The sequence below is a fragment of the Lygodium microphyllum genome, chromosome 2 (assembly GCF_053477565.2).
Source record: "Lygodium microphyllum isolate KBCC chromosome 2, Lygodium_microphyllum_v1.1.10, whole genome shotgun sequence".
In the NCBI taxonomy this organism is placed as follows: Eukaryota; Viridiplantae; Streptophyta; class Polypodiopsida; order Schizaeales; family Lygodiaceae; genus Lygodium; species Lygodium microphyllum.
The window spans coordinates 37,479,197-37,551,285 of NC_141136.1; positions in this window are offsets into that span (position 1 = coordinate 37,479,197).

Sequence of the window (72,089 nt, forward strand, 5' to 3'; positions counted from 1 at the left end):
GGAGGGAAAACGGATGCTGCTGCCACGCCGTTGTTGGGAAAGGGAGGGAGACGAGGTTGCTGCCATCGCCGTGGGCCAGAGGCTGCAGGGGGGAGTCGCTATTCCGCTGGGGGCGTGAGGGAAAGGACGATCGAAGAGAGAGAAGGGAGCGTGACCACCGTTGCAGCCAAGGAGATCGCCACCACAGTCCGCCAGATCGCCACCACAGTCCGCCAGGTCGCCGCCAACATTCCGCCGCCATATCGCCAGCAATCCCCCCCCTTTTTACTTCGTCGATGTCACTCCAATCATTGGCCTTCACGTCTTCTGGATAGAACAGAAGTTTTTTTAAGGCTTCTTGAGAAGCTTCTAAGGGTGGCTTCCATAAGCCCCATTCCCACAAGCCTTCCCAAGTTGCTTTCAAAACCGCGTTTTCGGTGAAGGAATTTCCTAGGTACAAGGGAGAAGGTAGATCTTAAGGCTGTTCGGGAAAAGCGTAGAAGCGAGGATAATCCGCGAAGTTTGTGATCAAGCCTACGATGGCTCCCAAGAAGACGCAAGGTGCACCTGCGGGAGGTTCTTCCCCGGCCTTACACGTGGATATCACCGCGGATCCACAAATCCAGGTTCCGTAAATATATTTCCACATGAAGAGATGTTTTAAATACGCTTAACTCCATAGGGAAATTCATTCTACGTTATCATTAATTCATGGGTAGCGATAATAGTACATTCGATAAATTATAGATAAAGGATCCGTGCATATCATGCATCTACAAAGTTATGAATGAATAGCACTTATTCTCCTTGTGAACTTAGTTGCAACTGTCTCGTCATGCATCTTCAAAGTGGAAGCCACATATGGCCTAGGATTATTGTTAAAGTGCATTGGTCATGTAGGAAAGGAGTTTTTTTTTTTGCATTTAGTCAATAACTCCCTTCGTTATGATTCGCGTGAGGGATTTATTAATTTTTGTTTCACGACATGATAAAGAACCCCGATCTTATAAATGGCATGGAGGATGATGCTTGCAAATAGATTAAATCGACTCTTGCCTTAGTATTGCATGAACTTCACTCACGATGTTGTTGTATCTAAGGGTCGCACTTTTACTTTCGCAAACTTCATTTCATCATGTAACATTTAGGAATGATTGCATGGCTTATAAAAGCATGAAATGCAAATACTTAGACACAAGGTTGTAGGTGTTATCCCTTGACCTAAATCCTAGTAAGCCCTACGTAGATTACTCTTCAAATTATCTTGCCTTTTGACTTTAACTAAAAGGAAGGGATAGGACTACTGCGGATCTTATGGCATGTGAAATTAACATATTACAAGTTTACATGTATTGTAGCATTTTGCAACTATTTTCCTACTTTAGATAAAGTATATCATCTCTAGGAAAGGATTGTCCTTGTCAAAGACAAGTAGGTCAATTTACCCAAGTCATTTGTAGTATCACGACTGCTAGGGTTTCGTATAGGCATAGCTAGCCGATTCAATAAAAACCTCAAGTACTAGCTAGGGCTTGGCACGTTAGAGATGTGGCCAAGTAACGTAATTGGACGCCAAGTCGAAGTCCTCAAACCCAAAGGTCCTACCCACCTTCCCGGAGAAATTGAGCCAATGGGACACGCACGCAAATAATGATCTAGGGTTTCTACCCTAAGGACCATTCGACCTAGTGCTAGAACTTGGTTTGAGTTGGAATCCCTAGGACCGAACGTTGTCGGTCTAGTGCAATTAGGATTGGGTGAGTGAGAAGACGCCCTAAACCCTACTTCGAGTCTAATCATAATTCTTGACCAGAAAACACCATTCAAAAGTGAAATGATCTCTTGGAATGGAGGCGACACTTGTGCAACAAGTTGCAACGTCGCATAGCCTTGTGGTTCGATCACAAGAAAGTTTTGCCAATCCTTGGAATGAGGTTGGCAGGTTCTTGCGCAAGTTTAACTTGCAAGGGGATGGTTAGTCATCCTGTTACATCGCCCTCATTAGGGAAAATTTGCCAAGTTAAGGGAAGTTAGGTAATTGCTCGGACGCAAATGATTAATCAATAAATTAAAGCGACATGGCCGGCGGGATTTACTATAAATAGAACCTAAGGTATTGGTTAAGTTGGGTTAACAGGGTATGACCCTAACCCAAGGACGATAGGAATCTTGCCAAGTTGCAATTGATTCCGGATCGAATGCGGGATGCATTCGGAGAGAAGGAGTCACTCCTTAAGAGTTTGCCAACTAAACGACCACTGGAATTGATTGTGCTTGTAATAGTTTAGAAAGCGCTGTTTGCATTGTTTGTTCAAGGAACTAAAGGATGAAAAGATATATAAATGCTTCAGGTTGAAGGCCTGAAGGGAGGGGCAGCTTCAGTTACCCCCAACTGCCTGCCTGACCCTAACCAAGGGGGTTGTTGACCGCGCCGGGAACGTGGACCGAACCCGCCGCGAGAGGTCTTTTTGTTGAGCTCTACTTGGAGCAGGAGGACGCTTGGGTGCCAGGGGGGGCTCTGGCCGTAAATCCCTCGCCTTCCGGGTCCTGCACAAGAGACTAACGTGACTCGGGATTGGATCTCGAGGCCCGCATACTAGTCTACGGGCAGAAGCTTGGAATAGTGATCCCTAGCGGATTACTGGATAAGCCTTCGGGCGGATTATGGACAAGCCTACGGGCGGAACTCCTTGTATTTCAAAGATAAATGATGATATGATAATAAAGAAGTTGTTTGATACTGTTTTTCTATGTCACGTGATAAGATTACGTGAAGGAACCAGTGCTTAACGGGATTAATCAAGGGAGCTATTTGTTATATGTCAAATTAATGTGTTAGGTAATTACATAACTAAAACAAACCGAGGAAAGTGCGGAGGATGGACCATGGGTCCGTCCTATGGATGGGTGGTCCCGGTTAGCCGGGAACTTTTCTCAAAAATCTTGAAAAACAACAGGATGATCATCATCATCAAAACAAATAACGAGAACGATGACCTAGAGATACATCTTACCCAATTTACGTTGTTTTAGGGGAACGGAATGGGACTATACCTTATGGCAGAGAGGTTGAGCATTGCATCCCTCTCGTTTCCCATTCTCCTTGAACCAAGTGCAGCATGAATCCGCTTCGGACCTGGCGTTTCTGCGTAAAGTAGTTCGCTCGGGTCTGACGCTAGTTGCTGCTAGTTAATGACCAAACAGGAAAACCCAAATTCCGGTCGATCCTAAGTGGGAACGGCCAGGATACTTCCGCTACGTGGCAGACACGGAAAGACCTATATTGCAAAACCCGTAACATTCCGTAGGAGTGCCGGGCGGAGTTTTCTAGACATCCTTTCCGATGGACTGCTAAGACGTGTCCTGGATGATTCTAGTGGACACGTTATAGTTGGTATCAGAGCCGACCAACAGTGGAATTGTTTTCGTGAGATCTCAATAAAATGAAGTAAAGAAATTGTTGCTATCCAAACATTTCCTCATCTACAATACTGTCTTGCAGAACTATGAAGCGTGGAACAAGTTTTTGGTGTTCCGGATCATGTTTATGACTGCAATGCATTCTCCGCATTATAGGTAGAGAGTTGAAATGATGAACATCCTGGAGCAGATTTATAATCCATCACCTTTATATATAGAACGAAGATGGACTGGGTCTTCAGGAATCTACTACATAGCTGCCCACCGGTTCGCTTATCTACAAACCAACCTAAAGAGGATCAAGTGGTTGGAAGATTTGAAAGTCGTGAAGCTGTTCATTTTTGTGGAAGCTCACGTAAATTCGACTTTGCATATTCAAGGTCGGAGGGTTGAATTGAACTCATATGTATATGAGGAAGTAACCCGTGTAATCCCAGCTGACAGGATTAAGGTGTTGGGTCTCCATGGGAAGTATGGATTCCAGCGGAAAGGATATCCTGAACTTCCGATGAATTATCGATTCCTAAAGATCCATGACCCAAAACCCTACTATTACACAGTTCCTGTAGACAAATCCAATACAATGTTGTTCTCCCCAAACTAAATGTAATGATTGGATTATCATCACACGAGATGTTGTATAAGGCTACGCCCATGTAAATATAAATAAGGACTTCCTTTATCAATATCCGATTGTGCATCAGGGTTGTTACGAAAAGTTAAGTAGCTTCATGATTTACGAGATAGCTGAACTAAAGATAAGCTAATGCCAATTATCATACAATAATGTTAAGAAAACTTTTACTCAGGCACAACCCCAGGTACAGGTTCCAAATTCGCCCCCTACATCAAGTACTACTGTGATCCAGGAGAAGAAGTTCCTCCTCAAGCAGATAAAGCCACCCGAGTTTGACGGGAAAGGCAGATTCGTCCAGTCTGATGCTGAAATTTGGATTGAATCTATGGAGGATTACTTCGAAGCAGCTGGTACTGCTCCCACCAATCAGGCCATGCTCGCCAAATTAAAACTCACCGATGAAGCTAGATTATGGTGGAAACAATGGTGCAGGAATCAAGGGACTTCAGAGGGGTCCGTTACCTGGGAGAAGTTAAAGCAAGCCGTGCAGGGGAGATATTTGCCACCTGCATATCGTACACAGAAAATGAATGAGTTCTATGAGCTAAAACAGTTAGGACTCACCCTTGACGCATACTACTCTAAATTTGTCTCACTCTTAAAGTATGCGCCACAAATGGACACGACGCAGCAGGTGTCCAAATTTTGCGCGGGCTTAAATCCACCTGTAAATACTCGTCTCGAATCTACGCGACCATCAGATCTTCAGGATGCACTCATTCGAGCGGCACCTATAATTCAGGAAGTGCAAGCTAGACCAAGGGGTATTAAGAATTGGTCTTATAGCGACCCAAACAGAGGAGCATTCAGACCCCAAGTGAAGAGATTTCAAGGTGTCAATCAGGGACAAAGGAAGAAAGCAAGGACAAATAACGTCAACAACTTTGTTCCTACTCACAGTAATGGCCGAAACCTCCGATGTTTCCACTGCAACGAACTCGGTCACTTCAAAAGGCAATGTCCCAAGCTCAGCGAGGGTCACCGTCAAGGTGCAGGCCGCGGTCAAGGAGTCGCCACCCGTGGAAGAGGGAGAACTGCCTGCATTACCAATAGGCAAAGATGTGAGGCAGAAGAAGAGGAAGATCCGACTATGGAAGCGGAATTCGAAAGAGCGGCAGTCCATGCCGCTTTACACAAGAAGGGGCCGAATCGCCAGTTCTCGGTGATTCAAACACCGTCGGACTATCAAGGTAAAGGTTTCAAAACCTTGATTGATTGTGGCAGTACACATTCCTTTATCTCACCAGCGTGTGCTAAAAGATTAGGAATAGCCACAGTAGAAGCTCCTACCCTACTTGTGGAATTGGCAAACGGTCGTGAGGTAACTTGTACCAGGCAAACTGCTAAGGAGGAGTTCTATCTGGGAGGAAAGAAAACCTCAGTCAAATTCAAAGTCATGAATTTAGGTATCCATGAGTGTCTACTCGGGATGGATTGGCTTAAGCCTAATGACACTCACATCCACTGTGGAAAGGGTCAAGTTTCCTTTCGAAACTCTGAAAGAGAGTTTGTTACAACTCAAGGTGAGGCAGGAGTGCCAAGAATCCAGTTAGCCAAAGTATCGCGGATCATAAAAGGGGTTAGAAAAGGATTACCTGTTTACCTGATCAAACTCAACAAATTAGATCAAAGGCAAGAGTTTCATGAGGGACTCTCTTGGCTAAAGGAATACGCTGACGTATTCCCTGAGGAATTAACTGAACTTCCACCTCCAAGAGAAGTTGATCATGAAATAAGGCTAATGCCTGGAGCTGCGCCAATTGCAAAGAGACCTTATAGAATGTCCATACCAGAAGCTATTGAGTTGAAGGAACAACTCAAGCAACTGTTAGATCAGGGTTACATCCGGCCTAGCAACTCACCATGGGGAGCTCCAGTACTATTCCAGAAAAAGAAAGATGGGACACTTCGACTATGTATTGATTACCGTGGGTTGAATCAATCAACAGTCAAGAACAAGTATCCTATTCCTAGAATAGATGAGCTTCTTGATCGCCTTCAAGGTGCAAAGATCTTCTCCAAAATTGATCTCAGGTCAGGTTACTATCAAATCAAGATCAAGGATGAAGATATTCCAAAAACGGCCTTCAATACAAGATATGGGCACTTTGAATTCTTGGTTATGTCATTCGGGCTTACAAATGCACCTGCCACCTTCAATAGATTAATGCAGGATATTTTTAGACCATATCTTGATGATTTCGTGCTTGTCTTCTTCGATGACACTTTAATTTATTCTAAACAGGAAGAAGATCATGAACCTCAACTTCGGATTGTCCTTGAGACAATGAGGTCTCATAAGCTGTATGCAAAAATGAAGAAGTGTGCATTCTTCAAACGTCAGATTGAATATCTAGGATTCATAGTATCATCGGAAGGGATATCAGTAGACCCAGCCAAAGTCAGAGATGTGCTTGAATGGCCAATACTAGTATCCGTCAAAGAAATACGTAGTTTTCTTGGCTTGACAGGATGGTATAGGGTCTTTATCAAAAACTATGCTTTGATTGCAGCACCTCTTACCGACTTACTAAAGAAGCAGACTTCTATTACATGGTCAACTCCCGAGCAAAATAGCTTCGACCAATTGAAGCAATGTTTGGTATCAGCACCTATTCTAAAACTTCCTGACCTCAATAAGGAGTTCGAGGTAGTAACTGATGCCAGCATTCTTGCCTTGGGGTGTGTACTTATGCAGGAAGGTCATCCAGTAGCATATTCTTCAAGGAAATTGAAGAGTCATGAAAAGAATTATGCCACGCATGATCTGGAGTTATTAGCTGTCATCCATGCTCTAAAGCTTTGGAGACACTACTTGTTGGGTAACAAGTTTACTCTAGTAACCGATCATAAGAGTCTCAAATGGATTTTTACCCAGAACGAGCTCAACATGAGGCAACGTCGATGGATTGAAGTATTGGAGGAGTATGATTTTGAAATCAAGTATCGACCAGGGAAAGAGAATGTAGTTGCCGATGCACTCAGTCGCAAAGCATTCCTAAATTCCCTAATCTTGCAGAATCCATCAACGGCCACATCTCTGGCTACAAAGGTATCTATACCAAGCAACCCTATACTCGAACTAGCTAGAGAGGAAGCAAGCCATGATTTGGCCTACTAAACCATGATAAAAGAAATATCTACCAAGGAGCAGAATCTGAAGTCACAAGCTAAGTATCGGCAATTTTCCATTGATAATGGACTTGTCTACTACAGAACAAGGCTATGTATACCAACAAGCCAATCACTTAAGCAGAAGATATTATGGGAAGCTCATGATTCCCCTTTCGCAGGACATCCTGGCTATGCAAAAACTCTTAATGCAGTTAGGAAGAGCTACCATTGGGAGAGGCTCAAAGGTGACATTCTCAAATATGTCACTGAATGTTTATCTTGCCAACGTATCAAGGCTGAACATGTCATGATGCCAGGAAAATTGCAACCACTTGACATTCCCCAAATGAAATGGGAATTCATCAGTATGGATTTTGTGGTGGGCTTACCCCAAGTCCAGGGAGGATACAACTCCATTATGGTTGTAGGTGACATGCGCACTAAGGTTGCACACCTGATTCCAGTAAAGACAAACTATAAAGCCTCCGACATTGCAAGAGTGTTTATCAAGGAGATATTCAAACTACATGGGTTACCTAGAAGGATCATTAGCGATCAAGATTCTCTTTTCACTTCACACTTCTGGAGAGCTATCTTTGAAGCTATTGGAACTCAGCTCTGTTTTAGCACTGCCTACCATCCCCAAACAGATGGACAAACAGAGCGAGTAAATCAAATCATTGAGGATATGCTTAGGGCTTACTGCTGTCGAGAGCCGAAGAGGTGGATTCAATACTTGCCGTTAGTAGAATTTGCCTACAATGCTTCTTACCAGCAAAGCATTCAAATGACCCCTTTTCAGGCATTGTATGGTCATGATTGTCGAAGTCCCCTAAATTTTTCTGATCCAACCCTAAGAGTTGAGGCTTCAAGACAAATGTTGGAAGACATGGATGGCCAAATAAGGTCAATAAGACAAGACATACAAGCAGCCAAAGATAGACAAAAGGCATATGCGGATTTGAAACGCCAAGAGAGGATCTTCGGAGAAGGAGACATGGTCTTCATTCGTGTACGCCCGAAAAGGATTTCTCTATCTCTAGGGGAATGCAAGAAGCTAAGTCCAAGGTATTGTGGGCCGTATAAAATCCTCAAATGCCTGGGACCCAATGCTTATAAATTGCAACTTCCGGATAACCTAAAAGTTCACAATGTATTCCATATTAGTCTCTTAAAAAAATATGTACCCAACCCTAATCATGTACTTGATGACCAACAAATTGTAATGCCTAGTCAAGGAGTCCTTGAACTAAGACCGGAAAAGATTTTAGATGTTAGGGAGAGACAGCTAAAATCTAGAACCTTGAAAGAATGCCTCGTCTAGTGGAAAGATTATCCCGAAGAGGATGCTACCTGGATGGATGAAAGCTCTCTCTATCTTCAATATCCCCAGTTTATCTCGAGATGAGGACATCTCGATTCTTCTAAGGGGGAGAGGATGTAATATTCCCCACCCGTGAATATTGACTTCCCGCACACTGCGTAAACCTCATGCAAAGGTTATTTTTCATGTTGAAATTACCGGCAGTGTAACCTGTGACCTGCACACAAGAAATCGGGACCTCTGCATTGGCAAGGCAAACCCGAGGATTCAAACCCACAAATAGCACGTAAACGCCCTCTTGGGAGGGGCAAAGTGAATATTATCAAGGCAAATTTTTTTTATTTTATCCCTTTTTCCCCAGCCGATGCACGACTGGAGAAAAGGGAGTGTGGGGGGGATGGGACTTGAGGGAGTCGTGGACTGCATGGAGAAGGGGGAAACCCATGCAAGGGGGCCACGTGGTGGAGCTTTTCTCCCCCCCCTTGCCTATATATACTCCCTCAAGGGAGAGAAGGAAGGAGGAGGGAAAACGGATGCTGCTGCCACGCCGTTGTTGGGAAAGGGAGGGAGACGAGGTTGCTGCCATCGCCGTGGGCCAGAGGCTGCAGGGGGGAGTCGCTATTCCGCTGGGGGCGTGAGGGAAAGGACGATCGAAGAGAGAGAAGGGAGCGTGACCACCGTTGCAGCCAAGGAGATCGCCACCACAGTCCGCCAGATCGCCACCACAGTCCGCCAGGTCGCCGCCAACATTCCGCCGCCATATCGCCAGCAATCCCCCCCCTTTTTACTTCGTCGATGTCACTCCAATCATTGGCCTTCACGTCTTCTGGATAGAACAGAAGTTTTTTTAAGGCTTCTTGAGAAGCTTCTAAGGGTGGCTTCCATAAGCCCCATTCCCACAAGCCTTCCCAAGTTGCTTTCAAAACCGCGTTTTCGGTGAAGGAATTTCCTAGGTACAAGGGAGAAGGTAGATCTTAAGGCTGTTCGGAAAAAGCGTAGAAGCGAGGATAATCCGCGAAGTTTGTGATCAAGCCTACGATGGCTCCCAAGAAGACGCAAGGTGCACCTGCGGGAGGTTCTTCCCCGGCCTTACACGTGGATATCACCGCGGATCCACAAATCCAGGTTCCGTAAATATATTTCCACATGAAGAGATGTTTTAAATACGCTTAACTCCATAGGGAAATTCATTCTACGTTATCATTAATTCATGGGTAGCGATAATAGTACATTCGATAAATTATAGATAAAGGATCCGTGCATATCATGCATCTACAAAGTTATGAATGAATAGCACTTATTCTCCTTGTGAACTTAGTTGCAACTGTCTCGTCATGCATCTTCAAAGTGGAAGCCACATATGGCCTAGGATTATTGTTAAAGTGCATTGGTCATGTAGGAAAGGAGTTTTTTTTTTTGCATTTAGTCAATAACTCCCTTCGTTATGATTCGCGTGAGGGATTTATTAATTTTTGTTTCACGACATGATAAAGAACCCCGATCTTATAAATGGCATGGAGGATGATGCTTGCAAATAGATTAAATCGACTCTTGCCTTAGTATTGCATGAACTTCACTCACGATGTTGTTGTATCTAAGGGTCGCACTTTTACTTTCGCAAACTTCATTTCATCATGTAACATTTAGGAATGATTGCATGGCTTATAAAAGCATGAAATGCAAATACTTAGACACAAGGTTGTAGGTGTTATCCCTTGACCTAAATCCTAGTAAGCCCTACGTAGATTACTCTTCAAATTATCTTGCCTTTTGACTTTAACTAAAAGGAAGGGATAGGACTACTGCGGATCTTATGGCATGTGAAATTAACATATTACAAGTTTACATGTATTGTAGCATTTTGCAACTATTTTCCTACTTTAGATAAAGTATATCATCTCTAGGAAAGGATTGTCCTTGTCAAAGACAAGTAGGTCAATTTACCCAAGTCATTTGTAGTATCACGACTGCTAGGGTTTCGTATAGGCATAGCTAGCCGATTCAATAAAAACCTCAAGTACTAGCTAGGGCTTGGCACGTTAGAGATGTGGCCAAGTAACGTAATTGGACGCCAAGTCGAAGTCCTCAAACCCAAAGGTCCTACCCACCTTCCCGGAGAAATTGAGCCAATGGGACACGCACGCAAATAATGATCTAGGGTTTCTACCCTAAGGACCATTCGACCTAGTGCTAGAACTTGGTTTGAGTTGGAATCCCTAGGACCGAACGTTGTCGGTCTAGTGCAATTAGGATTGGGTGAGTGAGAAGACGCCCTAAACCCTACTTCGAGTCTAATCATAATTCTTGACCAGAAAACACCATTCAAAAGTGAAATGATCTCTTGGAATGGAGGCGACACTTGTGCAACAAGTTGCAACGTTGCATAGCCTTGTGGTTCGATCACAAGAAAGTTTTGCCAATCCTTGGAATGAGGTTGGTAGGTTCTTGCGCAAGTTTAACTTGCAAGGGGATGGTTAGTCATCCTGTTACATCGCCCTCATTAGGGAAAATTTGCCAAGTTAAGGGAAGTTAGGTAATCTCTCGGACGCAAATGATTAATCAATAAATTAAAGCGACATGGCCGGCGGGATTTACTATAAATAGAACCTAAGGTATTGGTTAAGTTGGGTTAAGAGGGTATGACCCTAACCCAAGGACGATAGGAATCTTGCCAAGTTGCAATTGATTCCGGATCGAATGCGGGATGCATTCGGAGAGAAGGAGTCACTCCTTAACAGTTTGCCAACTAAACGACCACTGGAATTGATTGTGCTTGTAACAGTTTAGAAAGCGCTGTTTGCATTGCTTGTTCAAGGAACTAAAGGATGAAAAGATATATAAATGCTTCAGGTTGAAGGCTTGAAGGGAGGGGCAGCTTCAGTTACCCCCAACTGCCTGCCTGACCCTAACCAAGGGGGTTGTTGACTGCGCCGGGAACGTGGACCGAACCCGCCGCGAGAGGTCTTTCCGTTGAGCTCTACTTGGAGCAGGAGGACGCTTGGGTGCCAGGGAGGGCTCTGGCCGTAAATCCCTCGCCTTCCGGGTCCTGCACAAGAGACTAACGTGACTCGGGATTGGATCTCGAGGCCCGCATACTAGTCTACGGGCAGAAGCTTGGAATAGTGATCCCTAGCGGATTACTGGATAAGCCTTCGGGCGGATTATGGACAATCCTACGGGCGGAACTCCTTGTATTTCAAAGATAAATGATGATATGATAATAAAGAAGTTGTTTGATACTATTTTTCTATGTCACGTGATAAGATTACGTGAAGGAACCAGTGCTTAACAGGATTAATCAAGGGAGCTGTTTGTTATATGTCAAATTAATGTGTTAGGTAATTACATAACTAAAACAAACCGAGGAAAGTGCGGAGGATGGACCATGGGTCCGTCCTATGGATGGGTGGTCCCGGTTAGCCGGGAACTTTTCTCAAAAATCTTGAAAAACAACAGGATGATCATCATCATCAAAACAAATAACGAGAACGATGACCTAGAGATACATCTTACCCAATTTACGCTGTTTTAGGGGAACGGAATGGGACTATGCCTTATGGTAGAGAGGTTGAGCATTGTTTCCCATTCTCCTTGAACCAAGTGCAGCGTGAATCCGCTTCGGACCTGGCGTTTCTGCGTAAAGTAGTTCGCTCGGGTCTGACGCTAGTTGCTGCTAGTTAATGACCAAATAGGAAAACCCAAATTCCGGTCGATCCTAAGTGGGAACGGCCAGGATACTTCCGCTACGTGGCAGACACGGAAAGACCTAGATTGCAAAACCCGTAACATTCCGTAGGAGTGCCGGGCGGAGTTTTCTAGACATCCTTTCTGATGGACTGCTAAGACGTGTCCTGGATGATTCTAGTGGACACGTTACATAAACATGGTGGACACCACTCTTTCGGTAGGTTGTTTGCCCATGGGAATTCTCTTGAAGAGGCTCCTCACGTGGGTGACATAATCGCGGATGTCCTCTTTCTCTTTCTGCTTGACATTCATCAGTATTACTAGCAAATTGTTGGAGTATCCGAGCTCGGAGAATCTCTTGATGAAGAGGTTTTTGAGGCCGTTAAAGTCAGCTCATTCTCCGACATCTAGACTCGTGTATCAAGTCCTACCCTTGTCACCTAAGAAAATCTTGAATGCACAGTTGGCCTCGCAGACTTGCCTGAATTGCTCTACAAAGCTGTATGGATCATCCTGGGGTTGGTACTTGTCGAGTTGCTTTGCAACAATTGGGATTTTAGATTGGCCCTTAGAGCCTTGATTTCATCCTAATCCTGCTAGTAATGATGTTGCTAGTGCTGCAGCACTCTGCTTTGCTACTGTGTTGTTGAGCAGTCACTTCATGAGAAGCTCACTCCTTCTAGGGCTGTCTCATGATCGGTCTGATTCCCACCTACTAGGTTCAGCACCGGCTCTACTCACGCAATTCTGTGTTTTTCCTTAAGCTCATAGCACACTAGTCTTAGTTATATTTCACTATGCCTTGCATGACTTGTGGGCTAGCTTTCGTTCCTCTTCCAAGTCTATTATGATGGCCTATGTCATTCTGCTGCAGTGTTTTATTCGAGCGTGTGCATCGTAGCTACTAACTAGCTATTGAATTGCCTCTGGAAAAACTCCTAAGTCGAGTTTCTCATTCGACCTGCGGTCTCAGCTTTCCTCTGACATGATCGTGTTCTCATGCTCCACCAAGCTGTCGATCAAGTTGAGCAAGTTGGTCAGATCCACTTCTCTAGCATTGTTTGCTTGGTCCTACTCTTTGCTTTGGTCGTCCATCTATGTCTTGGGATCTTCTCCTATTGGTGGGTTCCTTGAGGTGTTTATATGAGTGAGTTCCTTGACTTATTGTATCCCATCCTCAATTTATCTCTACTCAGTGTGTGTGTGTTCTTTTCCATGCACTTGTGCTCAATCAGGCTTTCAACTATCCTTAAGTGTACTTCAAGTGTGGAAATTCAAGGTGAGTGTGGAAAACAAGTATCTAAGTGGCTTACGCACTCTCGCTTTGTTTTAGGTCTGATAAGCTTGTTAACCCACTTCTCGCCATCTTGTCAGGTTCTAGGGTTTCTCATTGCGTTGTCTTACCTGTTTTAGGTTTGTCCAAGGTCTTTGGCTCAGCTAGCTATCGCTAGGACTCTGGGTCTCGCAATAGCCTACTCGAGTTACTAAGTGACTATGTTCTACGAATTTGCATATTCCTCGTGCCAGAATCGAGTTCCCTGCGTTGGAAGGACTCATAAAGGTTTGCACAGCCAAACTCTAGCTGGGTCCGGTCTAATTTCTTGAAATTTTGAAAAAATCTTGACTCGGTCCAACTCATCTAAATTGCAGGGGCCGAGTGTGTCGCTCGGACGGGCCGAGTTATCGTGGCCGAGGGTTGAATGGGAAGCTCGGACGGGGTGATTTGGATGGGCAAAGGAGATTCACTTGGACGGGCCAAGAGCATCTATTCGGATGAGTCAAGGCACGCGGGCCAAGGGCCAAGTTACGATATGGCCGAGTGAACTTTTAGCGAGTAGGTTTTTCCGGACGGGTCAAGGGCCAAATGGGATAGATTGGATGAGTGATATGCTCGAACGGGCCGAATTGACTAGTGGGCCAAGTCGGCCCAAGAGTAAGTGGGCCGAGGGCCGGCCAAGGGATGATTCTAGGACTCCCAATCCACTGGGATGGGCCGAGCTGTTGCGCGCGACAAAGGCCCCGACGGGGATGATTTCATTGAATCTAACAATCCGAATAACCACCAAGCATGCCGCATTCCAGATAATAACAAATACATAGCAGGGAGGTTGTGATGTACCTGAATCATGCGAAGAACTCCCCAATGGCAAGGTTGAATCAAATCGATGTTGAAAACACACACTCTCTCAATGTCAGGGTATGAAATGAGCTCTTCCTTGACCTCTTAGCTCTTAAACCCCTTCTTAGGTAAGGTTTTGATATCCCCAATCACTCACTTGCCGACATTAAACATCTCAAGCATTCTTTTTTTCAGTTTTTGCATGACTAGTGCCCTATTTTTCCCTATTTTACAGCAACAAACCCTATGCTTTTCCTATCCGGTTTCCTAATCCTAACCTACTCTAAATGCAACAAAGATCAAAGGCAAAAAATTGAAAATGATTTTTCCATCTTTTCCAATCATCAAAACAACAAAATAACCCAAAATCCTTACTTGTTTCGAATATTAAAAAAACCCAACTTCCTACCTACTCAAGCTCCGTTTTGAGGATGAATCCCTTACTTCAATGCTCAATACGAGGTGCGCAAGTGCTCAAGCTTGAATTCGTTGCTCCCGGCAATGGAACCAAAATGTAGGAGCTCTTGCTCAATCACCAAGACCCACGGACCACTTTTTCTTGCATTCCAAGAGAGCTCTCATGGCTATCTCTCACCTAGCCGACGTGCCGTCAATCCTCTTAGGGTGTAGTGAGCTTACCTTGATGCCGAAATGAGTTGCCTCCTCCCTCGCACATGTCGGTAGCTCCACGATCCTAGATGCTAGCTCAAGCACTCTCAAGCCTCCTCCATCTCCAAGCTCCATCCACCATAGCCACACACACGAGAAAAGAGAAGAGAAAAGAGAAGAGGAGATGGTGAAGAGCTTCACCCTCTTGATCCCTCACTCCGGCACACACACTCACTTCCTCTCTCAAGAGCACACACACAAGCAAGGTGAAGAGAAGAAGAGAGGACTCTTGTTAGCCAGACACCAAAGAATGAGCTTCTATTCACTTTTTGAACTTTATAGATACAAACCCTAAAATCCCATGGTCATCCATCCCTTTTTACATGACCGGCCATTGTGGCAAGGTCACTTTTTCTAATTCCTTCTTCTTGCTTCATGCCCTAAGCCTATACCCATCTATTCTTTTACAAATGGCACAGAAGGGAGCCTAGCGCTCTTTTACAAGAGTTTTTAGAGTTTTGAAGGCACCTTTCCTTTAAAATTGTGCTTTTTGCCTCAGTTTAGCTTTAGAGGCCGCCTCTATGCCTCTGCTCTTTTTCCATTCTTTTTTCACTTTTTTCTTCATTTTTTATCCATCTCGAATTGAGGTTAACATCCACAATCTGATTAATACATAAATGCAAGGCTACAAAGTTGTCTTGAAGATTCTCTCCCTCAACATCAAGACTTGCTAGCAATTCCTAAATTTCTTATCAATTTGGCTCCATTCAGTAAGGATTACTAAGTAGTATTCTTCTCTAAGATCAGAAAGGTATTGAATATCATTTAGCAATACATATCTCTTTTTATTGTCTAGGTAAGAGGGAGATATTGGGACATAAAAGCAACATCAAATCCCTACACTAGTTGGTTCTCAATGTCCTCCTAAAATATTTCCTTCTTCTCTTCAACCTCTCTATCTTTACTTGCAATATCCTTTGTCTTCTTCTCTTATATTATATGTAAAGAAGAACTGGCCATATACTGAAGATATACAAGAAATCCAACCTTGTTGTGAACAATAAGACATTGATGTTAATCTTGATGAAAAGGGGTGTGGGAGCTCTCACTTGACCGCCAAGACCAACTAATTGCTTGTTGTTTCAAGTGTTTCAAGCCAAGTGTAATGGCTGCCTCTCACATAGCCATGTGTGCTCTCATACCTACAAGTGTAGTGAGCTTACCTTCTTGATTAATTGAGTTACCTCCTCTCAAAGATCTCCAATAGCTCCATGATCCAAGGTGTAATCTTGAGCAAGCTCAATCCTCAAGGTCCAAGCTCCAACCTCCATTTTTGAGCGCAAGACAAGAGAAGTGAACAGAACAGAGGAAGAAGAGATGAGAAGATAGAGAGCTTCTCCACCACTGTCCCTCATCCTCACACACACACACTCCCCCTCCCTCTCTCAAGCACAAGCACAAGCAAGAACAAGAAGAAGAAGATAAGAAGAGAGCTAGTTTTGGCTACACACAAGGATGAGGTTATTCATTCACTTTTGGCCTTTTACACAACCCCTCATCCCCTTGGGCACCCATCTCTTTTTTATATGATCGGCCATTTTAGCCTAGGTCCTCTTTCCCTATTCCCTTTCTACTTACATTATGCCTTCACCCATACCTGTCTATATTTACAAATTGCACAAGAGGGAGCATGGCACTCTCTTACAAAAATTTAGGGTGTGCTTTTGCCTTTAAAATATGTCTTTCCTCTATTCACATGCCCTGAAATTTTAAGGTTATCCTTGCACTTTTGGACTTTTTTTTCCTCCCATTTTTTCAATCGTGGGTTGTTTTTTTCACTTTTCCATGCATCTTTTTAATTTTATTTTCTATTTCTTTAAACTAGAGTTGATATTACCCCCTCGTGGCTGAGTGACAATCCCATGGCACTTGTTGCTAGCACTTGTTGCTAGCACTTGTTGCTAGCACTTGTTGATGAGGGTTGGGTGGTTGAATGGTTGCCATGTGGGTCGAGGATGGGTCTTTGTGGAAATTGAACATGGAGAAGAAGCATTGCCAAATGGATGCAAGGTTGTGGAGGCCAAGAGTAGAGTGAGTGGGTAATGAGGGCCTCCAAAGTCAGTGGTTGTCGCAAATTGTCCAACATACTTGAAGAATTTTACTAAAGGAGAGAAGGCTAAAGCATTCATCACTTGGATTAAGAATATGCGCGACCAGATGGCTGGTGCTAGGATACAAAAGACTAGCAAGGAGCTAGCTCAGAGGCGTCTTCGGATTTGTTCACAAAAGTTTCATGGACTAGTAACTGCCCTTAATACTCAGGTGAGACCTCAAGCTTTGAGTTTTGAGGAGTTTTGTGCATTATTGCTAAAGGAGGAGTTGAGGTTGAAAGCCCGAGAAGGAAGAAACAATGGAGATGTTGCATTCTCTGCCAATGCAAAAGGCAAAGGTGGTTCCTCCACCAAAAATGATGTTGAAAAAAAGAAGAAGTGTAGTAAGAAGAAGTTTAAAGGAGAGTACTTCTACTGCAAGAAGAAAGGATATGCAATCTCAGATTTTCATGTTAAGAAGACAGATGAAAAGAATGGTACCCTTAAAAGTGAAGAGAAAGAGATAATACAACTGAAGTAGAGTTGGAGTTATTCATGGTGACCATTGAGAAAGTGTGCTCCTCGGTGCAAGAAGAATCTCATGGGTGTTGGATACTGGGGCCTCTCATCACATGACCAACAAGAAAGGTCTATATAGTTTTATGTAGCCTCTACAAGAATCCATCACTATGACGGTTAGAAATGATGCAAAATGCCCTGCTATAGGCAGAGGTACTATTTCTTTTGTTGCTGCAAATGGTGAAGTCAAAAAGCTTTCAAATGTGTTGCATGTTCCAAAAATTAGGAGAAATTTGTTAAAGTTGATGAAAAATGAGAAAGAAGGAACAACTTGTATGAGCTAAGTGCTCTTACAGTCACCACTGGAGTGGGCACAAGTAAGCTTTGGCATGAAAGGTTTGGACACATCATATTTGTAGTGTTGAAGGAGATGCATAAGTAAGATATGGTTGCTCACCTACTTGCAGTGAGTGAATTGAAGGAACCATGTGAAGCTTGTATAATGGGCAAGTAATACAGAAAGGCATTTCCACATGAAAGTAAGAATAGAGCATAGGATCCTCTAGAGTTGGTGCATGCTGACTTGTGCGGTAAGATGCCTACACAAGCCTTGGGGGAATCTTATTTTATGTTGATTGTCGAAGACTACAGTAGGAAGATTTGTGTGTACTTCCTTTGTGATAAGGCTCAAGCTTTTGATAAGTTTAAACAATGGCTAAAACGTTTTGATAATGAAACATGGAAAAGTGTGAAGAAATTTAGAACAGATCGTGGTGGTGAGTTCAAGTCAATTTAATATTGCTAATTTTTGAAATATGAGGCTCTCAAGGGAAAAACACCTCATGAGGCTTACATTGCTAAGAAACATGTTTCCATGTGTAAGTTTAATACTGCTAATTTTGAAACCATCTGTCTCATATTTCAAAAATTTTGGATGTGAATTCTATGCACATGTTCCAGATGAGAAGAGAAACAAGTTAAAACCAAAAAGCAGAAAATGTATCTTCTTAGGTTATAGTGATGAGCAAAAGGCTTAAAAATTATATGACCAAGAGGCAAAGAAGATCATCGGGAGCTGTGATGTGGTGTTCAAGGAGGAGCCGCATACAGTGGAGGAGGAGAAGGCAAGTTCTTTCACTTTATCATCAAGCGAAGAAGTAGTCCACTATGGCCCTGTCCTGAGAGTTGTCCCTATCCTTAAGGAGGAGGAAGCATCATCTTCAGATGATGAGGGAAAAGCTCCCCAGCTTGATATCACCCCACCAAAAAATCCATTGCCACGTTGGGTAAAGCAACTCTATGACCACAATAATCCTATGCCTACATTTGTTGAGGAGAAGGTAGACGGACCAAGGAGGTCTCAAAGAATAGAGGAGCAAAGGAGGGCTTCTACTCACATAGTCAATATGGTCTTGATGGTTGAGATTATGAGAGAAGGAAAGGAGCCAATTGACTTAGAAGAAGCACTTGCAGATTCAGTACAGAAGGCAGCTATGCAAGTTGAGTATGACTGCATAATGAAGAATAACACTTGGGAGCTAGTGGATCAGCTAACAAAGCGGAAGATTATTAGAACCAAGTGGATCCAGAAGGTAAATTACAAGGCTAATGGTACCTTAGAAAATTACAAAGCCAGACTGGTTGCCCACGGATTTTCACAAGCTGAAGGGTTTGATTTTCAAGAGTCATTTTCCCCAACTACCAAAATGACCACTATTCGCACAGTAATTGTAGTGGTCACTCACAAGTAGTGGCCAGTTTACCAAATGGATGTTAAGTCAATGTTCTTAAATGGTGACCTCAAGGAGGAGGTGTACATGGCTTAGCCACCAAGGTTTGAGGCCCTGCATTCTGAGAACAAAGTGTGTAAGTTGAAGAAGGCATTGCATGGGCTGAAACAATCCCCCAAAGCATGGTACCAGTGAATAGATAAGTTCTTTTTAAGCTTAAACTCCAAAAGATGTGCCTCATATACTAACTTATATGTTTACTGAGATGGTGAAAAGTCTAGTGATTTTCCTATATATAGGTGACTATGAAGATATGTTCAACCAAACTCGAAAGGCTTTGAGTTTTGAGTTTGGAATGACAGGACTTGGGCTTGGTGCACTATTGTTTAGGGATTGAAGTTTGGCAAGAGCCAAGAAATATCTTCATCTCTCAGAATAAGTATGCATGGGAGATCTTGAAGGCATTTGGCATGACCCAGTGCAAGGAGATACCTACACCTATGGAGGTGAAAGCAAAGTTATTCGTTGAGGATACATTAGCACTAGCAGACATTGGGAGGTATAGGAGGTTGGTCACGGTTTGTCTAATCTACTTGTGTAATACTAGACCAGATATCAGTTTTGTTGTTGATGTTTTGAGCAGCTTCTCGAACAAACCTCATGAGAGTCTTTGGATAGCTGGGATGTGGGTGCTTAGATAATTGAAGGAAAATCTTGACTATGGCATCACATACAGTTCCAAAACTTCTCTTGTGGGGAACTGTGACTCAGATTGGACAGGAGACAATGATTCAAGGAAGTCATTTTTTGGTTATTGTTTCTCTTTGGGTTCAGGAAATTTCTCTTGGATTAGAAAGAAGTAGCCAACAGTGGCATTTTCTTCTACCAAAGCAGAGTACAAGGCAGCTTGTTTTGTTGCATGTGAAGTAGTATGGTTGAGAAGGATCCTATGGCATATGGGAGTGCATGATAAAGAACCAACTGTGCTAAGATATGACAGTTGAAGTTGCATCACCATTGTCAAAAATCTAGTATTTCATGTGCACACCAAACATATAGAGATCGAGTATCACTATGTGTGTGATTTGATCTAGGATGGGATAGTGGAACTGATCTACTATCCAACAAAGGAGAATGGAGGAGATATCTTCACCAAAGCACTTACAAAGGATCTGCTTCAAGTTTATCTTTAAAGACTTGGCATTGGATTGAGGAGATAGTTCACCTGTGGGTGGACATTGAGGCGAGGTGTTAGATATGGTCAATGCCCCACCCTCATAAGGTGCCACCAATGATCCATGGTGCTCAAAGTTGTAAGGCCCACGTTATGAGGAGAAGCCATATGTGAGCCTAGATATTGGTTGAGTCCTGACTTGTATGTTAGATGAGGTCTGTGTGACCGGATGGAAAAAAGGTGACCGTTGTGGGTCTAATCTTTGGGTTAGACAAAGTAGTTAAGTTGGTAGCAACTTGATGCACATTGCATTGAGTTGAGGGGTAAGGGCTCGAGGGGGTCACTCATGAATATACGTATATATAACGTGAGTTCAAAATAACGGGTTTTTAAAACACCAATTTTATAAATTTTTTACATAAAAAAGGGTGTCATATAAATGGGTTACTTACAGATTGAATAGAAAAGGGCTTTTTTTAATTCAAGAAAAATTCACAGATTATGATATTTATAAATAGACCATGAACGCACATTATATAGAGAATATATATATATAGTGAACCCCCCCAAGGGTAAGGGAGTTAAAAGGGGCCTCTATTTTGGGATCCAAGGGCCATAGAAGGAGCCCCTGGGTGGTGGGTCCCATGGGGGCTAGCGGTCCCCCCTGGCGGCGGTCAAAGGAGAGTGTCCCCAACCAGACAATAAAGGGAATATTCCCTAGAATATTCATTGGCCGACGAGTGGAGGCTCATATGGTAGGTCGATCAAGCCGACGTAAATGTCTTCACAAGCTATAAAAGCTAAATCCCTTCATAGCCATCCATCATCCATCTTTCACCCAATCAGAGTTGTTCCAGCTAGCCTTAAGCCCTTCACCTATCTTTTGTCTAAATCACCATCTAAGCTTCACACAGTGGAAGCACACAAGTGGACACAAGCCATCTTTCTATCAGTTGTTTGGAGAGCTAAAGAATTTACTTATTCTTCTCTTATCTTTGTGTACTCTCTATCTCTTTCTCAGATTGTGTTCATCGCACCATGTAATTTTAACCGATCTCACACTAAGATTCATTTAAAAAACTTGATCCCATGTAAAGAATAGGATTAGAGGGTTTTACACGGGGTTAGCACATGCGAATACCCAGTTACATTGATGGGGTATTTAAGGTGTTACAAGGACCTGATTAGGGTACCATTGATAAATACAAATCTGTCTCCTCACCTTCACTTGCAGCTCCCATGGCTTCCTCTCTCTCTCTCTCCCCCTCTTTCTCTCTCTTTTCATGTCTTTCTCTCTCTTGTCCTAGTCTTTATCTCTCCTTTGCTCTCTTCTTCTCTCTCTTTTGCAGTCTTCTTCCTTCTCTCCTTCTCTCTCTCTTTTTTAGTTAGATTCGTTAAGCCTCCTTTATTACAGTTGGTGTTAGAGCTTAGTTCTTGATCCTTCCTTTCTCTCTCCTTTCCCTCAAATCTAGTCTCATTTTCCAACAATAAACCCTACTTTTTAGGTACACATGCAGATATGACAGCTTTCTTGGAAGACACACAGGAGCTATGGTAGGAGACTTGGCCAAATCTAGAGGCAAGGAGATAAAAATGGCAGCTCATTTTCAACTTTGAGACCTACAGGGTGATGAAGAAGGATGATATAAAGTGGATCTATAGGGAGATGAGCTTTCATATGATGGTGTAATAACTTTAGATGCTAACTGCATAGAACTTCCTCCAGAGTCACGAACAGAACTACTATGTATGGGCCATGCCTCATTACTGTCGGTACGAAACCCTTGTACATTGCCAGGGGACCCTCTGCCTTCACTGTTTTGATGGCACAATCCAATGCACCAAAGTATGTACAGATTTGGCCAGGCTCCATTTTCATCTAACAACAGAAAGGATTTGATGATTTTAACGTACACTATAATCCCTTTTAGATACTCTTTTTTTGTTTAGAAACTCATTGTGGTCATGGAGAACGGGAACCTCGGTCATGGCAGTAATGAGAGGTAGACTTCCTTAGCTGTTCAAAAGCTAGCTTCTGCTTTCTTGTACATCTCCCAAACAGTGGGATACTTGATGGGGAACATACAGAACCTCTATGGGTTCTGAGTAAGGAGGGGCTTTGACTTCTGCAACACTCAAAGGTTTTACTATGCTTGCCATAGAAGCTTTACTAGCAGACCATGGAAAATCAGTTTTCTGATCAAAGTTTTGTAATTCAAGGCTTTGGGAATGTTGGCTCCTGGATTGCTGAGTTACTCTTTGAGCGAGGAGCTAAGATCATAGATGTTAGTGATATAACTAGAGCAGTGAAGAAAAACAAAGGGCTGGACATTCCTGCCTTGCAAAACATGTTGAAAAGACCGGAGGAGTCAGAAAGGTTTTACTAGTGGAGTTGCGATAGATGCAAACTCTATCTTGTTTGAGGAGTGTGATGTGCTGATACCATTTGGTTGAACTGAGGATCCTCTCCCCATGAGAAAGAAGTAGGTCAAAGTATCAGCTCAAGAAGAATTCACTGTATGGTGTATTCCCTCCATAGTGATGCTACTAAAGAAAAATTGTATGCTTGTGATGGTCCACTCTAGTTTGATATTGCCACTGTTTGATCATACATAGTTCATTATTCACTATAGCTTGCGTGCACCCTGGATGGCAACAAAAGTAACTTGACCACGATACGTTGACACAATTTTCTTGTATGTTGTTGTGGCATTTGCATGTATGAGGTGCCTGCTTTGCATTGGATTTGGATTCCTTAAGGAGGATAATCCTAATTTCACTGGCTCTTTTATTCAATGAGAAAAGCAATGGTGGAAGACCTTTTGGAGATTACAACAATGTTTGCATGTTGCATGTGTAGCAAGAATGAAAGCAACAGTATCTAAAGCTCATACCCAGTTTTCAAAAGCACAACTACAAAGCCAGTTTTGCAGGTGCTAGACACACAGGGAAAGAAGCAAATTATGGGGCTGCAGATTAGCGAGGCACAACCAAGCTGGTAGCTATTCCTCTCAAAGCTCTAGCTTATGCACTCTCTAGCCAGATCTGAAGCCACTTCTTTCATTTGAACCAGTGAACTGTGATGAGTGGATGATCACCGCACCTCTAAGGTTGACCTATCTCTAACACAGGAGTCAAGAGTAACAGAATCAATAAGTAGAGTCACACTATATGTAGCAGCAGTAAACGTGTCACTAGCACATGTAGTATCAAGGGTAATTGGAGCCAAATATGCAACATGGATAGCATCATCAAAAGTTTAGATTGTTATTCCTATTAAACATGCGAGTTTTGTTGAACTGAGTACTGTAATGCACTGAAGAAGATCTTCAGGACTCGAACTGCCTGTGCTACTTGCATTTGCAGCTCCATCATGATCCATTGTAGTGGTATTAGAAGCAGAGTCATATATAGGACCCTACAGGGACATCATACTAATCATTACTGCTATTCCAGATTGACTATGGAGTCCTATAGACTATACACCTAGAGAGAGCAAGTGACAGTTAGCAGCAGACAGCTGATGTGCTTTTAGAGGAGTTTTTGAGAGAACCAATTCTCAGTAGCCAATTTCCCATCATCAACCCTGCAATTGACAATTCAAAGGGTCCATATCTGCTACCACGTTTGAAGATCATCAACCTTGCAGTAGTTGAGTAGTCACACAATGTGAGGCCCACAAGGCTATTCTGAAGACTTTATTTTCTCCAGTTCTTCGTGCTTGATACAATCATGATTTGCTGTAACAGCAGCACAGAACTTCGAGCAATAGCTTCTTGATAAGAAGGCTCTTTGGTAGTAACCTCTGCAGCATTGACAGCATCTAACTCTACATGTGGGATGCTCTTTAAGATGAAGGATGGGCAGATTGGTGTGCATATCTAATTTTCAGTAGTAACACTAGAGATCTTTTGATGCTCTGATGTGGCAAACCATATAGGTCAGTTGTCAGTGCTAAGCTAAATCACATATGGGCATTTTTGATAACCAAAGTATTGTACAATACGACTTTAGGCAACACCTAGGCTATGTACCTTGTCATGAGGGTGGATCATACTCAAATGGATTTGAACAGTAGTATGGCTATCACGGGCAGTATGATTATGGTCATTATGAATAGCATGATTACTCTTACAAGCACTCCTTTATGTAGCAACATAGTTCTTATGCAAGTCATAATCATGGACATGTATATGGTAGCTCATATAGCATTGGTCATTAGCATGCATATGGAGATTCCTATGCAATGTAGGAGCAGCAACGCAGAACGAATGGGCTCATGCCATCAATTGCAAGACCGAGCCAAAGATTCCTTGGCTCTCCAACAAAGCCTGAGAAGGTAGAGTCAATGTGGCTCCATGCGTGTGAATCCGTTGATATTCGTTGAACTCCATCCATGGACCTATTTTGCGCATGCCACGTTGTCAAGCTCGCCATGCGGAATGTACAAAACATGTGGTTTATGCGGAGGATAAGCGGAAAGTGTCTAAGAAATTTTTGAGGGATGGTTTGCCCTTGCAAGTCTTGTTGACACCAAGCCAGTGATTATGACTAGCATCATGCCGATACCCATGCTCATGGACTTGCCATTCATCATAGTTATGGTCAGCCTAGGATGCAAGGACACCATTGTAGTCATGTTGGACAATCATCATGAAATCTTGGGCAACAATATGGCCAAAGTTTTGGTAATAGTCAGCAGCAAATAGATGTAAATAAGTAGCAGGCTTGTTATCACCATATGCAGTATGGACAACATGAGTATCATTATGAGTAGTAGTCACATTGGTATGAACCTCCATATGGACAACATGAGCATTATGGTCATGGGTGGTCATCTATTGTACATGAGCAACAATATGACAATGAGCAGCATGTTAGAACTATTATTGAGTTGACCAATGGTGATGAGCATGTGTGTGGACAGCATGAGTAGCATTATGAGCAACAGCCGCATTGGCATGACCCTTCATATGGACAGCATGAGCATTATGGTCATGGGCAGTCATTTGTTGTACATGAGCAACAAGATGACTATGAGCAGCATGTTAGAACTATTACTGAGTTGACCAATGGTGATGAGCATGTGTGTAGATTGCTATCGAAGGCTAAATGCATTAGACACCGTACTAGTGATACGATACGAGAACTGCATGTTGCGGTCTTATGCTATCAATCTGCTAAGCCGATATCTTGTGATCATCCATACAAATGTAGAGCACAGAATGCAAAACTCCTATTTGTATTCGAATATCATTATGCCAAGGATAGGACAGATCTTGAAAAAACCATTTTGATGTGGGTCCAAAGCAAGATGAACTTTCATTCAAGAAAGAAGATCATGTCATATTACGGATCAAGAAAACATGTCCTTTTAGGAGACCCTTCAGTTTGTACACATGTCACATATAAGGGTTGATGTAGTACACTTTTCAACTTATGCAACCCCATGTGTTATTGACAGCATCCAAGCACAAACCAAGATTAATCAGATGATGCTTATGGTAGACTTGATGCAACAGCTAGTGGTACTGACCATTCTAGCTTTACTTGTGGATGATAACCCAATGCATGGAAATGATAACCACTTACCATTTGACCCCGGTGGTAGTGTAAAGACCCACGCTTGCATGGATGGCCTATATGCTGGTGATACTTACCATGCAGGTTATCCATTTGATCCAAGGGGTTGAAAAAAAGCTCTATCTACATCAGCACTCCCCCAGTGCAGTCCCCTTACCTTGAGGCGTCAACCTTGGCTGAAGGACAACTCAATTTGGGCCTATTTTGCAGTAGACATCCATCTGTTTTTGAACAATTTTGGGCTTGCATTAATTGCACCCATGCATGACCTACCTAGGCCGAATATACGATCAATGAGCTTCATTTTGACATGCAAAACGTCTCATTTGGAGTTGTCCATGGCAAGTTATGATCAGTTTTCCATTGTAGGCCTGTTCGGGACAGCATGCTGTCCAGTGTTGTCCAGCCCTTCTTATTTGGAATTGGTGCCTATCCTTGTACTGAGTTACCTTCTTCCCTCATGCTCATACTGCATACATGCTCATAGGCCACCATTCCACAAGATTTCACCCCCCCTCCCCCCCACCCAGCCATACCAATATGCCCTCTTTTTGTTTTTTAGGGCAAAAAACTTTCGGCTCAGGATGGAATGTAAAGAATGGGATTAGAGGGTTTTACACGGGGTTAGCACATGTGGATACTCGGTTACACTGATGGGGTATTTAAGGTGTACAAGGACTTGATTAGGGTACCATTGATAAATACAGATTAGTCTCCTCACCTTCACCTGTAGCTCCCATGGCTTCCTCTCTCTCTCTCCCCTCTTTCTCTCTCTTTTACTATCTTTCTCTCTCTTCTCCTAGTCTTTCTCTCTCCTCTACTCTCTTCTTCTCTCTCTTTTGTAGTCTTCTTCCTTCTCTCCTTCCCTGTCTCTTTTTTAGTTAGATTAGTTAGGCCTCCTTCATTACATCCCAACATAGTGGTAGGATAATGGAAAGAGACACTAGAATCTCTTCAATTTTTTGAAACTATTTCTTACTCTCTTCATTCCAAGCAAGTATTTTTGCATTAGCGAGTCACTTCTCCTGATCAACTTCAATTCCATTTTTTGACACCACATGGCCTAGCAAGGCCATCTTTCTTTCTCGAATAAGATTATCTATGTTCAGTTGCCCACTTATTTGTGCTAATCTACTTAGCCTTTCATTCACTCTAGCCAAGTGCTCACAAACTTCGATTTATAATTATCATAATATTTTCTTGGGGAAGTTACTATATGTATATCCTCTACATCACGTGTGTTCACAGCCTATTTATAAATATCCTTATCTATGAATTTTTCATGAATAAAACATAACCCTTTTCTATTCAATATGTAAATAACCCCTTTATATTGCACCCTTTTGTATGTACAAAATGTATAAAAAATACCTTATTTTGAACCCACGTAATGCACACATATATTCATGAGTAACTTACCTGAGAATATTTGAGAGAACATTGGCATAATTCTGAGAGCTATCTCCACAAATCTTGAGGAGCATCACCTCTGTCATATTGGAGAATAAATCCATTCTTGAGGGCCTCCCATGTGGCTTTAGTTTTATCACCTAGGACACGATACCAAACCTTTGCTTCTTCTTTAAGAATCAATGGTATAGCATGAAGCTTTGTGGGCCCATCATCCCTTCCTGAGAGAAGGAAATCCATTTCTGAGCTATCCATGAAATCAATAGCACTTTCCCTTGGGTGACCAAAGAAACTTGGAAATGACATGATTGCAAAATTAATTTTTTTCAAATTAGGAAAGGGTGAAGAAGTTAGATAAATGTTATATTCTCACAAAGTGATCTATTGCAAGATGAAGATCATGATGTCAAATGAATTTTGATAGCTAATGATGGGAAGGACAAATGGCTCCACCGAAGCATTAACCTCAACTAGTCTTTGTGGTCCAAACACGAGAGTTATACGCTATTGAAAATGGATTTTCTAGTAAAGATAATTGGCCTCTAACAAAGGAGGATCATTAGCTTTAAGAGTAGTTGGAGATGTTTCCTTAAATGGTTTCAACAAACCAATGTAAAAAGAATTATGTATTTTCAATGAAGCAAGCTGCCCAATATAAATGCCTTTTCATTAATCTTGTAAACAATTGAAAATGGGCCATAATACATTGGTGCTAACTTGAATTTTAGATACCTTTTAATGGATTGTAACTTGCTTTGTTCAATTCACAACCAAACTAGATCATGTTTTTAAAAAAAATGAATAGCCTTACACTTTTTATGGCTTGAGTGGTTAGTAACTAGAGAATTACCAAATTTTATGGCTTGATGAATTCCTCTAAATTTATCTATGGTCACTAACCAAAGAATTAATAGAGGGAACATTAGAAGCCATGATTGTCATATGAATAGACAATTTCCTTCCATAAACTGTGTTGAAACGAGGTTTACTACTAGTGGTAGAATGTGGGGTGTTATTATAAGCAATGTGAAGAATAGCCAAATGTTGATTCCAATTACTAAATTGATTAATAGTATAGAATCTAAGAATATTAAGAATTGTACTATTTCTCAAAGCATAAACTCTAGGAAGCAAATATTGATTTTTACTGGTAATTTTATTTAAAGCTTAAAAATCAATGCACATCCTCTATGCTTTGTTTTTCCTTTCAACCAACAAAAATAGTGCATCAAAAGCAGAACATGGTGCATAGATCGGATGTTGTATGCGCGCATAGTGAGCGTCGGAAGGTCCCCAACAAAAAAGAACTCTATTTTTGCACGAAAAACAAGAGAGAAGACTTGCATGACATGAAGTAAAAGACTAATTGGGTACAATTTCCCCCCATGCCTTGTGTGAGCACTCCACAAAGCATGTATTTGATATATTACTCATCTCCAAGCTCAAAAAATAGCCCAATTTACAATTAACATGCTTTAGCTTTTGTGTTTGCTTTTGTCCCACTAAAGAATTAAAGCTATTGGAGTGCCCAAAGAGTCAGGCTATGCCCAAATACAATATCCAATAACAAATATTTAAATTGTGCACCCATGCACATACAAAATAATAATAATATCAGGCACTTCAATAAATAAGCACGTCAAAATAAATATTGGTGCCACGCCTAAGATGCACGGCCATAAAAAATGATAATTTCTTCTAAATAACTTGAATACACGCTATGGCCCAGTGCTTCCCAATGCTACCGTTGCCTGCTCTACAGATCAACTGAAGCATTCACAATTGTTAGAAAATAATAAAATTCAACCAAAAAAAGTGAATACTTAGTAGTCTTCAGCTATAAAATAAAGAAATTGGTTAGAACTCAATCCGAACCTTAATTTATTACGAGTGCACACTCTAAACTCATAAAGGTATATTAATTTAAATATGTATTTTGCAGAATCACCCATTATGGAATCACCCACTTGCACATTAAATTAACAAGACGTCCGAAAAGGATAAGCTTCCCCATCGAATTTTTGCACAAGGAATCCACCTTGTGTATGAGCCTCGGTAATAAATATAATTTTACAGAATCCACCACAAAACCTCACGGAATCCACCATGGAATATGCCTCCTAGCATCATACCCCTGGGGTTGGATATCAATTGTCCTCAATTGCTATTAGCTCAATGTGGATCCAATAGTGAGGGGTAAGTGCTTAGGTCTCGAGCATGCATCCATTGTGCCTCTTCAACAGGATGATTTTTAAACTTAACCAGATATCTAGAATATCTACGGCCATTTCTAGTGATCATAAAGTCAGTATCAAGAATAGTTTTAGGCTCAAGGATTTCATTTCTTCTTCTAGCAAAGGAGGGTTTTCATAAACAGGATGTACATGTAATTAGCCTCTAAAAGGTTGTAATAAACTGATATGAAAAGTGTTGTGGATTTTCTAGTGTTGTGGTAATTCTAGTTTAAATGTATTGTCATTGATTTTGTGAATGATCTTGAAAGGTCCATAAAATCTAAGAGCTAACTTTACAATAGGGTGTTTGTTAACACTTTGTAATCTTCGCTTTTCAATATGTAACCAAACATAATCATCAACTTTGAAACTGATAGCTTTTCTTTTCTTGTTGGCTTGTTTTGTGTATGATTGCTGGGCTTTGGCAAACATATGTTTAACTTCATCAAAAATGGTATCATGCATGTTAGCAATATCATCAACAGCTTAAACTTTGTTTGACAATAATGTAATAGGTGTAGGTAATCTATATCCATAAATAATTTCAAATGGTGCTTTTTGTGTAGCTGTATGTGGTATGTTATTATATGCAAACTGAAGTAAATGTAAATGTGTATCCCATGTTTGCAGTTTTGAAATTGTGTATGCATGCAAAAGATCTAAAATGGTATTGTTAGTAGCTTTTGTTTGCCCATTTGTTTCAGGATGAAATGCAGATGAAAAATCAATCTTTGTTCCTAGATTAGCAAACAAAGTAATACAACAATTATTGCAGAATCTAGAATCACGGTCAGAAATAATAACTTTTGGCAAACCAGGATTAGTGAAAACAATTTTCAAGAATAATTGAGCAACTTGAGATGCAGTTAATGTTTTCTTGCATGGAATGAAATATGCTTGTTTGCTAAACCTATTGACAATAGTCCAAATCATGTCATGATTAGCTTTAGTGTTAGGCAAACTAGTGATAAAATCCATTGAGATTTGTTTCCATGGTCGTTCTGGAATTGGTAAAGACATTAATAAACCATATTGTTTACCATGGTGTCATTTAACTCTTTGGCAAATTAAGCATTCAGATACAAAGTTAGATACATCAAATTCCATGTGTGGCCAATAAAAATCTTCAATTAGTGTACGTAGAGTAGAAATAATTCCTCTATGGCCTTGGTATGGGGGACAATGAATTTCATGAAAAACAAATTATTGAAATGGAACACTTACACATAATCTTTTTTCATAAAACGTAAATCCATTAGTGTAAGACAATGACTCAACAGGAATCCAACTATTTGCAACTAATGTATTCCAATCAGCTTGAAAACTAGGGTCTTGGTCATAGGTATCTTTTATAGGGAGAAGAGAGTCAAAAGATATCACAAAAATATTATGGATAGTCGGTCTTCTACTTAAAGCATCAGCAACAACATTCTCTTTTCTGGGTTGATATTGTATGAGTGGATAAACACTTTGAATAAAAGCAGCCCATTTAATGTGTCGGACAGATATTTGTGGTTCTAGTTTTATAGGGGTTAGAACCCCTTTTTACACACCTCTATATATATTTATTGTCTTTTGAGATATTCTAGGTTTTGTTCCTCTTTATCATCATCATTTTTCTTCTGACAGCATTCTCTAACTGCCTCACAACTAACAAGAACTCCTAGAACGGCTGCCTAGCAGGCTAGCAGAACAAGGTCACTAGAACTACTTTTTTAAACAGATCTTTCGATGTCTGGTAATGTCTTCACAGGGGCCAACGACTACTCATCAGACCTCCCTCAGACATACCTAACCTAACCCTGGGACTTCATGCCTTGGACGCCGGTCCCTAACAAGAAAAGAAAATCCCCTACAAGTACACAGACACATAGAGCATAAAAACACAGTACTTGAAAAGGAGAGATATCACCTGGATAGGGCCACGAGAAGCTTCCGTGCAACAAAAGGCTCCTTCCAAGCTCTTCTTCCGAACTTTTCTAGCACAAGACTAAAACAAGAAACCATTAACCACACCTGCACTAAACAGACAACTGGCCCTCTTGGCCTAATGAAATAAAATAGTTCACTACAAAACTTAATCGGCCCTCTTGGCCTAATGAAACAAAACATTTAAAACCTCACGAAACTGGCCCTCTTGGCCTAACGAGATCAAACAGAATAGCACCTATACATCCCTCCCAGGAATAGTATAGATATACAATAATAGGCTCCTTTTGAAGGAGGAAAAACAGGCTCACAGCCCTAAACTAAATGCATAAGGTTATGGCCCATCCCTCTTGCATATATAGTAAGAGGCGTACACATCACATGTTGTCTAATAAGCCTATGGGTCCAAGATAACAACGGTAGATTGGTCTTAGCTACTCTGTGCATCACCCATATCAACCATCATCTGCCATATATTGCATGATCTAATAGCATTCCCCACAAGCGACCAAGTCTTGTTTCATCACTGATAGTAATATCCAAACTAGGACCACAGTTGAAGAAAATGTCTTCTTCATAAGCAAGATTTGCTAGTGAATCCGCAAACTGATTGCACTAACGTGGAATCAGCTGAAAAGACACTCTCTCAAACTCCTCAAGTAGGGTCATTGCAGTTTGATGATACATACAAAGGATGGGATTCTGCACTATGTATGTCCCTTCTAGCTGATTCAGGATCAATTGGGAATCCCCTTTTACTAACAACCGCTGAATACCACCTTGTTTGGCAATATGTAGACCCATAATCAAGGCTTTATACTCTGCCATATTGTTAGTGAATCCTACCCCGAGATAAGCAGCTAACTTAATCGTAACTCTACGTTGGGGATCTTGGATTACTACTCCAATACTCCCTTTTTTATTAGGGCCCCTGGACGCTCTGTCAAAATATAATGTGTACGTCCACAATAGGTTTACACAGCCTGCCATCACGAACTCCTCTATTCGTAATTATGGTAATCAAAGTTTAGCATATTGAGAGGATTAACTGACAACTCCATCCCACCTTCTTCATTGAAATCAACAAGGATACTTTTCAACAGTCGTAAATAGTGATGGCAGAAGACTTTGATCTCCCACACAAAGGTTTCGTCTTCTTGCTCAATCACTTTGTATCCTTTGCTCCATCAGATAAGTTTCCCCTGATAGTATCTCTGCTCCATATATGGGTGCTCCAATAAGGAATTAAGCGTCCCATCAACCAACTTTAAGCTCTTGTGCAGGTCTCAAATCATCCCCAGCAACATGGACCTGCAATGCATTTTTCCTGTATTAGCATACTTAGAAATAATAAGGTTTAATCTCTTTAATATTAACCTTATTTTTAAACTCTACTCCCTACAGATCAGCTAGTAGAGCCGTAGACCTATTTTTCCCTATCCTGACAATCTTGTAGGGGCCATTCCATCTAGGTTCTAGCTTCCCTGGAAACAGCTCCCTACGCGCATCGTAATACAGAACTAATTGCCATTTTTTAAAGGTATACTTCTTTTCTTTAAGGTCATGCAACCACTTCATCCGACATTTAGCTACCTCCTGGTGTAATAAGCTCTGCAATTTCAGTTCATCCAGGTGGGCTATGGTCGTGAAACATTCAAAGAGAGAATCCTCGTCTCCCAAAGAGTGGTTAATTGCAAACAGTATGGTTGGCAACTCTATTTCGAGGGGTAACACACACTCTTCCCCATAAACTAACTTAAATGGAGTATGGCCGGTAGCTCGCTTGAATGTTGTATTGTACGCCCATACTGCCACATACAACTTCTTGTCCCAGTCTCATTTCTTCTCCGAGACTATTTTAGACAAGATACCCACAAGCTGCTTATTAGTACTTTCAAATTGCCCATTTTCTTGTGGATTATAGAAAGTCATTTTATTGTGCTTGATTTGCCAAGCTTCAGTCAAGCTTTTAATCACCTTATTCAGAAAATGGGTTCCACGGTCCGACACTAGTTCCTTCGATGGACAAAAACGGAAAATAATCTACTCTAAAAGAAAAGTTGCGGTCTCTTTTGCATTGTGCTGCCTCGTCACCCACGCTTTTGACCATTTTGTAAAATAATCAGTTGCTACTATAATATACCTCTTCTGAGTAGTAGACGACGAGGTGATAGGACCCACAAAGTCAATATCCCACTTCTCAAATGGAAGGATAGCCATGATAGGCGTAAGTGGGCATTTCCTATTCTCTCTGTTGTCATGTCTTTGATAGGTATCACATCTCTTAACGTACTCAAAGGAATCTTGGAAGATGGATGGCCACTAGTATCCATCTCTTAAAGCTTTCTGTGCCGTCAACCATCCCGCAAAGTGCCCTCCACATGCAGAGTCATGACACTCTTCCAAGATGAAAGGAACCTAATCAGGCATCACACATTGACGATAGATATCATCAATACCCTGCCGATATAGTGTTCCTGCGATCAAGGAAAACTTCAAAGCCTGTTGTCCGATTTTCCTCTTTTGTGATTTTGATAAACCAGCTCCAGTCTCTCCCGTCGATAGATAATGCATAATAGCAACATACCAAGATGGGATAGAAGCTGTATCAATTTTAAACATTTCTTCAATATCACTGCCTTCCGCCAGAGTCTCTTTCGGCTCCCCGAAATCCACAAGGCATTCCACAATACCCTGCAACCTCGGTGGCTTACTCTTAATCTCATAATCGAACTCTTGCAAAGTGATCAACCACTTTGCCAAATGATCAGGTGGTTGTAGCTTGTTCATAAGCAATCTAAGCCCTTTCACCTTCGTATAGAAAATGACCTTCTCATGACAAAAAGATATGTACCTCTTTTGGAGTGTGTGGTGGACTCATAGCGACTATGACCTTGATCTTTTCAGGGTTAATTGCTATCCCTGCTGAACTGACCACATGGCCCAGCAATAACCCATAAGGCACTCCAAAGACACACTTTCGTGGATTAAGAGGGATACAAAATAGTCTGTAGTGCTCAAAACATTTTCTCAAAGTAATAAACATCCTTTCCCTTACAGTGGCTACCCCTAGATCATCAATAAATACTTTCAACTCATTTGGGGAGATGTCACCAAAGGTCTTGTCTGCTATTCGTTGCAATGATCCAGGTGCATTGCACAAACCAAAGGCCATCACATGGTATGTAAAAGTACCAAAGACAGTAATAAAAGTTGTTTTCAACTTGTCCTCTTCTGCAATTGCCATCTGGTTGTATCTTGCAAAGTAATCCATAAACAAATATATTTCCCTACCTGCTAATTGATCCAAAATTTGGTCAATAAATGGTAACGGATAGTAATCCTTAACCGTCTACTTATTTAGATCTCTAAAATCTACACATAATCGAATCTGGTTGTTTTTCTTCTTCCTGCTGATAACAGCTGGTGAACACCATTCCGTGTGTTGTACAGGGAAGATTAACCCAGCTTTCCTTAACTTCTGTAATTCCTCAAACAGCCCGGCCCTCAATTCAAAAGGCATACATCTTACCTTCTGACGCACAGGACGACTGCCTTCTTTTACAGGAATAGTATGAACAGCCGGGTTGGGAGGAATGCCTCTCAGCTCATCATAACTCGAAGAAAAAATGTCGCGGAATTCTTGAATCAAGGACACATAGTCCTTCCTTTCTATTGAACTAAGCATGGAACCTAATTTAATTGACTGCAAATCATTCCGCGTGCCAAGGTCTAACTCAATCACATCCGCGTCTCTTATCCTATCTTGCGGCTCTATCGGCTCATTTAGAGTTATCTGATAAATATCCTCTCTAGTGGACCCCTCTTTGGATTCGTCATTGTATGATGTCTCACTAGTAGATGGATCATCTGCTGTCTCTGATTCAGTAGAGGATAAATGAGCTCTCTCACTCTAAGGAGACTCAGGGTAAGCATCGACTATTACTCGATTAGCACCTCTACCTAGAACCACTCGACTGGCAGGTATATCGACTTGGCAGTCTATTTGTAAGATCCAAGGCCTACCTAGCAAGACTCGATAGTTAGGACGTCCTACAAATCTTATCACCCTAAAGTCCAAGAAGCATTCTAGACTTGCAATGGTAACATGGACTCTAGTAACGCAACCTTCTGGTTGTCTTAGATTATCATCAGCCATTCTAAGAAGGGTGGAGCTATCTTTTTGGATGCCTAGACCCAACCTCTCCATCAACTCTGAACTCATGATATTGACGGAGGATCCAGTGTCTATGATAGCATGCTCCACTAATATTCCATCCACATAAGTTGGAACCCTAGGGCAATTTTTTTAGCATGCTCAAACCAATCTTCCCCTACTCGTGCTATGCCCAAAGGTTCTACAATATACTCAATACGCAGGATCTTCTTGAAGTCCTTGCGTACTCCTAGAGATAATTTAATCAACTGTAAAAGGTTTACATCTGGTTTGACTTCGCAAAGAGAACTTGCTAAATCAAAATCATGATAGGTAGTCAAAGCTCTCTTTTCTCGCCAAACCATCCTTTCTTTTGGTCTCAGGACCGGTTTTGGTGTTTCTTTTCAGCTCTTGCGTTCTTTCTTGGCACTTTCTCATCCTTCTTAGGATCGACTTTTTTGTCAACAAGCCTTAGAGGTCCACCTTCCATACAAAGATTCATAACTTCCGTCCCCTTATCCCCTTGCTTAGGGTTTCCCTCAACTGGCTTTACATTATCTTTGTCAACCTCTTTAGCCTTTTGGCCTCTTGTCACGGCTCTTAGGCTAGAGGTTTCAGCGTCATTGACTCGTATAGCCTCAATAAGGCTGACTCCATTGCCTTGTGGAAACTCTTCTATAGTGGTCTTTCCCCTTTGCAGTATTTATCTTGGTCCATCATTTTGCTGGAGGTTATTACCTTGCGCTCTATGATTAACTGGACCTGGCTGTTTACTCCCTTGTTGAAGGGAACTAATCTTACTCCAACAGGTAGCGGCTAAATAGCCCGACTTCCCACAAATATCACATTTAACATTTGGAGAGTTTCCAGGGAAATGTTGTCCGCCACACCACTTACAGCTAAATCTTGAGGGCCCAACTTCTTCAGGGCATTGACTCCCTATCAAATTCTACTGCTTCTTCAGGAAATTGACGTCAATAGCTATTTGCCGATATTACTCAGAAATCATGTCGGTATAATGCTTCATCATATCCTTAACTTTTCCAAGGACATTAGATGCACTCGATTCATAGCCTCGATCGTGTATCCGTCGTTTCATCGGCCTAAAAATTTGATTGGGAATTGGTTGTTGACTCACAGGAACAACATTAGAATTTGAAACTTGGCCTCCAACATTTGGTGGAGCCAACTAACTAGCGATAGACATAGTCACACTGGGAGGAGTTGGCAACAAAGGTACATTATGAACCATGCTTTTTCTCCCATTAGGGTTATTCATAAGCATGCCTTGACTTCCATTTGTCAATGGTAGATTGCCTCCAAGTACTAAACCCACATTAAGGTTTATTCGAGAGGAGTAGGCCGTTTGTAATCGTGCTTCTATTCCTTCTGCCCACGCAATGGCGGTGTCTATAGCAGCCAAAGCCACACTGCTCAATTGTACCTGAATATTGAAATCCAATCCATGCAAGAAGTATTGTAATTGGGCAGTCAGCAGAATAGGAATGTAAGTTTGTAAATTATGAAATACTTCCTTAAGCTTCTTGGCATATGGTTTCACATTCTCATGGAGGTCTTGGCATGCTACATTCAAAACACGCAACCAATATTGGCCACCTCTTTCAGGGGCATATTCTCCTTGAAAAGCTGCATAAAATTGGTCGATTGTAGTTATGGTTCCAGACTCTATGCTATGATACCATACCGCAGCCCTTCCTTTTAACGTCATGTTAAAGAACATCATAAGATGTCCCTCATCTTGGATACGGTAATTAAACATTAGTCTTTGGAATTCACAAATGTGAAACTCCGCATCGTCTTCAGCTAACCCGTTAAAAATGGGCAAAGGAACTCCTAAAGCTGGCAAAACCGACGTCCCTGCAAGAATTGCAATTGGTTGTGCCATGGCAATGATCAGATTGACAATAGGAGGTTTAACTGATGAGATCACACCCCCACTTAAAGTGGGTTGACTTGGTTGAAGAGAGGAAGAACTTGTGCTTCCTCCTGCACCTGAAAAACTATGTGTAGCAGTTGGGTTACTAAGACCACTGCCTCTTATGCCTATCGGGCTACTCTTTTGAGGAGAATAGCGACTTACGATCTCCAACCGCCGTCTAGCCCTCTCAGCACGTTCTGCCTTTTGCATTTCGGCTTGATGATCCAAGTCAGAGGACATAAACCAACTTTCTGGTCCCTAAAAGCCCTAGATTCGAGAACCACTACTTATAGGCAGCTCTCGGCAGACGCACTACTGATGGGACCTCAAATGGGCCACCATTGGCTATGGCACTAGCCGGACCTCATGCTCATGACAGACAAACACACCCTCACGGCCTCGCGGACCAGGAGCATCAATCTAATGCTAAAGGACAAACTACCCTAAAGCTTAATCTATGCGTTTATAGTTTCATCGTTTTGTAGTCCAACGTTTTCCTTTGTCTAGACTCCTCAGAGGGAGAACCCATACACATTGGCAATGCCATGAACACATACATGGAGGCAACCTCTTGGTAGAAACACTGTGGCCCCACTGCAGCTCTCCTACATCGCAGGGATTGGCCCCTTGAAGCGATGGTCAACATATAAAACATACGAACACAAACTCCTCTCTTCTATATTCCTCCTATTTCCAGGAGATATACCATGTTTCCTCACTTAACAGTCCCTTAGGAAAACGCCCCTCTATCCTACGGCAAGAGATAACCTTACACTCTCAATCGTGGATCAAATTCCTAAGAAAACAATTGCTATGCAGTCTAGGAGCTTTTCCTTTGATACCATGAACCATGCATGGTGCATAATTGTAACATTCTAATGTGAACTACTAGGAAATTTCAAAAATTCTTTTTAATTAAATAAGGAGGAAAACGCCCCTCTATCCTACGGCAAGAGATAACCTTACACTCTCAATCGTGGATCAAATTCCTAAGAAAACAATTGCTATGCAGTCTAGGAGCTTTTCCTTTGATACCATGAACCATGCATGGTGCATAATTGTAACATTCTAATGTGAACTACTAGGAAATTTCAAAAATTCTTTTTAATTAAATAAGGATAAAAAAATTTTCACCTCTCCTCCAGCTCGACTAGGAAGAGGGGAATAGAATGTAGAGCAAGCTCCTTGCTGGAGCTTGCTCATACTCTGAGCATGCAGCTCGACACGTGGGAAGGGGAGAATCTTATCCCCTCCCCTATATAATTGAGGGGCTATAAGCTGAAAGGGAGGACGAGAGGTCGGGTAAAGGCGCTGAACACCGTCACACTGCAGAGAGGGAGAAAGGTCAAGCTAGTCACCGCCAATCCACCCTGGGAGAGCCGTGAGCTACCACGCAGCAGCCGCCACCGTTCAGCCTCTAGTCCGCCTGATTCCGCCACCTGAACCTGTGCCAGTGGGCCACAAAGCCGTCGACTATGCCTGCTTTATCCCCGCCCCCACGTGGCTTTCCAGCAAGCCTTGGAAATGGGTGTGCTACCTTCGGCCCCCTTCCTGTGGGCCTTTGGACTACCCCCTCCCTCCAATTTTGTTTCCTAAAGGCCTTGAGCCCCTGTCCTGTAGCCTTTAAGGCCTTTTTTTCTTTCTTATTTCCCTTAAAACTCCCCTCCTTAGGGCTTTATAAAGCCCCCTTTTCCCCCATTAAAGGTTGACCTTAAAGGTCTTATCCCCCCCCCCCCCCCCCCCGCGTGTTTAAATTCCCTTAGCCCCCTTCCTTTGTGGCATATTGAAACCCCCTTAAAATTCCTCTTTAAGGCTTCCTTAGGGTTCCCCCCCCCCCAAAAAGCTTGACCTTAAGGTTCCTTTGCCTCCCCGCGATTATAAATCCCCCCAAAGGGCCCTCTTGGCCCTTTTTACCCTTAGAGCTTTGTTTTTTTTTTCCCCCACTTGTAAATGAAAAGAGAGTGTTGAGGGTCTTTTGACACCTCCCTTTCCCACTCAAAAGCCCTCGTAAAGGATTCCACACCTTTTCATTCCTCGCTTGTGCAAGTCATTACAAGGCCATTAACCCCCTCCCATGGATTTAATGGGTCTTATCCGCAAAAGATTTTGAAACACCCCTTCTTTCGGAATCCCTACTTCAAGGAGGGAGCCTTCTAAAACTACTTTTGACGGACGGTGCAAGTTATTGTAAGAAGGGAGCGACAGTGGAATTCCAAAGAGGAGTTGTAAAGCTACTTCCACGACGGAAAGATTACAATTGCGATGCCTCCTAAGAAAGTCCAAGGCACAACCCCGGGAGGGTCGTCTCTGGGCATCCACGTGGACATCTCACCCCAAGCCTAGGTTTTCCTTCCTAATTTTTATTTGGTATTGTTGTAATCCAATCATGCAAGATTAATTGTTAGAAATAGGATATATTTTTGTCCTAAATGCTCACGACAAAGGAACTTAGTCATTAATACTTTCAATAAAATATGCAAAATAAAGGAAGCATAAATGCATTTCTAGCAAATAGCTTTATGCATTGAAATGAATTAAAAATTAGATTATTGTCCATTAAAATAGTATACTTCATTTAAGGCTAGAAGTATAAATTGCATATCACACTATTAACCCATATCCTCTTCACAATGAATCATCATGGAAAGTGCAAAGCATGAAATGATTCTTACGATGCATGACTCTAGGGAATTACCCTTTGTCAAATTATCAAGTAAAAGGTTTCTTGTTTAGCATGAATTTTGTTTGCAAAGTTATAGGAAGATTAGTTGAAATTAACCTAACCTATGCCTGACCTCAAATCGATAAGTTAGGGTTGAAAAATCAATTTACGCATAGACAACAAGTCATGTAAAAATGATCACGTAATTATTCTCTAGAGTTAAACAATTTGGCATAAACCTAAAACACCTAAACCGTGGAGTACTCGTTTAGAACGAGTTAAATTCCAAGAAAATTCACTAGGAAATTAATACATGACCTAATCGTACGTATTGCTAAAACTGAAACTCCTATACCTTAAATACTTGCCCACTTTCACCAAAATGTAGGGATAGTGCAACATATTTGGAAGGTGAGCTAGGGCTTGTCCCTAAGAATCTTACAAGATGGAACTTGGAAACCCTAGGTCTAACGACGTTAGCCTAATGCAATCAGAAACAGATTGTTTCATTCAATGCGACACTTGTGCAATAAGTGTGAAGTCATATGATCTTGTGATTGGATCACAAGGGAATAGCCAAATTCTCGCAATAAGGATGGCAAGTCCTTACGCAAGTTATCTTGCAAGAGGATGAATAATCATCCCAAATTAGTATCTTTCTTGAGTAAAGAAGATTGATTGGAAGCTAAAGACTAGCCGATAAACTGAAATAACCTATGAACTTAAGGTTTGGCCAAGTCGGGTTAATAGGGTACGCCCTAACCCAGGATATAGGGGATCTTGCCAAGTTGCAAGTCATCCCGGATTGAGTGATGGACGCATCCGAAAGAAAGGATTCATTCATTAGCAGTTTGCCAACAAAAATGATCAATGGAAAGGTTTGTGCTTGTTATAGATTTTAGAGCACTGTTTGGCTTTGTTTGATCAATGAATTAAAAGATAAATGGATATCTATACTTTAGGTTGAAGGCCTGAAGGGAGAGGCAGCTTCAGTTACCCCCGACTGCCTGCCTAAACCTAACCAAGGGGGTTGTTGACTGCACCAGGAAAGTGGACCGAACCCACCACGAGAGGTCTCTTCATTGAGCAGTACTTGGAATAGGAGGATGCTTGGGTGCCAGGGGGGCTTTGGCTGTAAATCCCTCGCCTTCCGGGCCTTGCACAAGAGGCTAACGTGACTCAGGATTGGATCTCGAGGCCCGCATACTCTGAAATAACCTATGAACTTAAGGTTTGGCCAAGTCGGGTTAATAGGGTATGCCCTAACCCAGGATATAGGGGATCTTGCCAAGTTGCAAGTCATCCCGAATCGAGTGCTGGATGCATTCGAAAGGAAGGATTTATTCCTTAGCAGTTTGCCAACAAAAACGATCAATGGAAATGTTTGTGCTTGCTACAGATTTTAGAGCACTGTTTGACTTTGTTTGATCAATGAATTAAAAAATAAATGGATATCTATACTTCAGGTTGAAGGCTTGAAGGGAGAGGCAGCTTCAGTTATCCCCGACTGTGTGCCTAACCCTAACCAAGGGGGTTGTTGACCGCACCGGGAAAGTGGACCGAACCCGTCATGAGAGGTCTCTCCATTGAGCGCTACTTGGAGCAGGAGGATGCTTGGGTGCCATGGCCATAAATCCCTCGCCTTCCGGGCCCTGCACAAGAGGCTAACGTGACTCGGGATTGGATTACGAGGCCCGCATACTAGTCTACAGGCAGAAACTTGTATTATTGATCCCTGTGGATTGCTGGATAGCCTTTGGGCGGATTGTGCATAAGCCTACGTGCTGGACTTTTTGTATTTCAAAGATAAATATGATAACCTGTTAATAAGGAACTTGTTTGATATTGTTTTTCTATGTCAAGTGATATGATTACGTGAAATAACCAGTGCCTAACGGGCTAATTAAAGAAGTTGATTGCTACATGTCCAACTAATGTGTTAGGTAATTAAATAACTAAAACAACCCAAGGAAAGTGCGGAGAATGGGCCATAGGTCCGTCCTATAGATGGGTGATCCCGGTTAGCGGGGAACTTTTCTCAAATCACGATGGATAGCAGGAAGTTTGTCAAAGAACACGAACAATAAAAGCGTTGACCTAGAGTTATGATTGAACCCGATTTATGATGTTTTAGGGGAACGGAATGGGACTATGCGTTATGGCAGAGAGGTTGAGCTTTGCATCCCTCTCATTTCCCATTCTCCTTGAACCAAGTGCACCGTGAATCTGCTTCGGACTTGGCGTTTCTGCGTAAAGTAGTTTGCTTGGGTCTGACGCTAGTTGCCGTTAGGAAATGACCAATAAGGAAAACCCTAATTCAAGTCGATGCTAAGTGGGAACGGCCGGAATACTTCCACTATGTGGCAGACGCGGAAAGCCCTAGATCGCAAACCCCGTAACATTCCATGGGAGTGCGGGGCGGAGCTTTCTAGACATCCTTTTCGATGGACTGCTAAGATGTGTCCTAAAGATACAAGTGGACATGTTACAATAATGTGAATGGTTTAGTACACACACAGAAAAAAAATCAGCATTGTGTGTCCTGCGAAACAATTCTTCTCATAATTTCCATACTAAGAGAAAAGACACCGAGCCTTATGCTCATGCTTCCTTTCCCTTTATTTTAAAAGAACATCCTATAGGCATGATGCAACACATAAATCATATTATAATTTATATTTTGACATTCAACCTCCCCTCTCACCCTACCATTTAATGTTTTGCAATCGTTGATAGGTGAAAGAGTCATTTAATGTGTATTTCTTTTGTAAGAAAGCGATAAACACGGACGAAAACATAGAAATGAGGGTAAACTAAGGCCAACCTTGTGCTCTACCTTCGTTATACATTGCACCAACACACATGTAATTTTTTGGAATTTTTCTTTTACCGTTTCCTAAATTTCTCCCATTTAAAACCCATTTTCACCATTTTTTGGTATTTTTCCTCTATTTTCTTCAATAAAGAATGATTAGAAATTAAGACTAATTGTGGCTGTGGCCCTAAGGTTCCTCGATAGCAAAATTTCAGGTTTTGTAAGCATTATGTCTCATATTTCTCATTTATTTTGCAAAAATCCCATTTTTACCCCTTAAACGCGTGTTTTTCAGATTTTAAAACATTAATTTCAGCCATATCACTTATGATTTTCTGATTATAAACTATTGTAACTCATAGAAAACAACATTATAATGAATATTCAGCCCATGGGAACAATGTTTCATCAATCAAATAGCATAAAAACTCATTTTTTCTTCATAAAAATTGAATTACCGCTTAGGCTTCATGTCTCGGGATTTTGGTCTTGGTGTAGGACTGTGATTCAGCCCACATTCAATGTCCAGCATCTTCACAGTCAGCAATCTTCATGTCTACATCGATCCGAAAGCAATCCGGTCCCAACCGGACAAGCTTTCCTTCACCATTCTTCATTTTCCTCTTGCACACAAGAACAACCCCTTAAGGGAGAGAGAGGGAGGAGAGAGAAAGAATAGAATTGGATCTCTTCATTCACGCCACCATTGGATGGGTGAAGACAAGCGAAATGATCAGCAGGGAAGGAGAAGATCGGGGGTATGGTCGGTTGTGTGGGTTATTTGCAGCCCCACATCTCCATCTCCATGGCATCATGGCGCAAAATCCGGCCGTTGACCCCCGATCTTTTTACACACCTCTGTATATATTTATTGTCTTCTAAGATATTCAGGGTTTTGTTCCTCTTTATCATCATCATTTTTCTTCTGGCAGGCTTCTCTAACTGCCTCACAACTAACAAGAACTCCTAGAATGGCTGCCTAGTAGGCTAGTAGAACAGGGTCACTAGAACTACTTTCTGAAACATATCTTTCGATGTCTAGCAATGTCCTCATAGGGGCCAACGACTACTCAGACCTCCCTCAGACATACCTAACCTAACCCTGGGACTTCATGCCTTGGACGCCGGTCGCCAACAAGAAAAGAAAATCCCCTACAAGTATACATACACATATAGCATAAAAACACGGTACTCGAAAAGGAGAGATATCACCTGGATAGGGCCACGAAAGGCTTCAGCACAACAAAAGGCTCCTTCCAAGCTCTTCTTCCGAATCTGTCTAGCACAAGACTAAAACAAGAAACCATTAACCGCACCTGCACTAAACAGACAACTGGCCCTCTTAGCCTAATGAAATAAAACAGTTCACTACAAAACATGATCGACCCTCTTGGCCTAATGAAACAAAACATTTAAAACCTCACCAAATTGGCCCTCTTGGCCTAACGAGATAAAAAAGAATAGGACCTACATATCCCTCCCCGGAATAGTACATATATACAATAATAGGCTCCTTTGGAAGGAGGAAAAACTGGCTGACAGCCCTAAACTAAATGCATAAGGTAATGACCCATCCCTCCTGCATATATAGCAAGAGGCGTACGCATAACATGTTGTGTAATCAGCCTATGGGTCCAAGATAACAACAGTAGATTGGTCTCAGCTACTCTTTGCATCACCCATATCAACCATCGTTTGCCATATATTGCATGCTCTGATAACATTTCCCACAAGCGACCGGGTCCTGTTTCATCATTGATAGCAATATCCAAACTAGGACCACAGTTCAAGAAAAGGTCTTCTTCATAAGCAAGATTTGCCAGTGAATCCACAAACTGATTCCAGTAACGTGGAATCAGCTGAAAAGAATCGAGAGCATTCATAAATCATGCAATAACGATTGTGGAATTGCCTCCTGCGCACCATAGCATTCAGAAATCGGACTATACACAGAGAATTCAGAGCATACAAAAAAGCATTCATAAAAGCCATGCAACTTCCAGCCATTAATAATGCATGATTATATGCTTCTACTAAGTCCAAAGACTAACACAAGCAAATCAACATCATCCTGCGCAGCGATACATGTGGAGAATCTTGTCTCCCATAACTGCACTCGGAAGAATTGATGAATTGAGTCAAAACATGTAATATTGCATCTATCAGGGACAAAACTGTGTTTTTGCTAAAAGAGTGCATCAACAAGAAAGATTTGGACAAAATAAAACAGAGTCTTGGCCTTATGTCCTCATCTTGCTTATTCATCTGTTTGATCTTTTATCTGAAATTTATCAAGGTCTTCTGAAGACGGGACTTTGCTTTCATAAACCCTTCGACACCGCATTGACTGGCAACTCTTGACAATCCGCATGGCAATCTGAAAAATTATCAAAAATCAACAAATGTCGCTCGGGCGCCTTTTAAGAGTCGTATTCCACTTGGTGCTTAAAATCGTCCTAGCTGGAGTCGCCGCCTTCGATGTCAAATATTTTTCCTCTAAATTTTGGATTTTTGACAAATTTTAGGCACATCCCGAGCTCAAAAATCTACTCTCATTAGCCAAAACAAAGTGAGGGTAGAAGGAAAAATATGCAAAAAAAGTGTGCCTGACAAGCCTATCACATCAGAACATAGTGTCGAGCAAAAGAAACCTTGTTCACATGGAAGAAATCCAAAACTCGAATCCCAAACGGAATTCAAAAAGTAATACGAAATGATCCATGCACCGGAAGAGAGGGCAGGAAAAAGAAAAAATGTCAAGACATATAGAATCTTCAGGGCTAGGAGGCATTCACATGGAAAAAACAATAAAATAAAGCTCGATAACACCAAGAAAAATTAATAACAAAAAATTGAGAGGTCGAAATAGGGCGGAGGAAAAAGGAGAATTGTATAGAAAGGGTGGCCGGACAAGGCTATCTAGCCAGAATTGAATTCGAAGGAGAATAGGGCAGGTTCACATGAAAAAAGGTCAAAAACATATGCGAAAAATACACAAAACCGTACAAAAATTAATTACGAACAAACCGTACGTCAGAATAATAGGCAACTAGAAGGAAAAACTTCCAGGGAAAGGCATAGGATAGGACTGGTATGTCAGATCACTGCTCCAAAGTGATAATGGCATGTTCACATGAAAATACATCCAATTGTGAAGGAAAAGCTTAAAAAATTAATAACGCAAAAATAGGAAACTGGAACAGGGAGATGTAAAAAGAAAAATTATGTCATTAAAAGGGAGTAACAGGGCTATAAGGTTGGATCTGGAGTTTGGTGAACGTAGGGGATGTTCACATAGAAAAGGAAAAAAGTGCGCAAGAAAAGCAACCATAAGGGAAACAACCTCAACGATAGCAGGTACGAGGGTGGGTGGGTGAGGAAGAGAACCCATCAGGGCAAAAGTAGTACAGGGTAGACTCGCATGATTGGGTAATGACATACGTAGGGGGTATGCATATCAGATGCGTAGGGACGTGTTCCTACACTTAAGACCTTACCGGTTAGCGTAGTTTTGCAAGGAAAAGAAATGGTCTTTGCAAACCTTATAGTTGCATAGAAGTAAAAGTCTATGAAACACATACATGCATGGAATGTTGCATCTTGAATTTATTTATTTGCACCTCTTAGGAAAAGTATTTGCATATCTTCTAAGCAAAGATCACTCTTATCGCAAGACAATTAGATCGTTTTAGGTAGATCACTTGTAATGGTATAACCCTCAAGGGATTTGGGAAAGCAAAACTAGCATGTACGATGAACACCTCAAAGTGCTAGGTAGAGTTTAGCTATGCTAAAAAAAATCTGCCTAGTATCACACTTGGGGTGCCAAGTCAAGACTTCAAACCCAAAGGTCCTACCCACATTCACGGAATGTTAAGGTTAGTTGGACGCCCATGCAACAACGATCTAGGGATTTACCCCAAGGATCGATCGACCTAATACTAAAACTCGGATTGAGTTTAGAAACCCTAGGGCCAAACGTTATTGGCCTAGTAAGGTTAGGGATTGGGTTGGGTCAAGAGGACTCCCAAACCCTACATCTTGACCAAACGTATTTCTTGACCAAGGTACGCCGATTGATGGGAAAGATGATCCCGCAAGTCAAATGCGACTCCTATGCAACAAGTTGCAACATCGCATGGTTTTGTGATAAATCACAAAGTAGAGTTGCCACTCCTTAGAACAAAGTTGGTAGGATCTAGCACAAGTCTAACTTGCAAGAGGATGAGTAGTCATCCTGCTGCATCACCCTTCTTGGGCTGATTTGCCAAGCTAGGGGAAGTTAAGTTGCTAGGATTTATTGTCTTAATTTAAGGAACCTAAGGTGTTTGTTAATTGGGTTAACAAGGGTATAAACCCTAACCCAAGGATAAAAGGGTAAACAAATAAACCCTTGGGGATCTTGCCAAGTCGCAATTGATCCCGGATTGGATACTAGATGCATTCGGAGAATAGGATTCACACCTTAGTAGTTGGCCAAATAAACGACCACTAGATTGATTGTGTTTGTACAGTTAGGAGCACTGTTTGTACTTCTTTGCTCAAGGAATCTAAGGCTAGAAAATAATTAATTGCTTCAGTTGAAGGCTTGGAGGGAGAGGTAGCATCAGTTACCCCCGACTGTCTGCCTGACCCTAACCAAGGGGGTTGTTAGCTATGCAAAAAACGTGGACCGAACCTGCCGTGAGAGGTCTCTCCGTTGGGCGCTACTTGGAGCAGGAGGACGCTTGGGTGCTAGGGGGATTCTGGCCGTAAATCCCTTGCCCCTCCGGGTCCTGTACAAGACACCGACGTGACTCGAGATTGGATCTCGAGGCCCACATACTAGTCTATGAGCAAAAAATTGGATTAGTAATCCCTGAGGATTGCTGGATTGCCTTCAGGCAGATTATGGATAGCGTTCAGGGGTGGATTATGGATTAGCCTTCGGGCAAGATTATATGATGTATTCCAAAGATAAATAATATCAATTGTTGTAAAGGAATTTGTTTGACATTATTTTTCTATGTTAAAGCTAAGATTACGTGAAGGAAGCAGTGACTACTTGGCTAATTAAGGAAGCTGTTTTATGCGTGTCCAACTAAATGTGGTAGGTAATTAGATAACTAAAGCAACCTTGAGGAAAGTGCGGTGGATGTGACCATGGGTCCTTCCTACGGATAGGTGGTCCCGATTGGCCGGGAACTTTTCTCGAAGGAAATGAACAGCAAGGAACGTTGACCTAGAGTCTAGGTTACTAGAATTCCAATTTATGCTATTTTAGGGGAACGGAATGGGACTATGCCTTATGGGCAGAGAGGTGGAGTTTTGCATCCCTCTCGTTTCCCATTCTCCTTGAACTAAGTGCAGCATGAATCCGCTTCGACCGTGACATTTTTGCGTAAAGTAGTTCACTTGGGGCTCGACGCTAGCTACCGTTCTAGGAATTTGACCATTAGGAAAACCCTGATTCAGGTCGGTCCTGAGTGGGAATAGCCGGAATGCTTTCGCTTCATAGCAGACTTGGGAGGACCTAGACCGCAAACCCCATTACATTCCGTGGGAGTGCTGGGTGGTGCTTTCTAGACTCTCTTTCCGATGGGCTACTAAGACATGTCCTGCTGCAAGCGAACAGGTGGACACGTTACAGTTGGTATCAGAGCGAACCAACAAATAACTAATTTTTTCAAGAAAACTTAATGAGGAGAAGGAGAGCAAATGTTGCTGTTAAGAACATTTCCTTACTTACTTATCAATACTGACTTGCAGAGTCGTGAAGCATGGAACAGATTCTTGGTATTCCAGGTTATGTTTATGACCGAGATGCGTGCTTCAGATTATCAACTTAGGCTCCATATGATGAATATCATAGACCGCATCTACAACCTTTCACCCCTGTACATGGAACGGAGATGGATGGGTGTTTCAAGGATCTATTACATAGCTGCTCTCCGACTTGTGTACCTTCGAACCAACTTGAAGAGAATCAAATGGATGGAGGAGGACCTAAAGATCGTGAAGCTATTCATCTTTGTTGAGGCTCACGCAAATGCAACCCTACATGTCGAAGGTTAGAAGTTCAAGAAAAACACGTATGTGTACGAGGAAGTGACTCAAATAATCCCTTTGAGAGAATCAAGGTGTTAGGATGTTACGAGAAGAATGGGTACCAAAGGAAAGGATACCCTAATCTTCCAATGACCTATCCATTCCTGAAAATCCATGCCCAATCCATACTATTACTTAGTTCCTCTAGCTGAATGTAACACAATCTTATTCTCCCCGAATTAATGTATCAGCTTGTTCCATCTCCCCAAGAATAATTGTACTCTGAAAGGGCTATGCCTATATGAATGAAATAAGACTCTTTTTATCAATGATTGTCTTGACTGTGAGTATTGATAGAAAGTTAAGTGATTAGGTCTCTTGGTTGAAAGCTGAATTGGGCATGAACAGTAATGTGAGAATCGTTTAGCGAGTTGTTAATGTTAAGAATCTCAATGCCCAGGCACAACCCCAAGTGTAGATTCCTAGTCTGACCCCTACACCAAGAACGGCCGTAATCCAAGAGAAGAAGTTTCTTCTCAAGCAAATCAAGCCACCAGAATTTGATGGCAAAGGAAGGACCGTCCAAACTGATGCCAAGATCTGGATCGAATCCATGGAGGATTATTTCGAAGCAGTAGGTACTGAACCCGCTAACCAAGCAATGCTCGCCAAGCTAAAGCTTATTCGCGAAGCAAGGCTTTGGTGGAAGCAATGGTGCAGAGACCAAGGGATCTCGGAAGGGTTAGTTACTTGGGAGAAGCTTAAGAGAGCTGTGCGAGGAAGATATCTACCACCTACATACCGCACACAGAAGATATCTACCACCTACATACCGCACGAGTTCTATGAACTGAAACAGCTTGGTTTATCTCTTGATGCATACTACTCAAAGTTCATCTCTCTTTTGAAGTTTGCACCACAAATGGATATGACACAACAGGTGTCAAAGTTTTGTGCCGGATTAAACCCACTCGTAAATACCCGCCTCGAGTCAATGCGCCCAATAGATCTTTAGGACGCACTCATTCAAGCTTCACCCATAATACAGGAGGTGCAGACCAGGCCAAGAAGTAACAAGACTTGGTCTTATAAGGATCAGAACAAGGGAGTGTATAAGTCCCAGGCGAAGAGAGTTCAAGGTCAAAACCAGGGACAAAGGAAGAAAACTAGGATCAACAATGTCAATAATTTTGTTCATACCCAAGGTAATGGCCGCAATCTCCATTGCTTCCATTGCAACGAGCCTGGTCATTTCAAAAGGCAATGTCCCAAGCTTGGCAGAGGACAACGTCAAGGACCATTCCAAGGAACCACCCGTGGCCAAGGAGCCGCTACCCGAGGGAGAGGAAGAACCACCTATGTTTCCAACAGGGAGATGTGAGATGAAGAAGACCCGACCATAGAAGCAGACTTTGAGAGGGCAACAGTCCATGCTGCCCTTCACGAGAAAGGCCCGAATCGCCAGTTTTTGGTGATTCAGATACCATCGGATTATCAAGGTAAAGGCTTCAAAACCTTGATTGATTGTGGCAGTACGCATTCCTTTATTTCACCAACTTGTGCAAGAAGACTAGGAATAGCCACAATAGATGCACCCACATTGCTTGTGGAATTAGCAAATGGTCGTGAGGTCACATGTATCAGGCAAACTGCTAAGGTGGAATTCCTACTAGGAGGAAAGTCGACTTTGGATTAGATTCAGGGTTATGAACCTAGGTATCCATGAGTGCTTTCTCGGAATGGATTGGCTTAAACCTAATGATGTCCACATTCATTGTGGAAAGGGCCAAGTTTCCTTTCGAAACTCTGAATGGGAATTGGTCACAACTCAAGGAGAGGTTGGAAAGCCAAAAATTCAATTAGCCAAAGCATTTCAGATAATAAAGGAAGTTAGAAAGGGCCTACCTGTCTATTTTATTAAGATTAATAAGCTAGATTAGAATCAAGAGTCTAGTGAAGAACCTTCATGGCTAAAGGAGTATGTAGACATATTTCTTGAAGAGCTGATAGAACTTCTACCTCAAAGGGACGTTGATCATGAAATCAAGCTAGTGCTGGGAGCCGTACCAATTGCAAAGAGACCATATAGAATGTCCATTCCGAAAGTGATTGAGCTGAAGGAGCAACTCAAGCAACTGTTAGATCAAGGCTACATCCATCCTAGCAGTTTACCATGGGGAGCTCCAGTGCTGTCCCAGAAGAAGAAGGATGGAACGCTTCGGCTATGTATTGATTTCAGAGGGTTGAATCAATCAACCATTAAGAACAAATATCCTATTCCAAGGATAGATGAACTTCTTGACCGTCTTCAAGGTGCGAAAATATTCTTCAAGATAAGAATCAATTAAGAAGATATCCCAAAGATGGCATTCAGCACAAGATATGGGCATTTTGAGTTCCTGGTCATGTCATTCGGGTTGACAAATGCACCTGCCACCTTCAATAGGTTAATGTAGAATATCTTTAGGCCATATCTTGATGACTTTGTACTCGTCTTCTTCAACAATACCTTAGTCTATTCCAAGCAGGAAGAAGATCGTGAACCCCAACTTCGCATTGTCCTTGAGACAATGAGGGCACACAAGCTGTATGCCAAAAAGAAGAAGAGTGCATTCTTGAAACAATAGATTAAATATCTGGGACTCATTGTTTCAGTGGAAGGAATTTCAGTAGACCCAGCCAAGGTTAGAGACGTTCTAGAATGGCCAATACCAACTTCCAAAAGAAATACACAGTTTTCTTGGATTGATAGGATGGTACATGGTCTTTATCAAAGAGTATGCTTTGATTGCAGCGCCACTGACGGATCTATTAAAGAAGAAACATCGATTGTATGGTCAACTGCTGAACAATCTAGCTTTGATAAACTAAAGCAAAGTTTGGTATCAACACCTATCCTGAAACTTCTAGACCTTAGTGAGAAGTTTGAAGTAATAATTGATGCTAGCACACTTGCCTTAGGATGTGTGCTTATGAAGAAGGTCATTCTGTTGCATACTCTTCAAGAAAACTGAAGAGCCATGAAAGGAACTATGCTACCCACGATCTGGAATTGTTAGCTGTCATCCATGCTCTCAAGATTTGGAGACAGTACCTGCTGGGTAACAAGTTTACCCTAGTGATGGATCATAAAAGTCTCAAATGGATCTTTACCCAGAATGAGCTCAACATGAGGCAACGTCGATGGATTGAAGTGCTAGAGGAGTATGATTTTGAAATCAAATACTGGCCTGGGAAGGAGAATGTAGTTGCCGATGCACTCAGTCGCAAGGCATGCCTTAATTCTCTAATCTTGCAAGATCCATCAACAGCTAGATCTCTAGCCACAAAGGTATCCATGTCAAACAACCCAATATTTGAGCTAGCTAGAGAAGAGGCATGCCATGATCCAACCTATCAAAAGTTGCTAAGGGAGATCCCCATTAAGGATGAAGACCCGAAGCTTCAGGCAAAGTATCTAGAATTCTCCATCAATAGTGGACTTGTCTACTATAGAACGAGATTATATATACTGGCAAGCCAATCCCTCAAGCAGAAAATGGGAGGAGCTAGCAGAAAAGGTACATTTTGAACCATGCTTCCTCTCCCATTAGGGTTAGTCATAGGCATCCCTTGACTTCCATTTGTCAGTGGTAGATTGCCTCCAGGTACTAAACCCGCATTAAGATTTATTCGAGAGGAGTAGGCTGTTTGTAATCATGCTTCTACTCCTTTGGCCCGCACAATGGCGGTGTCTATATCAGCCAAAGCCACCCTTCTCAATTGTACTTGAATATTGAAATCCAATCCATGCAAGAAGTATTGCAATTGGGTAGCCAATGAAATGGGAATGTAAGTTTGTAACTTACGAAACACTTCCTTAAGCTTCTTGGCATAGGCTTTCACATTCTCATGAGGGTCTTGGCGTGTTACATTCAAGACACACAACCAGTATTGGCCACCTCTTTTAGGGGCATATTCTCCTCAGAAAGCTGCATAAAATTGATCGATTGTGGTTATGGTTCCAAACTCTATGCCATGATACCATACTGCAGCCCTTCCTTTTAACGTCATGTTAAAGAATATCATGAGATGTCCCTCATCTTGGATGCGGTAATTAAACATCAATCTTTGGAATTCACAAATGTGAAACTCTGCATCTTCTTCGGATAACCCATTAAAAATGGACAAAGGAACTCCTAAAGCTGGAAAATTTGGCGTCCCTACAGGAATTGCAATGGGTTGTGCCATGGCAACAATCGGATTGACAATAGGAGTTTGAACTGACGGAATCACACCCCCACTTGAAGTGGGTTGACTTGGTGGAAGAGAGGAAGAACTTACGCTTCCTCCTACACCTAAAGGACTATGTAGAGCAGTTGGTTTACTAAGACCACTGCCTCTTATGCATATCAGGCTACTCCTTTGAGGAGAATAGCAACTTACGATCTCCAACCGCCGTCTAGCCCTCTCAGCACGTTCTGCTTTTTGTATCTCGGCTTGATGGTCCTTGTTAGAGGACATAAAGCCAAGACCCTCAATGCATTCTGGCTATGATTTTCTAGACATCCTGGCTATGCCAAGACCCTCAATGGAGTCAAAAAAATCTATTATTGGGAGAGGCTTAAAGGTGATGTTCTCAAATATGTCACAGAGTGTTTGTCTTCTCAACGCATTAAGGCCAAACATGTCAAAATGCTAGGGAAGTTGCAACCACTTTACATTCCCCAAATGAAATGAAAATTCACTAGTATGGATTTCGTTGTTGGCCTACCCCAAGTTCAGGGAGGATATAACTCCATTATGGTTGTGGTTGATATGCTCACCAAGGTTGCACATCTTATTCCTTTTAAGACAAACTATAAAGCCTCAAACATCGCAAGATTGTTTATCAAGGAGATATTCAAACTGCATGGGTTACCCAGAAGAATCATTATTGATCGTGACTCACTCTTCACATCACACTTCTGGAGAGGGACTCAACTCTATTTCAGTACAGCTTACCATTCCCAAACTGATGGCCAAACGGAGTGAGTCAACCAAGTTATTGAGGATATGCTAAGGGCACATTGCTGCTGCGAACCCAAAAAGTGGATTCAATATTTGCCACTGGTTGAGTTTGCCTACAATGCTTCCTACCAACAAAGCATTCAGATGACCCCTTTTCAAGCATTATATGGGTACGACTGTCGAAGGCCTTTAAACTTCTCACATTCAACCCTGAGGGTTGAAGCCTCAAAATAAATGTTGGAAGATATGGATGATGAAATGAAGTCAATAAGACAAGACATCCAAGCCGCCAAGGATAGACAGAAGGCATACGTGGATTTGAAATGTCAAGATAGATCCTTTGATGAAGGGGATATGGTCTTCATTCGCATACGCCCAAAGAAGAGTTCCCTATCCTTAGGTTAATGCAAGAAGCTAAGTCCAAGGTATTGTGGACCCTACAAGATTCTCAAGTGCTTAGGGCCTAATGCTTATAGACTTCAACTCTTTGAGAACCTAAAGGTTCATAATGTATTCCATATTAGTCTACTGAAGAAGTATGTACCTAATCCTAGCCATGTACTTGATGATCAACAAGTTGTAATGCCTAGCCAAGGACTCCTTGAACTACGGCCTAACAAGATCTTAGATGTTAGGGAGAGAGATTTGAGATCCAGAACCTTGAGAGCATACCTCGTCCAGTGGAAAGATTATTACAAGGAGGATGCCACTTGGATGGATGAAAGTGCTCTCAACCAACAATACCCCTGTTGAGATGACAAGCTCAACACATGCAGACATTGATGATGGACCGCCTGGTTAGATGGGTTCACACGTCCACACTTAGCACATCGGTGGCCATTATGTCTCACACATGTCACGATTGTGGGAGAGAAGGAAGGAGTCTCACTTGTAGCTTTCTCACTTACACAATCGGGGAATACACACAAAGGTGGAGGCTGAAAACAATTTTTTCTCTTCTTAGTTGTGTAAGCCAAAAAGAACTCTAGTACAGAGAAATAGAAGAACCCTATACATGGGTCTCAAACCAAACTCAACTAACTAAGGTGGCATTCTAACTGAGCCACAAACTAGAGTAGATAAGGATAGCTGTCATCTAGCTATTATTCATGGGCGGTGTACCAACCGCATCTGCAGCTAACAAGTCGGTGACATAAATGCACAACGGTCACCCTCGCATATCACGAGTGGAGCTTGATATCTCAACACTCCCCCTCGAGCTCAATCCCAATTCCTGCACACCAAGCAAGTCTCTAAACTTGCGCAGCTTCTCTGCGCCCAATGCCTTTGTAAATATGTCAGCTACCTAATCCTCTATACTCACATAAACTAGATCAATAAGACCTAGTAAAATCCTCTCCTGCACATAGTGATAATGCACCTCAATGTGCTTTGTTCTAGCATGATAGATTGGGTTATTTGCCAAATGTATACTACTCATGTTGTCAAAATAAATGACAGTTGTCCCATTTGTAGGCTGATGCATATCATAAAGTAGCTTATGCAACCAAGCTACCTCACATGCAGCCCTTGTTGCACCCCTGTACTCAGCCTCTGTGCTCGACAAGGCAACTGTAGGTTGTTTCTTGCTACTCCAAGTGACTGTAGCACTCCCAAAAGAGAACACATATCCACTGGTAGATCGTCTATTAGAAATACTACTAGTCCAATCAGCATCAGTGTATCCATGCAACTGTATCTGAACCCTAGTCTCATAAAATAGTCCATACTACAATGTGGACTTCACATACCTGAGTATGCGTCTAGCCGCATACAAATGCGGTTTCCTTGGAGCCTACATAAAATGACTTACCAATCCAACATCATAGCTCAAATCTGGCCTGGTAATAGTCATATAAATCAAACTTCCTACTATGCATCTATACATAGTAGGGTCTTCCAGAAGCTCACCTGCATCTGTGCTCAGCTTCACATTCTGCTCCAAAGGAACTGAAATAGGCTTACAGGCTGCCATCCCATATTTGGACAGCATGTCCAATCCATACTGCCTCTGCAAGAGCCGTATCCCACTTGGTGATCTAATCACCTCAATGTCCAAGAAATAACGCAGCTCTCCCAAATCCTTCATCTCAAACTTCTCCGTCAATAGCATTTTCACATGAAGGATATCTTCATTACTGTCACCTGTGATAATCAAATCATCAACATAAATGACAAGCAACATAATATCTTTCTCTATTTTTCTCACATAAAGTGAGAAATCTGCCTTGGAAATCTAAAAGCCAATAGTGACAAGATATTGTCCTATCTTGTCAAACCATGCTCTAGGTCCTTGCTTCAAGACATACAAGGCTTTCTTCAACCTGCAAAAAAACTCAAGATAAATAGCATGCACATAACCTGGTGGCTGCTCCATATAGACCTCTTCTTGCAAATCACCATGCAAGAAGGCATTCTTTACATCCATCTGATATAAAAACCATCCCTTTGATGCAGCCATAGCAATGACTACTCTTACGGTTGCCATCCTTACAACCGGGCTGGATGTTTCTTCATAATCAATGCCATATGTTTGTGCATATCCCTTGACTACTAATCTTGCCTTGTATGTGTTCACAGAACCATCTGCATTGTGCTTCACCTTATAAACCCACTTACAACCAATTGCATTCTTATCTTTAGGCAAAGGTACCAATTCCCATGTAGCATTTTAAAGCATCCATTTCTTCATCCATGGCTTTCTCCCATTTTTCTTTTTCCATGGCTTGCTCAAAAGAAGTGGGTTCTGGTTCCTGTATCACTTTGACTATATAGGCATAGTGAATGGCTATAAATGCATCATATTTCAGCCTATCCACAAGATACCTAGCTCTGGTAGACCTGCGCAAAGTAGGCTCACTTCTAGGTGCTCTCAAAACATCCCTACTCTTCCTTACTCCAGGTGTAACAATAGAAGGAATACCCAACTCATCATCAATGCTCTATTCTGAGCCACTGGATTCACCATCCACATAAGAGTGACCTGCATTGACATCAAACATGGGCTGATCTACCTTCTCTTTTCCTTTTCGTGAAACCTGCATACCACTATCTGCATTGCTTTGAGGAGATTCTCTTGATCTCAATCTGCCTGTCCATGGCAAAGAATGTGAACCACTGCTAGAGGACACTCCAGGTCCACTAATATCTTGTGACTGCTGCTGTGAATTCTGTTTAGCATTACCATTTTGTGCATTTACATTATCAATCACATTTACTGGTTTATACCAGCTACTCATCTCATAAAAAACAACATCTCTGCTCACTGTAAACTTACGAGTAGAAGGGTTATAGCATCTATACCCTTTCTGCTCTGCAGAGAGTAACCAATAGAGATGCACTTCTCAGCTTTTGGATCCAACTTGGATCTCAACTCATCTAGCACATGAATATAGGCAATGCAACCAAAAATTTTCAAATGAGAGATATCTGGTTTCCTACCAGTATACCTCTCCTTTGGAGTCATGCCATGTATTGCTGCAGTGGGAGTCATGTTCATTATGTAGATTGTTTTAGCAACTGCCTTAGCCCAGTAAAAATTTGGCAGGTCTTTTTCATTGAGCATGGCACGTGATACCTCTCCAATATGCCTGTTTTTCTTTCTGCAATTCCATTTTTGCTGTGGGATATGACTACATGAATATTTCTGCTTTATGCCATGCTCCTGCAAGAACCTTACAAACTCATTTGAGAGGTACTCTCCCCCTACATCTGACCTTAGATATTTTATTTGCAGGCCGTTTCTTTTTTAACCATAGATTTAAGTGTTTTGAAATGCCCAAAAACTTCACTTTTCTTTTTCATAAAATACACCCAAACTTTTCTGCTATAGTCATCAATAAAAGTGATAAAGTAATGACAGCCTCTAATAGATGTAGCTTTAGTAGTCCACACATTAGAGTGGATTAATTCCAATGCCTTCTTACTCTCTTGAACATGTCTAGGAAATGGTTTCCTTGCCCGTTTTCCAAATTGACAGGCTTCACATACCTTATGCATTTCTCCAACCTTGAATTTAGGCAATCCTGCAACAATATTTTGGGCTTGCATTGATTTAAGTCACTGTACATTAATATGACCAATGCGTTTATGCCAGATATCAATATCTGCAACTACACCGGTCCCATGTGCAAACATTGCTGCATTCAATTCAAGCATGTCTGCATCCAACGTAAACATTCTGCCCTTCTTCTTTCCTTTTTCTATCAAGCGACCTTTATTTTTCATATCCTCAACAAAGCATCCATGAGGATTAAATCTGACATGCAAGCCCTGCTCAACCATTTGACCAATAGAAACCAAGTTTTTGGTGATATTCAGGACATGAAATATATCCGATAGGTATTTCTTTTTCCCATCCTGCATAGACAAAGGAAATTTTCCAATCTGCACAATAGGATGTGCAATATCATCACCAGTCTCCACAAATCCTGGTTTTTCCATTTTTCTTATTCTGCATGACCTGTCATGTGGTTTGATGCACCTGAGTCAACATACCACACATCGTTGCTTTCTTCTACACTTGTCACAGAATTGATCATGTGCTGCACCATAAACAAATGCTCATTTCTGTCATCACCCTGTCTACTAGAAGATGCATAATTCCCTTGTTGCAATTTTCCATTCATGATGTCATTCTGTTTTTTATAGTAGTCTTTAGCCATATGACCCATTTTACCACAGTAGTAGCATTCAACATTGCTGTTTGCATTTTGGCCTCTTTGCCATCCACCACAACCTCTTTGCTCCCCCTGCCTCTAGAGTTACCATGTCCTCCTCCATAGGACTGGTTTTCTTGAGTTTGCTGTATATTCTGATTTCTACTACGGCCTCTAGATCGGCCTCCTCTTTGCCTCTTCCAGCATTTGAGTAGAAGACAGTTTCTTTTGAAGTTCCTCCTGAAGAAGATGCACCACCATTTCTCTGCTCCTCAGAAATTAGAAGAGCAACCAACTCCTCTAAATCAAGAAATCTTTCACGGATGGAAATGGATGTTCAGAATTGTGCATAATCCTTTCCTAGACCGTTCAAGGTCACAGAAACTAAATCATCATCTTCCACTGGGGACCCAATGGAAGCAAGTGCATCTGCAATCTTCTTCATCTTCATGTGGTAGTCATTGATGCTCATACATTCTCTTTGCACATTGTGCAACTCTTGCTTGAGCTGCATTTTCCTGGCTTAAGTATTTGTGCTATACATTTTTGACAAAGTATCCCATGCCTCCTTTGGCGTACTTGCATCCTGAATATGCACAATCATAGAGTCCGAAATACTGATAGACAGCCAGTACATAACTTTTCTAGCTCTCTCATGCCATCCTTTAAATGCTTGCATTTGCTGTTGATTGGGAGCATCAGGAAGAACTGGTTCTTCTTCATTTCCTGCAACGAATTCCCAATATCATTTTCCCATAAGAAAATTCGTCATTCTAAACTTCCATTCTTGGAAGTTGTTCTTGTCAAGCTTTTTAGTGACAATCTGTGAAAGAGAATCACACACCATTACAGAACACTGCAAAAAATTCTGTCACTGCAAAAAACACAGCTTCAGCTTCACAAGGGCAAATCTGCAAAACTGACGAAAGTGGTATTTGACCACACAGTCACTTCCTAGTGACGATTTTGCATCAACAGGCAACAAGGATGATTCTGTAACTCCCAATATCTCTGCGCACAGGCATACGATGCAATTTCTACGGTAACTTTTCACCGACCTGTAGAACAATGGTCGCACAGTAAAACAGAGGGCCTTTTCCTGAGTGCTTGCGGAAAACTTTTTCCTCCAAAACAGGCCCCGAAATGGCCTCAAATCAAAAAAGCATATACTGCCCTCTTGCTACATAGCGAAGGGCATCTCATTCTGAGACAATGCACTCTTGCACTTCCCGGCTGTGCTACCTGCAGAGTCTTGCTCCCAAACTCGAAAAATAAAAGCAACACTGGTCCTCTTACTAGAACACCACGAACTTGGTTTGCTTTCTTGAGTTCCTTACCACGAACCAGGCTCTGATACCTGTTTAAAGTTGAGAGAGAGAGAGAGAGAGAGACAGGGAAACTCCATTGTCATGAACCTTCAAGTTTCATAGCTTTCTTCCATTATTCTTTTTTACTAACTGAGTAACACACACAAAAAAGATAAAGTGACCTAGTGTAAGTGTAGACTAGACAGACTAACTCTAGTGAGGTCACTAGCTGACTACTAACCCGACTTATTTAATATAGTCACATGTAGACAGCTGCACACTCTAGCTGTCATAGATGTCGGTCATAGATAAAGACACACTGACGGTAAGCTTGATTTCTAACACTCCCCCTCAAGCTCAAAACAAAACTCAAATAATCTATATCACTCCAAGTAGCTGTCTAAAGTGAATGAACTTATCTTTACCAAGTGATTTGGTAAAGATGTCTGCTACCTGGTCTTCAGTCTTCACATGCTCCAAGTCAATCTGATTTGCTAAAACCATTTCCTTGATGAAATGGTACTGAACCCCAATGTGTTTCGATCTTATAAACAGGATTTCTTGCAAACATGACACTGCTCAAATTGTCACAGAACAGCTTGACTTTGCTGTCCAAGTGTACTCCCAAGTCATTCAGCAACTTCTATAACCACTTAGCTTCATAGGCCGCTAAGGCCGCACCATGATACTCTGCTTCCGTACTAGACAATGCATTTGTAGGCTATTTTTTACTCTGCCAACTGATCATGCTACTACCCAATCCAAATGCATAGCCGTTGGTTGACCTCCTCTCATACGTGCAACCAGCCCAGTCAGCATCAGTGTACCCCATCAAGTCAAGGGGTTTCCCACATGCATAAAACAACCCATGATTTGTGGTACTCTTTACATATCTCAGAATTCTCCTAACTGCATCCAAGTGTGGTTTGCGAGGCTTCTGCATGAACTGACTGATCAACCCCACAGCATAACTCAAGTCAGGTCTAGTGATCGTGAGATAGATCAAGCTACCTACCATCTGTCTGTACATAGTAACATTCTCAATCTCTGTCCCAACATCAATCTACAGCTTGACATTCTGCTCTAAAGGTGTATCCATAAGCTTGCAATCAGCCATACCATATTTCTGTAACATGTCATGAGCATACTGCTTCTGTAGCAGCCATATGCCTTGAGATGTAGAGACAACCTCAATCCCCAAAAAATATTTCAGCTCTCCAAGGTCCTTGACCTTAAACTCAGCCTATAAACATGTCTTTATTTCAGCAATCCCATTTTCATCATCTCTTGTAATGATTAAGTCATCAACATAGACAACTGGGAAAACATAGCCACTATCTGTCTTCTTCACAAACAGACTATGATCAGCATCTCCCAATCGGAAACCATGTTGCCGCAAATAACTACTGATGCGAGCATTCCATGCTCTGGGTGCCTGTTTCAACCCATATAATGCCTTTTTCAGCCGACATACATGTGCTGGAAATTCTGGATGGACATAGCCTTCAGGCTGTTCCATGTAAACATCTTCCTGTAATTCTCCATTGAGAAAGGCATTCTTTACGTCCATCTGCCATAGTTTTTAGCCTCTAGCTACTGCCAAAGCAATCATAGTTCTAACTGTAGTCATCTTTGCTACAAGGCTGAAAGTCTCCTCATAATCAAGACCATACTACTGCACATACCCTTTTGCAACCAGTCTCGCCTTGTATCTTTCCAATGATCCATCTGATTTACATTTCACCTTATACACCCACTTGCATCCAATAGGTGTTTTGCCCTCAGGAAATGTACCAAATCCCATGTACCATTTTTAGCCAAAGCTAAATATTCCTTATCCATAGCAGCACGGTAATTCTCATCTGCAACTGCCTCATCAAACTTACTTGGTTCTCTAAAACCTGTTACTTTCGTCATAGCATAATGACGGGCTGAATATCCAGTGTAAGTATACCTATCAATAGGTCGTCTGACCCTCTCTGATCTCCTGAGCTGTGGCTCACTGTGAGCTTGCCTCTCATGAGGCGGCACATAACGGCTCTGCCTAGCACCTGGAGTCATAACAGACGCACTGTGAGCTTGCCTCTCATGAGGCGGCACATAACGGCTCTGCCTAGCACCTGGAGTCATAACAGACGGAATCCCCAATTCACTGTCTAAGCTATCACTACTATAGATGAATCATAACCTGTAGTGAGTGGACCTGTTACATCTTCAAAAACCTTTTCTTTTCCCTTATCTGTTCTCCCCCTCACTGACATATCCATGTCACTGGATGCAGTAGTGCGACTTTGCAATCGTCCTGTCCAAGGACTCACTGTAGATGATACATCACCTGTCTGACCACTCATGGAAGTACTCTCTGCAAGAGTATTTTCAGCATGACTCATACTTGGTGAGCCATCAGTAGGCACTGCAACAGGATTCCCATACCAGGATGCTAACTCATTAAATACCACATCTCTACTTATGAGCGTCTCATGCGAAGAAGGTACATAACACTTATAAGCTTTCTATTCTTGTGCATATCCTATAAACACGCTTTTCACTGCCTTAGGATCCAATTTCTTCCTCTTCTCATCCGGTATATGCACATATGCAATGCTGCCAAATACCTTCAAGTGCGAAATATCAGGTTTATGACTATACAGCCGCTCATATGGAGTGACATCATGAATCCTTACTGTAGGGGTTTGATTTAGCACATAGACAACAGTCATCACTGCTTCAGCCCAATAACCATTTGGCAGACATTTTTCATTCAGCATAGCTCTAGTTGACTCCATCAAAACCTTGTTTTTCCTCTCTGCAACACCATTTTGCTGCGGTGTATAACTACATGTGAGTTGTCTTCTGATCCCATATTTAGCAAGATACCTGTCAAAGTAATTTGAGACATATTCACCTCCTCCATCTGATATCAAGCATGATATGTAATAGCCCCATTCATTTTCAGCATGCTTCTTAAAGTCTTTGAATGCATCAAACACATCATCCTTATGCTTCAAAATATAAAGCCAAGTATACCTGCTGAAATCATCAAAGAATGAGACATAATACCATGCAGTGCCAAAAGAAGCATTATGTGAAGGACCCCAGACATCAGAGTGCACCAACTGTAAAGGTCTAGTGCTGTTTTTTACATGTCTCATGAAAGGAAATCGTGCGTGCTTCCCAAACTGACGTGCAGGGCAAACATGACCAAAATCATTATACTTGAATTTAGGTAATCCAAGTACTACTTCCTTCTGCTGCATAGATTTCAGCTTTTGTACATTGACATGTCCAATCCGCTTGTGCCAAATCTCTACATCCCGAATGGCACTCTCATCATGAGCAAACATGGCTGCCTTAAGTCTCGGAATGGTCGCATCCAATGTAAACATCCTGCCATCCCTTCTGCCCTTGGCAATTAACTTGTAGCCATTTCCATACTCCTCAATGAAACACCCATCTTTGTTAAACCTCACTTGCAAATTCTGTTCTGCCATTTGACCCACAGACAACAGATTCTTTGTTATGGTCAGTACATGTAATACATCATGCATGCCTTTCTTCTTGCTATCAGGCATCATAAGAGGAACAATCCCTTTATGCTTTATGTCATGTTGGGTGTCATCCCCAGTACATACACAACCATGTGTACCTGCAACCATCTCATCAAACCACTCTCCATGTGGTGTCATGTGATTTGACGCTCCAGAGTTAATGTACCATCTGTCATCTCTATCATGTCTCGATGCATTTCTGGATACATGCTGCATGGCAAAGAGTCTATCAACTGGCTCATCATGAGCACCACTGGAAGATGCATAGTGCCCATGCTGTCTGCCCTTTGCCTTCATATCTCCCTGCTTCTTGTAACAATCCTTTGCAATATGCCCATACCGGCCACAATAATGGCAATCCTTGTCCCTGTTGGATTGATCAAATGACTGCCATGAACCAGATCCACCACCTCTACCTCGGGGTGATCTCCCCCTGCCTCTAAACCCGATAGATCCATGTTGGCCTTGTGTATTTGTGCCATGCCAATTAGTCTGCTGCTGTTGCTGCTGTCCATAAGTATTATGAGTGTTACCACGACCTCGAAATGAACCACGACCTCTAGATCCTCTGCCACGCTGGCTAGAGTATAACACAGTGTCTCTACTCTGAGATGAACTAGAACCTGTATTCAGACCAAGTTTGACTTCCTCATGCAGCAACAAAGCAACTAGCTCTTCCCAGCTAGGGGGCTCTTCTCTGATAGAAATGGAAGTGTCAAAAGCTTTGTACTCTTTGCCTAAGCCATTGAAGGCAACAGCAATCATATCATCTTTTGATACACTTGAGCCAATGGTAGCAAGTTGATCAGCTATGGTCTTAATCTCTGTGGTATACACATGGATGCTCTTGCCATTCCTAGACATATTGTTGAACTGTTGTTTCAACTGGATCTTCCTTGCATGTGTCATGGTTCCATAATTTTTCATCAGTATGTCCCAAGCATCCTTCGGAGTGTCACATCTAGTGATTTGAATTACCATAGCATCAGATATACATAGAGAAAACCAATGCAGCACCTTGCATGCTCTTTCATCCCATAGCCTATAAGCTCTTTTATGTTCATTAGTTGGATTCTGTGCAGGCAACTCAGGAGCAGCCTCATCTCCTGTACATAGATCCCAATAACCTCTGCCAACCAGAAAGTTTTTCATCCTGAATTTCCATAATGCAAAGTTCTTGTTGTCCAACTTCTCTCCAACTATCTGAGTGATATTGTCAGTCCCATGTGCATTAGCCATGATGCAATAGACTGTCTATCAAGTGCTTGACTCCTTGCAGACCAATAAGTATGACTGACCAAGTTTAGTCCGTAACAGTTTATGACAGTTTTCTGCACTAAATTGCTGTAATATTTCCGCGTACGGCGTATGGTAAATATTAACTCTCCGCACGTCATATGAATCTCGTGCAAGGATTATCACTGGTGCCAACAGTTGATCTATAGCTACACGCGGGGAATAGAGACACTCCATCGTACGAGAATAGGGCCGGGGGATTCAAACCGCATAACCGCGTGAAAACAGCCTCTTGGGAAGAGGTCAAGAGGATAAAGGTAAGATTATTGCAAATTTTTTTTAATTTCCCCAGCCGATGTGTGGCTTGGGGAAAGGAGATGGGTTAGCATGGGAAGGAAGGATGGGAGAGAGGCCATGCATCTGACCACGTGGGGGAGGAACCCTCACTCCCCTTGGCCTATAAAAACCCCCTCTTGGGGAGAAGGAGGGGGGGAAGGATGGTGAGAGGGTTGTCGTATGCCGTGAAGAGGAAGGACCGTGGTGAGATGCGCCGGCCGTGGTCGTTACTGCTGCGGACCGTGTGAAGGGCGTGAGAGGGAGGAGGGTAAGAGGAACTGAAGGAGGTCGCCATGTGGTGAGAGGTGCTGCCGTGAAGGGAAGCCTGCCATGTGGAGGGAAGGAGCTAGGGGAGGAGGAGATCACCGTGTCGGCTGTGGAAGGAGAAGGGTGCTGGACGAGAGGGTGGGAGGAGTTGGAGGAGACTAGGCCGCCGCCCAGTTCGCCAGTCCGCCTCGGCCGCCTTGCTGACGCTGTCCGCCGCCTCCCTTGCCATGTCCACGACCCGCCCCTGACGTGGCCGCTGCCGCCCAGAAAGCTTCTTAGAAGCTTCTTCAAGAAGCTTCTAAGGGGGGGCTTCTTAAGCCCCCCTTCCCACTCACTCTTCTCCGTTAGTCTATCCACATCCCCCGGGAATTCAGAAGAGAAGGAGGTGACACGGGGAGGCCTCGTTAAGCCCATTATTTTTCCCGGATTTGAAGAATAGGAGGTGACAAAAGTCCTTCCCACTACGTTGCCCATCGGCCTATCCGCACACACCCCGGAACTTGAAGAAAGAGGAGGCGACGAACCTTCTCAACGATTTCCCATAAGCCTCTTGGCCAAAAATCTTGTAGAGAAGAAGAGGGATTCGTAAACACCCTTCCCAATATCTTTTAACCCTCGGGACTTTGAGGAGATGAAGGGGTAGTTTACGAACCTTCCCCACCAATTCCACCCCAAGGCCGGTCCTTGGACTTTTGGAAGAAGAAGAAGAATTCTAAAGCCCACTCTTGCAAGGCCCATTCGCAAGAGCCTTTTTCCGCGGACATCATCAATCCTTCCTTAATCCGGAATTTCAAGGAGGATTAAAGCTCTCAAATCGCCACTGTCAAAGGGATCTCATAAGAACCCTAAGGGCCGCCAAGGCAAATTCCGCAAGTCAGAACGTCAGTCAAGGAAGCCATATAACAAAGAGAGTTGCGCATACAAAGGAGGCGAGCCAAGGTCATAAGATTGCAAGCCAAGGCAAAAAGTTGAAGTCCACAAAGGCTAACTGGAGATCGAATTCGCGATGGTCTCTAGGAAGATCACAAGGTGCGATGCGGAAGGCTCAACCCGAGCATACGTGGATATCTTCCGGAGTCCGCAAGTCCAGGTTTGATCTATTTGGATTCCACACAAAAGTATTGAATTATTCACGATAACTTCATGGACTAGGAGGCACTCATGCATGTCAAATGCAACTAGTCAAGTAAATGCAATTGGAAAATGAATTGGCTATATGATCATTATTAGAAATAGCTTAAGATATGGGAATTGATCATGGAGTTAATGAAAGAGCATAAGGTGTCTATGCATTTGCAGACCTTATTAGTAAGTTCCCTTTTGTGCATTCTAAAGTAACGAGCTGTGGACAACTGTTGCCTCCTTACAAGGTTGAACTTATTAAAGTACACCTTTTTACTAGGTATGGGAAGATTAATGGCATATCACCTTGTTAGATAAATCTTCCTTATAATGATTCATGAGAAAAGTTAACACCATAAGATGTTATTCGAAGAGGAATAGAAAGGCGCAAACATGATCTAAGACTTGCAAGTGGCATGATTATTTGGGGTAAGTCTTAGTGGGACCTAGGAAAGTTAGTGTCCAGATTATCAGGCATCTTTACTTTGCCAAGAAAGGATAGGGTTATTGTGAACCATGTGATGCGTAGAACAGTGGATCGCATGTAGTGGTGTAGTTGTAACTATTGATCTAGCTTATTACCTTTGGGAAAGGTTCATCCTTGTCGTAAGACAAGTATATTCTGTTGTCTACATCACATAAACCACAAGGGATTCTAGAACCATGGGCCAACCTAACTAGGATTGATTTGGAGGATACCCAATAAAACCCTGTTACTCGATGGAGGTAAACTCCGTGATCGAGGAACGCTAAGCAATGGGCAGAATGATCCCGTGGAATAGATGCAAAACATGAGCAAAAAGCTGCAACATTGTATAGACTTGAGATTTGTCCACAAGAGAGCTTTATCGTCTCTCGAAATGAGGTTGGCAAGTTATTGAAAGAATTTAACTTACAAGAGGATGACTAATCATCCTGTTACTCACTTTTCTTGGGGAAAAATTGCCAAGGAAAAGGAAAGTTAAGTATTTGCCTTGAAGCAAATGACCAGACTATAAACTAAAGCGACATGGTCGCTGGATCCTGCCACAACAAACCTAATGTATTGGAAGGTTATGACCCTAACCCAAGAATGTTAGGAATCTTGCCAAGTTGCAATTGATTCCGGATCGAATGCGGGTTGCATTCGGAGAAAAGAAGTCACTCCTTAACAGTTTGCCAGCTAAACGACCATTGAAATTGATTGTGCTTGTAACAGATTAGAAAGGACTGTTTGCATTGTTTGCTCAATGAACTAAAGGATGAAAATATATCTAAAGCTTCAGGTTGGTGCCTGAGAGGCAGCTTCAGTTACCCTCGACTGCCTGCCTGACCCTAACCAAGGGGGTTGTGAACCGCGCCGGGAACGTGGACCGAACCCGCCGTGAGAGGTCTCTCCGTTGAGTTCTGCTTGGAGCAGGAGGACGCTTGGGTGCCAGGGGGGGCTCTGGCTGTAAATTCCTCGCCTTCCGGGTCCTGCACAAGAGACTAACGTGACTCGGGATTGGATCTCGAGGCCCGCATACTAGTCTACGGGCGGAAACTTGGGATAGTAATCACAGGAAGGATTACTGGATAGCCTTCGGGCGGATTATGAATACGCCTACGGGCGGGAACTCCTTGTATTGCAAAGATAAAAGGATATAATGATAATAAAGAAGTTGTTTGGCACTGTTTTCTTTATGTCCTGTGATAAGATTACGTGAAGGAACCAGTGCTTAACAGGGTTAATCAAAGAAGCTGTTTGTATATGTCAAACTAATGTGGTAGGTAATTACATAACTAAAACAAACCGAGGAAAGTGCGGAGGATGGACCATGGGTCCGTCCTATGGATGGGTGGTCCCGGTTAGCCGGGAACTTTTCTCAAGGTCTTCAACGGACATCACCGAAACAAGAAAGGAGAACGATGACTTGGAAATACCAATTACCCGATTCAAGCTGTTTTAGGGGAACAGAATGGGACTATGCCTTTTGGCAGAGAGGTCGAGCCTTGCATCCCTCTCGTTTCCCATTCTCCTTGAACCAAGTGCAGTATGAATTCGCTTCAGACCGGGCGTTCTGCGTAAAGAAGTTCGATCAGGTCTGACGCTAGTCGCTGTTAGCAAACGACCAAACAATTCCGTTCGATCCTAAGTGGAAAGCGCCCAGGACACTTCCGTTACGGGGCAGACGCGGAAAGTCCTAGATTACGAAACCCGCAACATTCCATGGGAGTGCCGGGTGGAGTCTTCTAGACAACCTTTCCGATGGATTGCTAAGACGTGTCCTAGAGGATGTTAGTGGACACGTTACAGTTGGTATCAGAGCTGACTTACAATGGAATTGTTTTCATAAGATTTCATTAGAAGTGAAGTAAAGAATTTGTTCCTGTCCAAACATTTTCTCATCTTGCAGAATTACGAGGCGTGGAATAAGTTTTTGGTGTTCCGGATCATGTTTATGACCGCGATGCATTCCACGGATTATCGACAAAGGGTTGAGATGATGAACATCCTAGATCGCATTTACAATCCATCACCTATGTACGTGGAATGGAGATGGATGGGTGTTACAGGGATCTATTACATAACTGCCTATCAACCTGCGTACCTTCAAATTAACTTGAAGAGAATCAAGTGGATGGAGGATTTGAAGATCGTAAAGCTGTTCGTCTTTATTGAGGCTCATGCAAACGCGACCCTACAGGTCGGAGGTCGAAGGGTTAACCAGAATAAGTATGTGTACGGGGAAGTGATTCAAAGAATCCCTGCCGACCGAATCAAGGTTTTGGGGCGTCGTGAGAAGAATGGATATCGAAGGAAGAGATACCCTAATCTTCCAATGAACTATTGATTCCTGAAAATCGATGACCCTAATCCGTACTACTACTCAGTTCCTGTAGCTGAATGCAATAATATCTTATTCTCCTCGAATTAATGTATTAACTTGTTCCATCGCCCCAAGAAATAATTGCATCCCGAAAGGGCTATGTTGATATGAATGGAATAAAACTTTTAATCAACGATTGTCTTGATTAAGAATATTGATAAAAGTGATTTGGTCACTTGATTGAAGAAATACGTGGACGTAGTCTGAAGAGAGAAGTAGATCATGAGATCAAGCCAGTAATAGGAGCTATGCCAATTTGAAGAGAACCTATAGAATGTCTATATCGGAAGTAATTGAGTTGAAGGAACAACTCAAGCAGCTGTTAAACCAAGGCTACAACAGGCCTAGCAATTCCCCATGGAGAGCTCCAGTCCTATTCCAGAAAAAGAAAGATGGGACACTTCGACTATGTATTGATTACCGTGGGTTGAATTAATCAACAGCCAAGAATAAGTATCCTATCCCTAGAATAGATGAGCTTCTTGACCGCCTTCAAGGTGCAAAGATCCTCTCCAAAAATTGACCGCAAGTCAGGCTACTATCAAATCAGGATCAAGGATGAGGATACTCCTAAAACGGCTTTTAATACAAGGTATGGACACTTTGAATTCTTGGTTATGTCATTCGGCCTTACAAATGCATCTGCCACTTTCAATAGGTCAATGCAAGATATTTTTAGGCAATACTTGACGATTTCGTGCTTGTCTTCTTCGATGACATTTTAGTCTATTCTAGACAGGAAGAAGATCATGAACCTCAACTACGGATTGTGTTGGAGACAATGAGGTCTCATAGGCTGTATGCAAAAAGAAGTGTGCATACTTCAAACGTCAGATTGAATATCTAGGATTCATAGTATCATCAGAAGGAATTTCAGTGGACCCAGCCAAAGTCAGAGACATGCTTGAATGGCCAATACCAGTATCCGTCAAAAGAGATACGTAGATTCTGGCTTGACAGGATGGTATAGGGTTTTATAAAAAAACCATGCTTTGATTGCAGCACCTTTGACAGAATTATTGAAGAAGCAAACGCTCATTGCTTGATCAACTGCCGAACAAACTAGCTTCGATAGGATGAAGCAAAGTTTGGTATCAGCACCGATCCTAAAAATTTCTAGACCACAGCAAGGAGTTCGAGGTAGTAACTGATGCCAGCATGCTTGCCTTAAAGATATGTGCTCATGCAGAAAAATCATCAGCATACTCTCAAGGAAATTGAAGAGTCACGAAAAAGAATTATGCCGCGTATAATCTAGAGTATTAAGCTGTCATCCATACTCTAAAGCTTTGGAGACACTATCTGTTGGGAAATAAGTTCACTCTAGTAACCGATCATAAGAGTCTCAAATGGATTTTCACCAAGAACGAGCTCAACATGAGGCAACGTCGGTAGATTGAAGTATTGGAGGAATATGATTTTGAAATCAAGTATCAAACAGGGAAAGAGAATGTAGTGTTGATGCACTCAATCGCAAGGCATTCCTTAATTTACTAAACCTTGCAAAATCTATCAATAGCTAGATCTCTAGCTACAGAGGTAAACGACCTAATACTTGAGCTAGCTAGAGAGGAAGGATGCCATGATCTAGCCTAACAAAGGATGCTAAGGGAAGTCTTTATCAAGGACCAGAAACAAAAGCTAGAGGCTAAGTATCGTGAATTTTCTATCAGTAGTGGACTTGTCTACTATAGGATGAGAGTATGTATACGAGCAAGCCAGTTATTTAAATGGAAGATATTGTGCAAGCTCATGATTTCACTTTCTCGAGACATCAAAGCTACGAAGGATAGACAGAAGGCATACACGGATTTGAAGTGTCAAGATAGAATAATTGAGGAAGGAGACATGGTCTTCATTCACGTATGCCCAGAGATGAGTTCTCTATCCTTAGGAGATTGTAGGAAGCCAAGTCCAAGGTATTGTGGACCATACGAGATCCTTAAGCGCCTATGACCTAATGTTTATAGACTGCAACTCTTTGAAAACCCAAAGGATCATAAGGTATGCCATAACAGTCTATTGAAGAATGAAGTATGTACCTAGCACTAATCATGTACTTGATGACCAACAGATTGTAATGCCTAGTCAAGGAGTCTTTGAACTAAGGCCGGACAAGATTTTTGATGCTAGGGAGAGACAACTGAGATCCAGAACCTTGAGAGAATGCCTCGTCCAGTGGAAAGATCATCCTAAGGAGGATGCTACCTGGATGGATGAAAGCTCTCTCAATCTTCGATATCCCCAGTTTACCTCGAGATGAGGACATCTCGATTCTTCTAAGGGGGAGAGAATGTAATATTTCCGCGTACGGCGTACGGTAAATATTAACTCTCCACACGTCATATGAATCTCGTGCAAGGATTATCACTGGTGCCAGCAGTTGATCTATAGCTACACGCGGGGAATAGAGACACTCCATCATACGAGAATAGGGCCGGGGGATTCAAACCGCATAACCGCGTGAAAACAGCCTCTTGGGAAAAGGTCAAGAGGATAAAGGTAAGATTATTGCAATTTTTTTTTAATTTCCCCAGCCGATGTGTGGCTTGGGGAAAGGAGATGGGTTAGCATGGGAAGGAAGGATGGGAGAGAGGCCATGCATCTGACCACGTGGGGG